Source organism: Eucyclogobius newberryi, unplaced genomic scaffold (assembly GCF_026437365.1).
Source record: "Eucyclogobius newberryi isolate DKJ021-1_F unplaced genomic scaffold, fEucNew1.0.hap1 SCAF_14, whole genome shotgun sequence".
Classification (NCBI taxonomy): Eukaryota; Metazoa; Chordata; class Actinopteri; order Gobiiformes; family Gobiidae; genus Eucyclogobius; species Eucyclogobius newberryi.
This window is the reverse complement of record NW_027315768.1, coordinates 1,059,777-1,131,865: the sequence shown is the minus strand read 5'-3', so window position 1 is coordinate 1,131,865 and position 72,089 is coordinate 1,059,777. Positions and strand designations below refer to the sequence as shown.

The window sequence follows — 72,089 nt, the reverse complement described above, 5'->3', positions numbered from 1 at the left end:
CCTCTGGTGTTCTTCACATGTTCCTCACATGGTCCTCACATGTTCCTCTGGTGTTCCTCACATGTTCCTCACATGGTCCTCACATGTTCCTCACATATTCCTCACATGTTCCTCACATGTTCCTCTGGTGTTCCTCACATGTTCCTCTGGTGTTCCTCACATGTTCCTCTGGTGTTCCTCACATGTTCCTCAGGTGTTTCTCACATGTTCCTCTGGTGTTCCTCACACATTCCTCACATGGTCCTCACATGTTCCTCTGGTGTTCCTCACATGTTCCTCACATGTTCCTCTGGTGTTCCTCACATGTTCCTCTAGTGTTCCTCTGGTGTTCCTCACATGTTCCTCAAATGTTCCTCTGGTGTTCCTCACATGGTCCTCACATGTTCCTCACATGTTCCTCTGGTGTTCTTCACATGTTCCTCACATGGTCCTCACATGTTCCTCTGGTGTTCCTCACATGTTCCTCACATGTTCCTCACATGGTCCTCACATGTTCCTCACATGTTCCTCACATGTTCCTCTGGTGTTCCTCACATGTTCCTCACATGTTCCTCACATGTTCCTCTGGTGTTCCTCAAATGTTCCTCACATGTTCTTCACATGTTCCTCTGGTGTTCCTCACATGTTCCTCTGGTGTTCCTCACATGTTCCTCACATGTTCCTCACATGTTCCTCACATGTTCCTCTGGTGTTCCTCACATGTTCCTCACATGTTCCTCTGGTGTTCCTCACATGTTCCTCACATGTTCCTCTGGTGTTCCTCACATGTTCCTCTGGTGTTTCTCACATGTTCCTCTGGTGTTCCTCACATATTCCTCACATGGTCCTCACATGTTCCTCTGGTGTTCCTCACATGTTCCTCACATGTTCCTCTGGTGTTCCTCACATGTTCCTCACATATTCGTCTGGTGTTCCTCACATGTTCCTCACATGTTCCTCTGGTGTTCCTCACATGGTCCTCACATGTTCCTCACATGTTCCTCTGGTGCTCCTCACACATTCCTCACATGGTCCTCACATGTTCCTCACATGTTCCTCTGGTGCTCCTCACACATTCCTCACATGTTCCTCACATGTTCCTCACATGGTCCTCACATGGTCCTCACATGTTCCTCACATGTTCCTCACATGTTCCTCACATGTTCTTCTGGTGTTCCTCACATGTTCCTCAAATGTTCCTCACATGGTCCTCACATGTTCCTCACATGTTCCTCACATGTTCCTCACATGTTCCTCACATGTTCCTCTGGTGTTCCTCTGGTGTTCCTCACATGTTCCTCTGGTGTTCCTCACATGTTCCTCACATGTTCCTCTGGTGTTCCTCACATGTTCCTCTGGTGTTCCTCACATGTTCCTCTGGTTCTCCTCACATGTTCCTCACATGTTCCTCTGGTGTTCCTCACATGTTCCTCTGGTGTTTCTCACATGTTCCTCTGGTGTTCCTCACATGTTCCTCACATGTTCCTCACATGTTCCTCACATGTTCCTCTGGTGTTCCTCACATGTTCCTCTGGTTCTCCTCACATGTTCCTCACATGTTCCTCACATATTCCGCTGGTGTTCCTCACATGTTCCTCACATGTTCCTCACATGGTCCTCACATGTTCCTCACATGGTCCTCACATGTTCCTCTGGTGCTCCTCACACATTCCTCACATGTTCCTCACATGGTCCTCACATGTTCCTCACATGTTCCTCACATGGTCCTCACATGTTCCTCTGGTGCTCCTCACATGTTCCTCAAATGTTCCTCTGGTGTTCTTCACATTTTCCTCACATGTTCCTCTGGTGTTCCTCACATGTTCTTCTGGTGTTCCTCACATGTTCCTCTGGTGTTCCTCACATATTCCTCACATGGTCCTCACATGTTCCTCTGGTGTTCTTCACATTTTCCTCACATGTTCCTCTGGTGTTCCTCACATGTTCTTCTGGTGTTCCTCACATGTTCCTCTGGTGTTCCTCACATATTCCTCACATGGTCCTCACATGTTCCTCTGGTGTTCCTCACATGTTCCTCACATATTCCTCTGGTGTTCCTCACATGTTCCTCTAGTGTTCCTCTGGTGTTCCTCACATGTTCCTCACATGTTCCTCACATGTTCCTCTGGTGTTCCTCACATGGTCCTCACATGTTCCTCACATGTTCCTCTGGTGTTCTTCACATGTTCCTCACATGGTCCTCACATGTTCCTCTGGTGTTCCTCACATGTTCCTCACATGGTCCTCACATGTTCCTCACATATTCCTCACATGTTCCTCACATGTTCCTCTGGTGTTCCTCACATGTTCTTCTGGTGTTCCTCACATGTTCCTCTGGTGTTCCTCACATATTCCTCACATGTTCCTCACATGTTCCTCTGGTGTTCTTCACATTTTCCTCACATGTTCCTCTGGTGTTCCTCACATGTTCTTCTGGTGTTCCTCACATGTTCCTCTGGTGTTCCTCACATATTCCTCACATGGTCCTCACATGTTCCTCTGGTGTTCCTCACATGTTCCTCACATATTCCTCTGGTGTTCCTCACATGTTCCTCTAGTGTTCCTCTGGTGTTCCTCACATGTTCCTCACATGTTCCTCACATGTTCCTCTGGTGTTCCTCACATGGTCCTCACATGTTCCTCACATGTTCCTCTGGTGTTCTTCACATGTTCCTCACATGGTCCTCACATTTTCCTCTGGTGTTCCTCACATGTTCCTCACATGGTCCTCACATGTTCCTCACATATTCCTCACATGTTCCTCACATGTTCCTCTGGTGTTCCTCACATGTTCCTCACATGTTCCTCTGGTGTTCCTCACATGTTCCTCACATGTTCCTCTGGTGTTCCTCACATGTTCCACACATGTTCCTCTGGTGTTCCTCACATGTTCCTCACATGTTCCTCTGGTGTTCCTCACATGTTCCTCACATGTTCATCTGGTGTTCCTCACATGTTCCTCTGGTGCTCCACACATGTTCCTCACATGTTCCTCACATGTTCCTCACATGTTCCTCTGATGTTCCTCACATGTTCCTCACATGTTCCTCTGGTGTTCCTCACATGTTCCTCTGGTGTTCCTCACAGGTTCCTCACATGTTCCTCACATGTTCCTCACATGTTCCTCTGGTGTTCCTCACATGGTCCTCACATGTTCCTCACATGTTCCTCTGGTGCTCCTCACACATTCCTCACATGGTCCTCACATGTTCCTCACATGTTCCTCTGGTGCTCCTCACACATTCCTCACATGTTCCTCACATGGTCCTCACATGTTCCTCACATGTTCCTCACATGGTCCTCACATGGTCCTCACATGTTCCTCTGGTGCTCCTCACATGTTCCTCAAATGTTCCTCTGGTGTTCTTCACATTTTCCTCACATGTTCTTCTGGTGTTCCTCACATGTTCCTCTGGTGTTCCTCACATATTCCTCACATGGTCCTCACATGTTCCTCTGGTGTTCCTCACATGTTCCTCAGGTGTTTCTCACATGTTCCTCTGGTGTTCCTCACATATTCCTCACATGGTCCTCACATGTTCCTCTGGTGTTCCTCACATGTTCCTCACATGTTCCTCTGGTGTTCCTCACATGTTCCTCTAGTGTTCCTCTGGTGTTCCTCACATGTTCCTCACATGTTCCTCTGGTGTTCCTCACATGGTCCTCACATGTTCCTCACATGTTCCTCTGGTGTTCTTCACATGTTCCTCACATGGTCCTCACATGTTCCTCTGGTGTTCCTCACATGTTCCTCACATGTTCCTCTGGTGTTCCTCACATGTTCCTCACATGTTCCTCACATGGTCCTCACATGTTCCTCACATGTTCCTCACATGTTCCTCTGGTGTTCCTCACATGTTCCTCACATGTTCCTCTGGTGTTCCTCAAATGTTCCTCACATGTTCCTCACATGTTCCTCTGGTGCTCCTCACATGTTCCTCACATGTTCCTCTGGTGTTCCTCACATGTTCCTCACATGTTCCTCTGGTGTTCCTCACATGTTCCTCTGGTGTTTCTCACATGTTCCTCTGGTGTTCCTCACATATTCCTCACATGGTCCTCACATGTTCCTCTGGTGTTCCTCACATGTTCCTCACATGTTCCTCTGGTGTTCCTCACATGTTCCTCTGGTGTTTCTCACATGTTCCTCTGGTGTTCCTCACATATTCCTCACATGGTCCTCACATGTTCCTCTGGTGTTCCTCACATGTTCCTCACATGTTCCTCACATGTTCCTCTGGTGTTCCTCACATGTTCCTCACATATTCCTCTGGTGTTCCTCACATGTTCCTCTAGTGGTCCTCTGGTGTTCTTCACATGTTCCTCACATGGTCCTCACATGTTCCTCTGGTGTTCCTCACATGTTCCTCACATGTTCCTCACATGGTCCTCACATGTTCCTCTGGTGTTCCTCACATGTTCCTCACATGTTCCTCTGGTGTTCCTCACATGTTCCTCACATGTTCCTCTGGTGTTCCTCACATGTTCCTCACATGTTCCTCACATGTTCCTCTGGTGTTCCTCACATGTTCCTCACATGTTCCTCACATGTTCCTCACATGTTCCTCACATGTTCCTCACATGTTCCTCACATGTTCCTCACATGTTCCTCTGGTGTTCCTCACATGTTCCTCACATGTTCCTCACATGTTCCTCACATGTTCATCTGGTGTTCCTCACATGTTCCTCACATGTTCCTCACATGTTCCTCACATGGTTGATGTTAGTAAACTGTGTGGTGTGATAGTCAGAGGACTGTGGGGTTTTCCCTCTTGTGGCTGGAGGATGAATGAAGGGAGGCTCCAGGCTCAGGTTTCAAAGCCGTCTTCACATCACAGAAGACATCACACACACACTCACACACACACTCACACACACACTCACACACACACTCACACACACACACACACACACACACACTCACACACACACACACACTCACACACACACTCACACACACAAACACACACACACACACACACTCACACACACACACATACACACACTGTACACACACACTCACACACACACACACACTCACACACACACTCACACACACAAACACACACACACACACACACACACACTCACACACACACACATACACACACTGTACACACACACACACACACAGACACACAGCACTTCCTGTACACACAGCACTTCCTGTACACACAGCACTTCCTGTACACACAGCACTTCCTGTACACACAGCACTTCCTGTACACATAGCACTTCCTGTACACACAGCACTTCCTGTACACACAGCACTTCCTGTACACACAGCACTTCCTGTACACATAGCACTTCCTGTACACACAGCACTTCCTGTACACACAGCACTTCACATCTTCAGTTGTGTCAAGGTGAATGTCGCACAAATATGATTCAGTTCTTTTTTATTCATAAATGAACTGAAAAATATGTTATTAAAATTATAAAGGAAACAAATCCCAAAATGTGAGAGTGAAAATATATTTGCACCTGGAGCTCCACCTGCAGGTTCACGGCCCAAACGGCCCCAAACACACTCGCTAACGGCCCAAACGGCCCCAAACACACTCGCTAACGGCCCAAACGGCCCCAAACACACTCGCTAACGGCCCAAACGGCCCCAAACATACTCGCTAACGGCCCAAACGGCCCCAAACATACTCGCTAACGGCGCAAACGGCCCCAAGCATACTAACGGCTCAAACGGCCCCAAACATACTAACGGCTCAAACGGCCCCAAACATACTAACGGCCCAAACGGCCCCAAACACACTCGCTAACGGCCCAAACGGCCCCAAACACACTCGCTAACGGCCCCAAACATACTAACAGCCCAAATGGCCCCAAACATACTCGCTAACGGCCCAAACGGCCCCAAACATACTCGCTAACGGCGCAAACGGCCCCAAACATACTCGCTAACGGCGCAAACGGCCCCAAGCATACTAACGGCTCAAACGGCCCCAAACATACTAACGGCTCAAACGGACCCAAACATACTAACGGCCCAAACGGCCCCAAACATACTCGCTAACGGCCCCAAACAGACTCGCTAACGGCACAAACAGCCCCAAACATACTCGCTAACGGCCCAAATGGCCCCAAACATACTCGCTAACGGCCCCAAACATACTCGCTAACGGCCCAAATGGCCCCAAATATACTCGCTAACAGCCCAAATGGCCCCAAACATACTCGCTAACGGCCCCAAACATACTCGCTAACGGCCCAAACGGCCCCAAACATACTCGCTAACGGCCCAAACGGCCCCAAACATACCCGCTAACAGCCCAAATGGCCCCAAACATACTCGCTAATGGCCCAAACGGCCCCAAACATACTTGCTAACAGCGCAAACGGCCCCAAACATACTAACGGCTCGAACGGCCCCAAACATACACGCTAACGGCCTAAACAGCCCCAAACATACTCGCTAACGGCCCCAAACAGACTCGCTAACGGCCAAAACGGCCCCAAACATACTCGATAACGGCCCAAATGGCCCCAAACATACTCGCTAACGGCCCCAAACATACTCGCTAACAGCCCAAATGGCCCCAAACACACTCGCTAACGGCCCAAACGGCCCCAAACACACTCGCTAACGGCCCCAAACATACTAACAGCCCAAATGGCCCCAAACATACTCGCTAACGGCGCAAACGGCCCCAAGCATACTAACGGCTCAAACGGCCCCAAACATACTAATGGCTCAAACGGCCCCAAACATACTAACGGCCCAAACGGCCCCAAACACACTCGCTAACGGCCCAAACGGCCCCAAACACACTCGCTAACGGCCCCAAACATACTAACAGCCCAAATGGCCCCAAACATACTCGCTAACGGCCCAAACGGCCCCAAACATACTCGCTAACGGCGCAAACGGCCCCAAACATACTCGCTAACGGCGCAAACGGCCCCAAGCATACTAACGGCTCAAACGGCCCCAAACATACTAACGGCTCAAACGGACCCAAACATACTAACGGCCCAAACGGCCCCAAACATACTCGCTAACGGCCCCAAACAGACTCGCTAACGGCACAAACAGCCCCAAACATACTCGCTAACGGCCCAAATGGCCCCAAACATACTAACGGCTCAAACGGACCCAAACATACTAACGGCCCAAACGGCCCCAAACATACTCGTTAACGGCCCCAAACAGACTCGCTAACGGCCTAAACGACCCCAAACATACTCGCTAACGGCCTAAACGACCCCAAACATACTCGCTAACGGCCCCAAACAGCCCCAAACACCCAAAACGGCCCCAAACATGTTTAATTCAATCATGGACCAGAACATCTCCAAAGGCTGATGGCTTTATGTAGTGGTACCTGTGCAGGGCCTCCAGCTCAGCTCCAGGGCCCAGGTGCTCCAAAGCAGCAGCAGCTCCAGCAGAAGTCCACGAGAAGCCCACATGCTGGCTCTGACATGGGGGTCCTCAGCTGCACTTGGCTCTTGTGGCCCTCATCCTCAGTGTGTACGCCTGGGGCCCCACCAGCATCAGATCTGTAGCAGTGTCCTGGGCCACAAAACAAGGACAAAACAAACCCATGCAAACTTTTCTTCATGGAACATTGAGGAAAACCATGACAATATTCTCACCTGCTCCAGAGAACTCGTCCCGTTAAAGACACAAAACCATCATCGCTGCTTTTTCAGGCTCAGATCCAAATGGTATCGAGATGTAGTCAAAGTATTATATGAACCCACTGGATGTGTGTCCTGTGTGTCTCCTGTGTGTCTCCTGTGTGTCTCCTGTGTGTCTCCTGTGTGTCTCCTGTGTGTCTCCTGTGTGTCTCCTGTATGTCTCCTGTGCTTCTTCTGTGTGTCTCTTGTGTGTCTCCTGTATGTCTCTTGTATGTCCCTTGTGCGTCTCCTGTATGTCTCCTGTGCGTCTCCTGTGTGTCTCCTGTGTGTCTCCTGTGTGTCTCCTGTGCGTCTCCTGTGCGTCTCCTGTGCGTCTCCTGTGCGTCTCCTGTATGTCTCCTGTATGTCCCTTGTGCGTCTCCTGTGCGTCTCCTGTGCGTCTCCTGTGCGTCTCCTGTGCGTCCTCTGTGCGTCCTGACTAAACTGAGGTGAGATCAGAGTGAGAGAAAGGAGGTTTGGCCTGTTGTAAGCCCCGCCCCTAAACCACTCCCTCTCAGACTTGATTGGCTGTAGAGGCTGAAGGACACAAAGGTTTATATAAAAGAGCCAAATGGTGAAGAGAGCAAACACAGAAGTAGAAGTACATGTTGGGTTAGGGTTGGGTGAATACATGTTGTACATGAGTACATGTTGTACATGAATACATGTTGTACATGAGTACATGTTGTACATGAATACATGTTGTACATGAGTACATGTTGTACATGAGTACATGTTGTACATGAGTACATGTTGTGGGTGAATACATGTTGTACATGAGTACATGTTGTACATGAGTACAACATGTACTCATGTACAACATGTACTCATGTACATGTTGTACGTGAATACATGTTGTACATGAGTACATGTTGTACATGAGTACACATTCTATAGAGCAGCTGGTCCATTGAGGGCGATGGGGCGACGCCCCTCCTGGGGATCAGCCAATGATGTCAAATGGTATTCAACAACTGTTTTGTCTATCCATCCATCCATTTTCTACCGCTTGTTCCCTTTTGGGGTCGCGGGTGACTGGAGCCTATCCCAGTGACTTCGGGCCTTAGGCGGGGTACACCCTGGACAGTGGCCAACTTGTCGCAGGGTCAACACAGAGACATGGACATTACAGACAGTTCACTCTCACATTCATTCACTAGGGCCAATTTAGAGTTACCAATTTTTACCTAACACATGTATGTGTTTGGACGGTGGGAGGAGCCGGAGAACTCGGAGAGAACCCACGGTAACACGGGGAGAGGCAAGAGCGCTAACCGCCTTTGCCACCGTGCACCCTGTTTTGTCTAAAAACAATATAATTTCTTCAGAATGATTCTATATTATTATTAGTTTTAAATGTGTAAAAATAATCAAGTATATATATATATATATATATATATATATATATATATATATATATATTTATATATATATATATATACATGGTTCCAGCTTCTAGCTTCAGCTCCAGCATTTCCTCCTTGGGCAACGTGTCTCCACGGTGCCAGGTCCACCCCATGTGCCATTTCATTTCAAGCCCGGGCTTCCTGGTCTGTCCACTCCAGCCTCCTCATCCACTCCAGCCTCCTCATCCACTCCAGTCTCCTCATCCACTCCAGCCTCCTCATCCACTCCAGCCTCCTCATCCACTCCAGCCTCCTCATCCACTCCAGCCTCCTCATCCACTCCAGCCTCCTCATCCACTCCAGCCTCCTCATCCACTCCAGCCTCCTCATCCACTCCAGCCTCCTCATCCACTCCAGCCTCCTCATCCACTCCAGCCTCCTCATCCACTCCAGCCTCCTCATCCACTCCAGCCTCCTCATCCACTCCAGCCTCCTCATCCACTCCAGCCTCCTCAAGCACTGGATTGCCCTCTTGCTCTAACAGAAGGGCAGTGTCCACCCACCTGTCTCCAGCTCCAGGATACTTCAGCCTCGCACTTTCATGTCTCGCTGAATCAATTAAATCCCAGGTCAGCTTATTGCTGGCCGCGTCCCGACTTCTTTCGGCCCCAGAGACCCCTTCAACTCCAGCTGAATTGTTCTACAATCTCAAAGCACTAGTTCTCCCCCTGAGTGGTCCCAACTCCAGTCTCACTGCTATTGGAGCATGTCTGCCTGTCCGTTCGAGAGAGTCGGATACCCTCCTCCGTAGAACTCCTCAAGGTTTCTAACCCTAACCCTTTAAGTCGTGGATGGTCATCATGGATTTGCTCATATCGGTCTTGACGTAGTATCGACTGGCATCTCCTAATCCATTAATTCCCCAGAGCCGCATTCGGGTACCGAGATGCCTCCTCTTCCCTCTTCAGGCACCGGGATGCCGCCTCCCTCTTCGGGCACCAGGATGCCGCCTCCCTCTTCGGACACCAGGATGCCGCCTCCCTCTTCGGGCACCAGGATGCCGCCTCCCTCTTCGGACACCGGGATGCCGCCTCCCTCTTCAGGCACCGGGATGCCGCCTCCCTCTTCGGACACCGGGATGCCGCCTCTTCCCTCTTTGGACACCAGGATGCCGCCTCCCTCTTCGGGCACCAGGATGCCGCCTCCCTCTTCGGACACCAGGATGCCGCCTCCCTCTTCAGGCACCGGGATGCCGCCTCCCTCTTCGGACACCAGGATGCCGCCTCCCTCTTCAGGCACCGGGATGCCGCCTCCCTCTTCGGACACCGGGATGCCGCCTCCCTCTTCGGGCACCAGGATGCCAGTCCTGCCATGTTCTAGGAGTTCCCTGGTACCAACCCTAAGTTAAACCGGAGCTCTCGTCTCAGGAACCTTCTCCTCATGCTCCAAACAGCAGCTTGTCCCCATTTGGTCATCCCAACTTTGCCATGCAGATCATCCCCTAGGGACAAGCTCCTAATCTCCCACCTCCTGACCCGCTCCTCCACTTTGATATGCTGTTCCATCAGCCGGTTTTTAGGGTTACTTTAAGGCAAGTGCTCGTTCCCCCCAGCTTGACCAGTTCATCTGTGAGTTTGTATGTCTTTTGCTGCCTTATTTTAGATCCATATCGTGGGGATTGCTGCCGTCCTTTCGGGCCATTCATCTTCATGGCTATCCAGTCCGATGACCCTGTATTCACTGACGCCATCAACAAATACTTTCAGAACATTTATTACCGAGGTGGAACCGTCATCGATCCCAGTTCCTCCATCCTCAGCTACCACTTTCTACACCTGAGACCTTCTCTTCCTTCTGGACCACCCAGCTCAGTTTCCGTTCCAATCTACCTTCCCGTGTTCAACCTTCTTTCCCTAACTTATTACTTCCCATTCACCTTTGACCATCAGTCTCCATTTGCAGGTGCTCAAAGCCTACCTGAGCGGCATAAACATAGTTTCAGGTGTGCTCTTAGACTCGATGATTCCCTCGCCGTTCTGTGAAGAGACCAAACGACAATGGTCGTTAAAAGTTTGCAATGGCACGTTCCTTTTGCTTTCCAGGTTTGTTCTCCCGCTCAGAAGTTGCCTCGTCCTCAACCGTTCTCCTCACCCCGACACCAAGGTTCTCCAACCAACGCTTAGTCTTCCCCTAAAACAAGCAGGATCACAGTGGTAGTTCAAACACGATTGACTTGTTCAAGCAATTTTCCCGGACATTGCATACAGGTCGTCAAGTGGCACTTCCCCTCAGGACTTAATCCTCACTAACGACCAAGACCAGATTAGATCAAGGTCTGGTTCATCCTTTACTTAAAGTAGATTCTTGCCTGGTCCCCACATTTCCTACCAAACTTTTCCAGCATTGGCGCTGCCACATCTGCCTCCAGTTAAGGAGTTGTTGACTGCCTCATTATATCATGGAACACCGGTTCTCCATGGCCTTCCAGGTCTACACCCACCATTACCTCTGCGTTCTCATTCTGCCAATTCGCACGGCCTCTGTTAAGCTTCTTTTGGGGGTATCGAGGCCCGGGAGCATTCAGCCCTCATCGCAAGAAGCCCCAAAACGGCAACAACTTCTGTACATTTGTGTTGTTCACGTTTCTCGCCTGCCAATAAACACTTTGCATCGTAGCTGGAGTTGTGGTCCTTTCTAGTAAAATTAAGATAAGTTGTTATCTTAAGTTCGGGAGCAGGACCACGCCCCTTCATGCGGCTACACAATTTAAGCATCCAGATCACATACACCTGTGTTTATGTCGTCATGCCCCTCCCTCCCACCCTCTTTTTAATTATTCTAATTTATCTCCTAGATGGGGGTGTCGAGGCCCGGAAGCCTTCAGCCCTCATTGCAAGAAGCCCCAAAACGGCAACAACTTCTGTACATTTGTGTTGTTCATGTTTCTCGCCTGCCAATAAACACTTTGCATCATAGCTGGGGTCGTGGTCCTTGCTAGTGAATTGACCTAATGTGTAAAAAAGTCTTATTGTTGTGACATGGGACTGGAGCACCATCAGCAGACTCCATAGGTGATGGTCTGGGGTGCAGTCATCATAGGTGATGGTCTGGGGTGCAGTCATCATAGGTGATGGTCTGGGGTGCAGTCATCATAGGTGATGGTCTGGGGTGCAGTCATCATAGGTGATGGTCTGGGGTGCAGTCATCATAGGTGATGGTCTGGGGTGCAGTCATCATAGGTGATGGTCTGGGGTGCAGTCATCATAGGTGATGGTCTGGGGTGCAGTCATCATAGGTGATGGTCTGGGGTGCAGTCATCATAGGTGATGGTCTGGGGTGCAGTTGTGATAGGTTAGATAAGTATAGTTTTCTTTTATACAGCTGTGTATTTCATTAAGTGATTTCATGCGTTAAAAGACAATGGTTAAAAACTGGTTTACAATAAATGTGAATTCACAGAAGCCTTAACTTAAATAAATGTTATGTGTCATGTTAGAAAAGTATTGTTTTGTTTTCAGGTCATTTCGGTCATATGATCGGTTATCAGCCAGAATGCCTGAATCCTGTGTTCTTGATCCATTGCTTATGTCTTTTACCCGCCACTAGGGGATTTCCGTGCCGTTTCTCCTCATTGCATTAAACCCCTGCAAGAGGGAAACAAGTACAAATCACTCTCGTGATTATTTCTCCTGTTTTCAGGTAAATGTTACAGATTGTCATTTTCTTGTCACCTGTAAATAAGACGTTTTGATTGAAATAGGTTATTTTGAGTAAGTTAAGTTTTTATATGTGTACTTTGAAAGTTGAGACACCACGTTTTCTGTGCCCATGAACCTGTGCTCCGCCATTTTGGGCCAGTACAGATAATGTGGTGGAAGATTATTTTGCTATTTTCTGTATATTATGTGAAATTATTTGGTAAATGTTGTTGTTCCAAGGTCGGACATTTGAAATGTTGTACACGTGTGTTAACTTTGATTGCATTAAACCCCTGCAAGAGGGAAACAAGTACAAATCACTCTCGTGATTATTTCTCCTGTTTTCAGGGGTGCAACATTTGGAGGCACCGCTGGGATAGCTGTTTAGATGTCTGGTGTACACAGTCTGTGCACCGCAGTTTAAATCAGCTAAATCCCCCCACACAATTCAGGCAGACGTAGCGAGGAGGAGTTTGTGGTAAAGGAGAGCTGGCAGCAGTGTTCCAGTCTACGCATCCTGAGGCCAACCAGAGATCATCAGGAGCTGCAAAGACCATACACCTCAGCGTCACCTATACCTGCAAAAGTTCCTCCTGTCTACTGCCACAATGTCGACGCAGGAACAACTACAAGATCAAATTGTGCGTGAAGTGCACACCTTGCTCAAAGACCAATTAGTGACCATCTGTGAGTACTTGGGTATAGCAGACAAAATAAAGGCCAGCACAAGAACACGCCTGTCTCTGCTAACACATATCCAGATGCACATTGGAAGAGATGAAATGGAAGAACTTGAGGATCAAGGAATGTCAGAACTACTGTTGTTTAATGACAAGATTGCTGAAATAATAAAAGTTGGAAAAGAAGACCAAGATACAAATGAAAGAGGTGATTCAGAGCACACAGACGAACCAACTGCTACTTCACTGGTAACAGAGACAGTTAAGGTAGTCAACAACACAGTGGCTCAACCCCAGTTTCAACCAAGTAGCCACCCTGTGAGTAGTGTACCTGATCACAAGCAACAAAGTCCCTACTGGCAAAAGGACTTCAAAATATCAGGCCAGATAGGCGAGCCGGGCCAAAAGGATAAACTGACATTTTCCAGTCTTGCTCACCAGATTGAAAACGGACTGAGCAGAGGCTACTCAGAGCTGGACATTGTAGATTCTGTCATTAGAGCAATTCTTCCAGGCCTACAACTACGCAGCTACCTGGAAGGAAAGACCCAGCTTACCTTGCCCCCTCTACGTCGCATTCTACGCTCGCATTTCCAAGAGAAGAGTGCCACTGAACTCTATAAACAACTTGCTTCAGAGGTACAGAACCCTAAAGAGACCGCACAAACTTTCCTTATGAGAGTCCTAGATTTGAAACAGAAAGTATTGTTTGCTTCACAAGAGTCAGAATCAGGGCTTAAATATGACCCAGCTCTTGTCCAGCGTATGTGTTTACACACAATACTTACAGGCTTTCAGAGTGACAGTGTCAGAATAGACATGCAACCACTATTGTTAGACCCTGAGACCCCAGATGAGCTCTTGTTAGAGAGGTTAAATATGGCTTGTGCTAATGAAACCGAGAGAAAAAACAAGAAAAGGTGTTTAGCCTCACAGTCGGCAACAAGTGTGAGTGCAGTTGAGTTACATGACACAGTGCCCGCCAAGAATCCAGTGAAAGAGGTCAAGCCTAAATTTCCTTCTGAACTGTTTACTGAACTAGCAGAGCTTAAGACGGGTGTAGCCTCCCTTAAAGGTCTCAGTGCAGAGATAGCGCAAATTAAAGAGACATTACAGCAGCCAGTGACTAGTCTTCAGTCATATGCCCCTCCACCAGCTATGCAGTATGATAGAGACCCACAGATGCAGTTTTATAGCTATCAGGGCCCCCGCCAAAGACCACCACCCCCTAAGTATCCAGCGCAGCACTACCAAAGTCGTCCAGCTCGTCGTGAGAGGAGGTGCCACGCCTGCCAGCAAACCGGGGCCAGCGAGCGCTGCACACACTGCTACTTCTGTGGGAGTGGAGAACACTTTCAAGTTGGATGCAGAAACAGAGGTACAAGACAACAACAAGAGAGGCATTTAAACAGGCAATGGTTACCACCGAGGGACGAGTGTTAACCATCGCCCACCACAAGTCCCAACAGTGTACCAACTGTAAACAAGAACATCCAAATAATACCCTGCGGCAGTGTTCAACATGTAAAAAGACACTTTATTGTTCAAGAACATGCCAGAAGCAACACTGGAACGAACACAAGAGACAATGCATTGAGTTAAAGACAAACAATGGAAATAAAACTGTCAATATTCCACTGCCACCAGCCCAGGTAAACACCACGCACAAAGTCACATCTCTGGTGGGCAGACAATGCCTGGTCGAGTGTCTCCTGGATGGCCACAGACTCCAGGCTCTGTGGGATTCAGGCTCGCAAGTGTCAATCATCGACGAGAAACGGAAAGAGGACTATTTGCCACACATAAAGTTGAGAGATGTTGCAGAGCTCATGGACTCAACTCAACTGAGTTTGAATGCAGCCAATGGAACCAACATGCCGTACCTCGGGTGGATCGAGACGACTTTTCAACTCATTTCCGGAGCTGAACCACCTGAGAGAATAATTATTCCCATGCTGGTGATGAAAGGTTTTTACTTGTCACACCCCATTATAGGTTACAATGTCATTGAATACCTCCTGAATAAGACTGAAAAGGCAAAAGTATACAGTACAGTGAAAAAAGTATTCCCCGGCCTCAGAAGGAACAAGGTGAAAGCTTTCATTCAGGCTGTCAGCGCAGATACCGTAGATGAGTTTACAGTTAAAACTAAGAGAGACTGTATTACTGTACCAAAACGAAGTCACATTCCTGTTGAGTGCCGCATAGCTGCGCAGCCATTTAAAGAAGACATGACTATGCTGTTTGAGCCAGATTTAAATCCGCAGTGGCCAGACGATTTAGAGTTCTTTGACACTTTGGTTAAAGTTAAAAAGGGTAACCTACCTATCATAAGTGTTGATGTCTCTAATCCCACTGATCATGATATTGTCCTGTTAGGCCGTACAGTAGTGGGCACAGTGCAGACTATTACTTCCATCTTACCTGCTCAGGTGTTTGAAAAAACTACTGTAGCTTCAGTTATTCCCACAGGTACACAGTCACCCTGTAGCACTAGTGAAAGTTGGCACCCACCTGTAGATCTCAGCCATCTCAGTGAAGAACAGAGAGTAATCGTGCAGCAAATGCTTAGAGATGAGTGTGAGTCTTTCTCTAAAACGGACAATGACATAGGCTGTATCGAAAACTTGAAAATGACTATTTCACTCAAAGACAATGAGCCTGTTAAACGCACATATATGTCAGTTCCACGCCCACTCTATCAAGAGATGAAAAGTTACTTACATGATCTAATAGCACATGGCTGGGTCAAAAAGTCAAACTCATCATACTCCTCACCAGTTGTGTGTGTTAGAAAAAAGGATGGAACTTTAAGACTGTGCATAGATTACAGGGACTTGAATAGGAAAACTCATCCTGACCGCCAGCCAATCCCTCGTGTTCAGGACATTATGGACAGTTTCAAATCAAATCAATTTATTTTTGTAAGGCCCAAAATCACAACAACAGTTGCCTCTGAGGGCCACAGGGAGAAATGAATCAACAATGTCTGTGGTGGCGATGGAGTCAGACAATGTCTGTGGTGGCGAGGGACGATGTCCCAGGGTCCTCTGTCCTTAGACTCTCCTTCTCGGCCAGGAAAAACTACAAAAAAAACCTCTTTGGGAAAAAAGCGTAGAAACCTGGAGGAGTTCCAGTGAAGGAGAGATCCGACTCTCACAGACGGACAGACGGACACGAGGAGACTGGAGCTGGACCCACTCTTCAGGCAGAAGAGGGACCGTCTGAGTCGAGCTGGACCCACTCTTCAGGCAGAAGAGGGACCGTCTGAGTCGAGCTGGACCCACTCTTCAGGCAGAAGAGGGACCGTCGGAGGCGAGCTGGACCCACTCTTCAGGCAGAAGAGGGACCGTCGGAGGCGAGCTGGACCCACTCTTCAGGCAGAAGAGGGACCGTCGGAGGCGAGCTGGACCCACTCTTCAGGCAGAAGAGGGACCGTCGGAGGCGAGCTGGACCCACTCTTCAGGCAGAAGAGGGACCGTCGGAGGCGAGCTGGACCCACTCTTCAGGCAGATGAGGGACCGTCCACACAGGGCAGGGACCACTTCACCAGGGGAGGGGCATCTGGGTCCACAGGTCCTCAGGAGTGAGAGAAAGAAAAGAAGGCGGTGAACAGTTTGCAAGTGGAATCAAAAAATAAATATTGTTTGATAGCATAAGTAGTCAGAAGAAGAAGAGGATAGTGCTCAAGCTGTCATACTTCCCCAGCATAGTTACTCCTAGGGCAGCGTAGCTGAAGCTGTGGGTTTATCTTTATGTTCCTAACTAGTCTGACCATAAGCGATTTCGAAGAGGAACGTTTTAAGCCTGGACTTAAATGAAGAGACTGTGTCAGCATATTTAACATGGGTCGGGAGCTGATTCCATAACACAGGAGCTTGGTAGCTAAACACTCTACCTCCTACAGTACTTTTAGAGACTCTTGGCACCACCAGAAGGCCGGCATTCTGAGAGCGAAGAGCTCTGTTTGGATGATATGGTTCTATAGCATCTTTGAGGTAGGATGGGGCCATGTCATTTATGGCTTTGTAGGTCAAGAGTAGAATTTTGAATTTGATTCTAGATTCGACGGGGAGCCAGTGAAGAGACTCCAGCACCGGCGTAATGTGCTCTCTTCTTTTTGTTCCTGTTAGTAATCTTGCTGCTGCATTTTGAACCAGTTAAAGCTTTTTATGGAGCTTTTAGGACACGCTGCAAGCAGGGAGTTACAGTAGTCTAATCTAGTCGTTACAAATGCATGGATAAGTTTTTCAGCTTCACTTTTAGGCCGGATTCTTCTGATTTTGGCGATGTTGCGCAAATGGAAATAGGCTGTTTTACAAGCTTGATTTATATGAGCTTTAAATGAGAGCTCCTGGTCAAATAAGACTCCAAGGTTTCTTACAGTAGAACTGGAGGCTACACTGACATTGTCCAGTGTGACTATCTGCTCAGATAGAGCGTCTCGTAGATGCTTAGGGCCAAGCACAATGACCTCAGTTTTTTCAGGGTTAAGAAGCAGGTAGTTTAGTGTCATCCAGGTTTTTATCTCCTTCACACAAGTACTAAGTCTGTCTACTTGATCGCTCTGATCAGGTTTCATTGATAAATACAGCTGAGTGTCATCTGCATAGCAGTGGAAGTTAATGCCATGCTTTCTGATAATGTTGCCTAATGGTAGCATATAAAGAGTAAACAGAATTGGACCGAGTACCGAACCCTGTGGCACACCGTAAATTACTTTAGAGCATGGTGAGGAGCTCTGGTTTACATTAACAAATTGGAACCTATAAGATAGATAGGATTTAAACCAGCTGAGGGCTGTTCCTCCAACACCTACATCACATTCTAACCTCTGCAGTAGAATGTTGTGGTCGATGGTGTCAAACGCTGCGCTGAGGTCCAACAGAACCAGGATTGAGACCAGTCCATCGTCAGCGGCTAATAACAAATCATTTGTGACTTTAACTAGTGCAGTTTCAGTGCTGTGGTGGGCTCTGAACCCTGACTGGAAAACTTCAAATAAGTTATTGTCCTGCAGGTGGCGACAAAGCTGTTTTACTACAACTTTTTCAAGGATTTTAGAGACGAAGGGAAGATTTGAAATAGGTCTGTAGTTTACCAATAGGTCGGGATCTAGATTAGGCTTTTTCAGAAGAGGTTTAATGACTGCATGTTTGAAGGACTGTGGAACATAGCCACTTTCGAGTGAAGTATTTATTATATTAAGAATAGGGTCTATAATTAGGGGAAGAATGTCTTTGAGGAGTCTGCTTGGAATGGGGTCTAGGACACAAGTTGAGCTTTTAGAGGTTTAGGTGGAAACTCTTGGTTTTCACTTTTGGATCAAGGAAAAGCGTACCACCAGGGGTTCATGTCAGAGGAAAGCCGGCCACTCACTGCCTTTGTGACCCCCTGGGGACTCTATGAGTGGATACGCATCCCTTTTGGACTGATGAATGCTCCTGCAGCATTTCAACGCTGTATGGAAGAGTGCTTGGAGGGACTTCGTGACAACATATGCATCCCATACCTGGATGACACATTAGTCTACAGCAAAACCTTCAACGATCATGTGGAGGATGTGAGAAAGGTGCTCCAGCGGCTAAGAAACGTTGGTATCAAACTTAAGCCAAGTAAGTGTGACATCTTTAAAGCTGAAGTACGCTATTTAGGCAGAATAGTGTCAGCAGAGGGCAGTAGAGTTGATCCCGCAGATTTTGAAGCAGTAAGAGCACTCAAAGACACTAACCCACAAAACGTTGGTCAGCTCAGAAAAATGTTAGGCCTTCTGTCATACTATAGACAGTACATAAAAGACTTTTCCAGAAAAGCAAGCTGTCTGTATGAACTGTTGAAAGCCGAAAAAGATACAGACAACTTAAAAGTGACAAAGAGAAAACAAAAGAAATCCAGTCCAGTTGTGCCCTCAACAAAACAAATATTGTGGACTGATCAACACCAAAGTGCACTTGAGGAACTAATAGACTGTTTGCTCAACCCACCAGTGCTCGGCTTCCCGGAGTTCACTCAGCCGTTCATCGTACACACTGACGCCTCACACAAGGGACTAGGTGCAGTGTTGTACCAAAGACAAAATGGTAAGCTGCGAGTTATTGCTTATGGCTCCCGCACATTAACAGCAGCTGAAAAGAACTACCATTTTCATGCAGGCAAGCTAGAGTTTTTAGCTTTGAAGTGGGCTATCACTGACAAATTTAGAGACTATTTATACTATGCCCCAACATTCACTGTGTTTAGTGACAACAACCCGCTAACATACATTTTGTCCACTGCTAAACTTAACGCAACAACTTCTAGATGGGTTGCTGAGCTTGCTGACTTTCACTTCACTATTAAGTACAAACCTGGAAAGGAAAATGGTGATGCTGATGCTTTATCCAGAATGCCTCTAGATGTAGAGACATTAATGAGAGACTGTTCTGTAGAACTTGCACCTAACTCTATTTCAGCTGCTATTCAAGCCATTGAGGTGCAAAACGACACTCCTGCCACATGGACATTATCAGTAACAGCCATGTCGGTCACAGCACAAGGTGAGCCAGCTGAAGCGTCATTCACGCCCATACCGAAAGAACAGTTAAGCCAAGCACAAAAGACTGATCCTGTTATAGGCCCTGTATTACAGTGTAAACAGTCAGATTCAAAGCCACTGACCAAAGAGCTGAAAACATTCAGTCCAAAAACCAAATGTCTGTTCAGAGAATGGGACAAGCTAGCACTAGACCGTGATGGTATCTTATACAGAACCACATTTGCCCGCAAACAATTAGTCCTGCCAGAACAGTTCATAAAGACAGTGTTTGAAGAACTGCACAACAACCTGGGTCATCAAGGAGTTGACCGCACAGTTTCCCTAGTACGTGATCGCTTCTTTTGGCCATACATGCAGTCAGACATTGAGCATTATGTGACCAAAGTTTGTTCCTGTGTCAAACAGAAAAAGCCCAGTCGTGACACAAGAGCACCTTTATGCAATATTGTAACCACACAGCCGTTTGAACTTGTGTGTATAGACTTTTTACATCTTGACAAATGCAAAGGCGGTTATGAATATATTTTAGTGATAGTTGACCACTTCACACGCTTTGCACAAGCCTATGCCACAACGTCAAAGTCAGGGAAAACTGCAGCAAACCTTGTATTCAATGACTATGCCCTGAAATTTGGTTTTCCTTCTCGCATTCACCATGACCAAGGCGGTGAATTTGAAAATCAGCTATTCACGCAGCTCAAGAAACTAAGTGGCATGGCAGGCTGTAGAACAACGCCCTATCACCCAATGGGGAATGGCCAAGTTGAGCGAATGAACAGGACATTGTTACAAATGCTTAAGACGCTAACTGAAACACAAAAATCAAACTGGAAGGAATCTATCAACAAGTTGATGTACTCGTATAACTGTACACGCTGTGAAGTAATTGGTTATTCCCCCTTTTATCTACTCTTTGGACGGTCACCCAGATTACCAGTAGATATGCTCTTTGGACTATATTCAGATTCAAGTTTTCATGACCACAGAGACTATGTTGAAAAATGGAGAAAAGGCATGGAAGAAGCCTATGCCATAGCAAATGAGAATGCAAAGAAAGCTGCTGATAAAAGCAAAAGACATTATGACACCAAAGTGAAGAGTTCTGTGTTACAGCCTGGCGAGAGAGTTTTGGTCAAAAACCTGACACCAAGGGGAGGCCCAGGGAAACTAAGAGACTATTGGGAAGACACTATTCACACAGTAGTCAGACAAATGGGTCCAGATCTCCCAATCTATGAAGTAAGACCAGAGAGAGGCAAAGGTCGCTCTAGAGTGCTACACAGAAATTTACTCATGTCATGTGACCACTTACCTTTTGAATGTGACCCTGATAAAGACAATGCAGCAAAACACAAAAACAGAAGCAAACCTGCTCGAGACAACCCTGTGTCAGACGATGAGGAGAGTGGTGATGAGTACAGCTTTTACTATGCACCACCTCAGCATCCTGTGTTCCAGCCATCAGACTCTCCTGTTGAACCGTTAAGAGAACCCTCCGGCAGTGAGACATCAGCTTCCAGAACCAGCACCTGCTGCATCACCAGAACCCCCTGGTGGAGACCAACCCGACGTTCCTGACCCTGTTGCTGTGGAGACAACCCATGAGGAGACGGATTCTGCGGATGGTGACCCACCGGCCCCTCCATCGCCTGCTGCACCTGAGGGACCAGAGGAGCCATCGCCCCAGCGACCTCAACGAGAGAGACACCCGCCGAGACGGATGACCTACAACCACCTGGGCACTCCATCCTGCTTCAGTGTCCAGCCTGCCCCATCACTGTATCCTGTGTATCCAGGTTTGGTGCCATGGTTTCCAGCTCTACAGCCATACTACGCCCAGCCCTTTGGTATGTATGGATTACAACAAACTTGAGTTGACATTTTTGCCATGGATGACCTGGTACGAAAGACTGTCGTCAAATCTACGTTTGCTACTTTTGGATTATGAATGCAGAAAATGGACTGTTTATGGACTATAGTCTTCAGTTCTAACCTGCGGATGGTTTACTCTTCTGTTGACGGACTAATGAGTAAACATGGACTCTGAAGAAACATTTTTTTTGGTATAATGTCGAGACGACATTTTTCAAGTGGGAGAGAGTGTGATAGGTTAGATAAGTATAGTTTTCTTTTATACAGCTGTGTATTTCATTAAGTGATTTCATGCGTTAAAAGACAATGGTTAAAAACTGGTTTACAATAAATGTGAATTCACAGAAGCCTTAACTTAAATAAATGTTATGTGTCATGTTAGAAAAGTATTGTTTTGTTTTCAGGTCATTTCGGTCATATGATCGGTTATCAGCCAGAATGCCTGAATCCTGTGTTCTTGATCCATTGCTTATGTCTTTTACCCGCCACTAGGGGATTTCCGTGCCGTTTCTCCTCATTGCATTAAACCCCTGCAAGAGGGAAACAAGTACAAATCACTCTCGTGATTATTTCTCCTGTTTTCAGGGGTGCAACACAGTCATCATAGGTGATGGTCTGGGGTGCAGTCATCATAGGTGATGGTCTGGGGTGCAACACAGTCATCATAGGTGATGGTCTGGGGTGCAGTCATCATAGGTGATGGTCTGGGGTGCAACACAGTCATCATAGGTGATGGTCTGGGGTGCAGTCATCATAGGTGATGGTCTGGGGTGCAACACAGTCATCATAGGTGATGGTCTGGGGTGCAGTCATCATAGGTGATGGTCTGGGGTGCAGTCATCATAGGTGATGGTCTGGGGTGCAGTCATCATAGGTGATGGTCTGGGGTGCAGTCATCATAGGTGATGGTCTGGGGTGCAGTCATCATAGGTGATGGTCTGGGGTGCAGTCATCATAGGTGATGGTCTGGGGTGCAGTCATCATAGGTGATGGTCTGGGGTGCAGTCATCATAGGTGATGGTCTGGGGTGCAGTCATCATAGGTGATGGTCTGGGGTGCAGTCATCATAGGTGATGGTCTGGGGTGCAGTCATCATAGGTGATGGTCTGGGGTGCAGTCATCATAGGTGATGGTCTGGGGTGCAGTCATCATAGGTGATGGTCTGGGGTGCAGTCATCATAGGTGATGGTCTGGGGTGCAGTCATCATAGGTGATGAACTCTCTTAACAGCAAATGCATATCTCCAGCCTGTCCGTCTGCGGGAGGAGGATCTCTCCTTCACTGTGGTTCTGTTTTGTAGTTTTTCCTGCAGGAGGCGGGTCTAAGGACAGAGGATGATGGGACAGTTATCCTTTGCTAAATTTCAGTTAACATTGTTTGCAACGTTGTTTGCAACATAATTAAGACAGAATAAATGCATTATTATCCATGCTGACCTCCTGCCAAACACAAGATTGTCAAACTGACATCAACTTGAGAAGCGAAGTGAGATGTCCAACGCACACGTTTCTGAAGGGAAATTCCAACCAGAGCAGCGTTCATTTTTCCAAGTTGGAGGTCGGATCTTCCGAGGTTCCGAGCTCACGCAGCATCTCACGCCGTCAGAGCATTACACATCCACACAAGCAGCTTTACGCTTATGTGCAGCACGCTCAGATCTACATGCAAAAAGACCTTAAGGCTAAACTGGTATTCATTTGGGACCTTTTGTTGAGATGTGTGAAGGAGTTATGAATTTATTGTATAAAAAGGAAATAAATCTAATATTAATCATTACCATCATCTGACAATCATGAACAAAGCTAATCGGAATCAGAATCAGAAAAGGTTTATTGCCTTTTTTTAATACAGTTCACAAACATAAGAATGAATAACACATTATTTACTTCTGTACCTACTTTGTGTTGCAACACTGGAATTTCCCCATTGCTGGACAAATAAAGGCTTACCTTATGTAAACGAAAAAATTTAGAAATATAAAATAACTTGGTCCTGATATTTACAAAAAAAATTACAGTTGGTCGGAAAAAAGTGAAACAGAAACAGAAAGTGAACAGTGCATGAATAAGTGTTGGTTGAGTATTGTTTAAGTGTCAGGTGTGTTCATGAGTCAGAGGGAAAGAAAGTGTTCTAGTGGAGGAGGTTCTGGTCCAGATGGACCTGAGCCTCCTGCCTGAGGGGAGTGGCCTCCTGTCTGAGGGGAGTGGCCTCCTGCCTGAGGGGAGTGGCCTCCTGCCTGAGGGGAGTGGCCTCCTGCCTGAGGGGAGTGGCCTCCTGCCTGAGGGGAGTGGCCTCCTGCCTGGGGGGAGTGGCCTCCTGCCTGAGGGGAGTGGCCTTCTGTCTGAGGGGAGTGGTCTCCTGCCTGAGGGGAGTGGCCTCCTGCCTGAGGGGAGTTTTCTCCTGTCTGAGGGGAGTGGTCTCCTGCCTGAGGGGAGTGGCCTCCTGCCTGAGGGGAGTTTTCTCCTGTCTGAGGGGAGTGGTCTCCTGCCTGAGGGGAGGGGCCTCTTGCCTGGGGGGAGTGGCTCAAATAGTCCATGTCGGCTGTGATTGGACCCTCACGTCCCAGAGTCCTGAGACGTACAGGTCCTGCAGAGATGAAGTCTGCAGCTGATCACCTTCTCATCAGAGGGCGCTGTAGTCTCTGTTTGTCCCTGGCTGTGGCTCCAGTGTACCACACGGTGATGGAGGAGGTGATGGAGGAGGTGATGGAGGAGGTGATGGAGGAGGTGATGGAGGAGGTGATGGAGGAGGTGATGGAGGAGGTGTAGAACCGCTCCATCATCAGTTTGTCTTTCCTCAGCTGCAGCAGGAAGTACATCCTCTGCTGGAGCTTCTTGATGAGGAGCTGATGGTGGCTCCTCCCACTTGAGGTCCTGGTGATGGAGGCTCCTCCCTCTTGAGGTCCTGATGATGGTGGCTCCTCCCACTTGAGGTCCTGGTGATGGTGGCTCCTCCCACTTGAGGTCCTGGTGATGGTGGCTCCTCCCACTTGAGGTCCTGGTGATGGTGGCTCCTCCCTCTTGAGGTCCTGGTGATGGTGGCTCCTCCCTCTTGAGGTCCTGGTGATGGTGGCTCCTCCCACTTGAGGTCCTGGTGATGGTGGCTCCTCCCACTTGAGGTCCTGGTGATGGTGGCTCCTCCCACTTGAGGTCCTGGTGATGGTGGCTCCTCCCACTTGAGGTCCTGGTGATGGTGGCTCCTCCCACTTGAGGTCCTGGTGATGGTGGAGCAGAGGAAGTGGAGGGAGTCCTCAGTGGAGATGGGGGGCTGTGACTTTCCTGAAGTCCATGATCATCTCCACCGTCTTCTGGGCGTTGAACTCCAGGTTGTCCAAACGGTGGGAGGAGCCGGAGAACCCGGAGAGAACCCACGAAAAGAAATCAGGCCCACTTAAAATGAAAAATACAAAGATCCTGTTGTTCATGAGATGTATAGTATATATAGTAGTATGTATAGATGTATAGTATATATAGTAGTATGTAGTACTAGTACAGTAGTAGTTATATGTGAGAGTCCTTTGGCCTGTGGTTCCATCCTAAAAGAACCACATTTCTTTACTTTACTGGCTTGTTGTTGGTGAGTGGGCGTGTCCCTGGTGAGTGGGCGTGTCCCTGGTGAGTGGGCGTGTCCCTGGCGCTGCCCGTTCTTTTCGCCATGATAAGTGTCTTTTAACTCCGCCCATTATTGTGAGCTAGAACCTGCAAGGTGCGAATGGGCGGGGCACTTATGTCCTATCAATGCTCTGATTGGCCGGGTAGCGTATGTCAACCGTATTGTATCATTGGCTATGATACATACAGCGCTGCGCACACGATATTTATGAAGACAATAGAAGTTGTCCATTTACTGTCAATAAACCGCAGGTGTAACATGAGATATGTAACATGATATTTACCCATAAATAAACACTGTAGTGATGCGTCTTTTGAACCAGGGCGCGCGGCGCACCCGCGGTCCTCTGCGCGGCGCACCCGCGGTCCTCTGCGCGGCGCACCCGCGGTCCTCTGCGCGGCGCACCCGCGGTCCTCTGCGCGGCGCACCCGCGGTCCTCTGCGCGGCGGGACTAATTAGACTAATATCTCAGTGAATATGAGTCTGATTGTAATAAAACACACAGCGTTTTGAAACTAAAAATATAGAGAACAGGAGTTACACGACGTGTCCCCTGGACAGTTGCCTGAACAGCCGTTCCCAACACTTTTTGGCAAAATACTTATCAAATCTGTGTGTGGTTCTGGAGCTGCGTTTATATTTCTAGGGCGGAGTTTAGAGCAGAGACAGAACCAATCACATAAACCCAGAAGTGACGCAAAATTGCGACGCGCTTAACCAGATATTACCCATGTCAACAAGGCGTGTTCCACGTTCTCCGTCCTGAACGCAGAACATGTCTCCTGAATAGAGATCACGCCCTTCGTATAACCACATCTAACGCACGTTCATCACGGCGAGTAGAGCGGACTTTCCTGATGTTCAAACCGAAGCGAGAGCAGATGTAAAGACTCGGTCACGAGCCGGGTCACGAGCCGGCGTGACCTGGGTCACGAGCCGGGTCAGCCATCTTGAATGTTTTGGATCGGGGGTGAAGAGCTACTTCCGTATCTCAGTGTGAAGCGTTAAAACCTCCGCCTGGGATTGGTAAATTGGTCGGTAGATGGAATACCGACGATCTCATTGGCTATTGACGACTCTGAGTCCAGACCGAGACGCATTCGAAAAGAATGTGGGGGGGGGCTGGCTGGTCAGGCAACCTGGACAGTGCTTCTACTGTCCACTAGAGTCTTCTACTGTCCACTAGAGTCTTCTACTGTCCACAAGAGTCTTCTACTGTCCACTAGAGTCTTCTACTGTCCACTAGAGTCTTCTACTGTCCACTAGAGTCTTCTACTGTCCACTAGAGTCTTCTACTGTCCACAAGAGTCTTCTACTGTCCACTAGAGTCTTCTACTGTCCACTAGAGTCTTCTACTGTCCACTAGAGTCTTCTACTGTCCACAAGAGTCTTCTACTGTCCACAAGAGTCTTCTACTGTCCACTAGAGTCTTCTACAGTCCACTAGAGTCTTCTACTGTCCACCAGAGTCTTCTACTGTCCACCAGAGTCTTCTACTGTCCACCAGAGTCTTCTACTGTCCACCAGAGTCTTCTACTGTCCACCAGAGTCTTCTACTGTCCACCAGAGTCTTCTACTGTCCACCAGAGTCTTCTACTGTCCACAAGAGTCTTCTACAGTCCACTAGAGTCTTCTACTGTCCACTAGAGTCTTCTACTGTCCACTAGAGTCTTCTACTGTCCACTAGAGTCTTCTACTGTCCACAAGAGTCTTCTACTGTCCACTAGAGTCTCTACTGTCCACAAGAGTCTTCTACTGTCCACTAGAGTCTTCTACAGTCCACTAGAGTCTTCTACAGTCCACTAGAGTCTTCAACTGTCCACTAGAGTCTTCTACTGTCCACAAGAGTCTTCTATTGTCCACCAGAGTCTTCTACTGTCCACCAGAGTCTTCTACAGTCCAGAGTCTTCTACTGACCACAAGAGTCTTCTACTGTCCACTAGAGTCTTCTACTGTCCACAAGAGTCTTCTACTGTCCACTAGTCTTCTACTGTCCACAAGTCTTCTACTGTCCACTAGAGTTTTCTACTGTCCACAAGAGTCTTCTACTGTCCACTAGAGTCTTCTACTGTCCACAAGAGTCTTCTACTGTCCACTAGAGTCTTCTACTGTCCACTAGAGTCTTCTACTGTCCACAAGAGTCTTCTACTGTCCACAAGAGTCTTCTACTGTCCACAAGAGTCTTCTACTGTCCACAAGAGTCTTCTACTGTCCACAAGAGTCTTCTACTGTCCACTAGAGTCTTCTACTGTCCACTAGAGTCTTCTACTGTCCACTAGTCTTCTACTGTCCACAAGAGTCTTCTACTGTCCACTAGAGTCTTCTACTGTCCACTAGAGTCTTCTACTGTCCACTAGAGTCTTCTACTGTCCACTAGAGTCTTCTACTGTCCACTAGAGTCTTCTACTGTCCACTAGAGTCTTCTACTGTCCACAAGAGTCTTCTACTGTCCACAAGAGTCTTCTACTGTCCACAAGAGTCTTCTACTGTCCACAAGAGTCTTCTACTGTCCACAAGAGTCTTCTACTGTCCACTAGAGTCTTCTACTGTCCACAAGAGTCTTCTACTGTCCACAAGAGTCTTCTACTGTCCACAAGAGTCTTCTACTGTCCACTAGAGTCTTCTACTGTCCACTAGAGTCTTCTACTGTCCACTAGAGTCTTCTACTGTCCACAAGAGTCTTCTACTGTCCACAAGAGTCTTCTACTGTCCACAAGAGTCTTCTACTGTCCACAAGAGTCTTCTACTGTCCACAAGAGTCTTCTACTGTCCACAAGAGTCTTCTACTGTCCACAAGAGTCTTCTACTGTCCACAAGAGTCTTCTACTGTCCACAAGAGTCTTCTACTGTCCACAAGAGTCTTCTACTGTCCACTAGAGTCTTCTACTGTCCACAAGAGTCTTCTACTGTCCACAAGAGTCTTCTACTGTCCACAAGAGTCTTCTACTGTCCACAAGAGTCTTCTACTGTCCACTAGAGTCTTCTACTGTCCACTAGAGTCTCTACTGTCCACTAGAGTCTTCTACTGTCCACTAGAGTCTTCTACTGTCCACTAGAGTCTTCTACAGTCCACTAGAGTCTTCAACTGTCCACTAGAGTCTTCAACTGTCCACTAGAGTCTTCAACTGTCCACTAGAGTCTTCTACTGTCCACAAGAGTCTTCTACTGTCCACAGGAGTCTTCTACTGTCCACAGGAGTCTTCTACAGTCCACAGGAGTCTTCTACTGTCCACTAGAGTCTTCTACAGTCCACTAGAGTCTTCTACAGTCCACTAGAGTCTTCTACTGTCCACTAGAGTCTTCTACTGTCCACTAGTCTTCTACTGTCCACTAGAGTCTTCTACAGTGTGTCAAATGCTTGCGCTTCATTCTAGATTGCTCCCGGTGGCCGTTTGGTAATTAGATTAGGTCTAATATTAGTTAGACCTATTATTATTATTATTATTATGTTATTAATTCATAGGTTTATGGTGAATAAAATGTTCTGCGCGCCATAGATTTTCTTCTGCGTGCACTATGTGCGAGCAGTGCGCAATTGCGCAGGCGCAGCTTAGAGGGAACAGAGGGAGAAAGTACACAGCCTTGTGGCGCTCCTGTGCTGATAGGAGCCCCAGCCACACGCACTGCCTCAGACCCGGAGGTCTGCAGGTGGAGTCAGTGCTCCCCCTGTGGGTGGAGTCAGTGCTCCCCCTGGAGGTGGAGTCAGTGCTCCCCCTGTGGGTGGAGTCAGTGCTCCCCCTGGAGGTGGAGTCAGTGCTCCCCCTGTGGGTGGAGTCAGTGCTCCCCCTGTGGGTGGAGTCAGTGCTCCCCCTGGAGGTGGAGTCAGTGCTTCCCCTGGAGGTGGAGTCAGTGCTTCCCCTGGAGGTGGAGTCAGTGCTCCCCCTGTGGGTGGAGTCAGTGCTCCCCCTGGAGGTGGAGTCAGTGCTCCCCCTGTGGGTGGAGTCAGTGCTCCCCCTGGAGGTGGAGTCAGTGCTCCCCCTGGAGGTGGAGTCAGTGCTTCCCCTGGAGGTGGAGTCAGTGCTCCCCCTGTGGGTGGAGTCAGTGCTCCCCCTGTGGGTGGAGTCAGTGCTCCACCTGCGGGTGGAGTCAGTCAGGCATGTTGAGCTGGGAGAGCTTGTCCTGGAGCAGAGCAGGAGGTGGTGTTGATCCTGGTGCAGGTTCCAGAGGAGTCCAGGTGCTGCTTATGAGTCAGTGTAACAGTTGTTTCCCAGCTCCACTGCCCTAGAGTAACTGTGCTGGGGGAAGTATGGCAGCTTGAGCTCTATCCTCTGCTTAAGACTCCTCCTCCTCCTCCTTTTTGCCATGACTCTCTCTCCTCCTCCTTCTTGCCTTGACTCTCTCTCCTCCTTTTTGCCATGACTCTCTCTCCTCCTCCTTTTTGCCATGACTCTCTCCTCCTCCTTTTTGCCATGACTCTCTCTCCTCCTCCTTCATGCCATGACTCTCTCTCCTCCTCCTTTTTGCCATGACTCTCTCTCCTCCTCCTTTTTGCCATGACTCTCTCTCCTCCTCCTCCTTTTTGCCTTGACTCTCTCTCCTCCTCCTTCATGCCATGACTCTCTCTCCTCCTCCTTCATGCCATGACTCTCTCTCCTCCTTTTTGCCATGACTCTCTCTCCTCCTCCTTTTTGCCATGACTCTCTCCTCCTCCTTTTTGCCATGACTCTCTCTCCTCCTCCTACATGCCATGACTCTCTCTCCTCCTCCTTCATGCCATGACTCTCTCTCCTCCTCCTTCATGCCATGACTCTCTCTCCTCCTCATTCTTGCCATGACTCTCTCCTCCTCCTTTTTGCCATGACTCTCTCTCCTCCTCCTTCATGCCATGACTCTCTCTCCTCCTCCTTTTTGCCATGACTCTCTCTCCTCCTCCTTTTTGCCATGACTCTCTCTCCTCCTCCTTCATGCCATGACTCTCTCTCCTCCTCATTCTTGCCATGACTCTCTCTCCTCCTCCTTCATGCCATGACTCTCTCTCCTCCTCATTCTTGCCATGACTCTCTCCTCCTCCTTTTTGCCATGACTCTCTCTCCTCCTCCTTCATTCCATGACTCTCTCTCCTCCTCCTTCATGCCATGACTCTCTCTCCTCCTCCTTCTTGCCATGACTCTCTCTCCTCCTCCTTCATGCCATGACTCTCTCTCCTCCTCCATCATTCCATGACTCTCTCTCCTCCTCCTTCATGTCATGACTCTCTCTCCTCCTCCTTCTTGCCTTGACTCTCTCTCCTCCTCCTTCATGCCATGACTCTCTCTCCTCCTCCTTCATTCCATGACTCTCTCTCCTCCTCCTTCATGCCATGACTCTCTCTCCTCCTCCTTCACGCCATGACTCTCTCCTCCTCCTTCTTGCCTTGACTTTCTCTCCTTCTCCTTTTTGCCATGACTCTCTCCTCCTCCTTCATGCCATGACTCTCTCTCCTCCTCCTTCATGCCATGACTCTCTCTCCTCCTTTTTGCCATGACTCTCTCTCCTCCTCCTTCATGCCATGACTCTCTCTCCTCCTCCTTCATGCCATGACTCTCTCTCCTCCTTTTTGCCATGACTCTCTCTCCTCCTCCTTCATGCCATGACTCTCTCTCCTCCTCCTTCATGCCATGACTCTCTCTCCTCCTCCTTCATGCCATGACTCTCTCTCCTCCTCATTCTTGCCATGACTCTCTCCTCCTCCTTTTTGCCATGACTCTCTCTCCTCCTCCTTCATGCCATGACTCTCTCTCCTCCTCCTTTTTGCCATGACTCTCTCTCCTCCTCCTTCATGCCATGACTCTCTCTCCTCCTCATTCTTGCCATGACTCTCTCTCCTCCTCCTTCATGCCATGACTCTCTCTCCTCCTCCTTTTTGCCATGACTCTCTCTCCTCCTCCTTCATTCCATGACTCTCTCTCCTCCTCCTTCATGCCATGACTCTCTCTCCTCCTCCTTCTTGCCATGACTCTCTCCTCCTCCTCCTTCATTCCATGACTCTCTCTCCTCCTCCTTCATGCCATGACTCTCTCTCCTCCTCCATCATTCCATGACTCTCTCTCCTCCTCCTTCTTGCCTTGACTCTCTCTCCTCCTCCTTCATGCCATGACTCTCTCCTCCTCCTTCATTCCATGACTCTCTCTCCTCCTCCTTCATGCCATGACTCTCTCTCCTCCTCCTTCACGCCATGACTCTCTCCTCCTCCTTCTTGCCTTGACTTTCTCTCCTTCTCCTTTTTGCCATGACTCTCTCCTCCTCCTTCATGCCATGACTCTCTCTCCTCCTCCTTCACGCCATGACTCTCACCTCCTCCTTCTTGCCTTGACTCTCTCTCCTCCTCCTTCATGCCATGACTCTCTCTCCTCCTCCTTCATGCCATGACTCTCTCTCCTCCTCCTTCTTGCCATGACTCTCTCCTCCTCCTCCTTCATTCCATGACTCTCTCTCCTCCTCCTTCATGCCATGACTCTCTCTCCTCCTCCATCATTCCATGACTCTCTCTCCTCCTCCTTCTTGCCTTGACTCTCTCTCCTCCTCCTTCATGCCATGACTCTCTCTCCTCCTCCTTCATTCCATGACTCTCTCTCCTCCTCCTTCATGCCATGACTCTCTCTCCTCCTCCTTCACGCCATGACTCTCTCCTCCTCCTTCTTGCCTTGACTTTCTCTCCTTCTCCTTTTTGCCATGACTCTCTCCTCCTCCTTCATGCCATGACTCTCTCTCCTCCTCCTTCACGCCATGACTCTCACCTCCTCCTTCTTGCCTTGACTCTCTCTCCTCCTCCTTCATGCCATGACTCTCTCTCCTCCTCCTTCATGCCATGACTCTCTCTCCTCCTCCTTCATGCCATGACTCTCTCTCCTCCTCCTTCATGCCATGACTCTCTCTCCTCCTCCTTCATGCCATGACTCTCTCTCCTCCTCCTTCATGCCATGACTCTCTCTCCTCCTCCTTCATGCCATGACTCTCTCTCCTCCTCCTTCATGCCATGACTCTCTCTCCTCCTCCTTCATGCCATGACTCTCTCTCCTCCTCCTTCACGCCATGACTCTCTCTCCTCCTCCTTCATGCCATGACTCTCTCTCCTCCTCCTTCATGCCATGACTCTCTCTCCTCCTCCTTCATGCCATGACTCTCTCTCCTCCTCCTTCATGCCATGACTCTCTCTCCTCCTCCTTCATGCCATGACTCTCTCTCCTCCTCCTTTGACAGCTTGCACTGTGGGGCCCCGGGGCCCGCGCTCACTTGTAATGTCAGACTATAAAGTAAAAACAGAGACTGACTGTCTCTGAGATCGAGCGGTAGATGGTGATCCACGTATTGGGCCCCTCTGACCGAGAGTATACAGTACTTATACACAGACAGTATACAGTACTTATACACAGACAGTATACAGTACTTATACACAGACAGTATACATACAGTACTTATACACAGACAGTATACAGTACTTATACACAGACAGTATACAGTACTTATACACAGACAGTATACAGTACTTATACACATACAGTATACAGTACTTATACACAGACAGTATACAGTACTTATACACATACAGTATACAGTACTTATACACAGACAGTATACAGTACTTATACACAGACAGTATACAGTACTTATACACATACAGTATACAGTACTTATACACAGACAGTATACAGTACTTATACACATACAGTATACAGTACTTATACACATACAGTATACAGTACTTATACACAGACAGTATACAGTACTTATACACATACAGTATACAGTACTTATACACAGACAGTATACAGTACTTATACACAGACAGTATACAGTACTTATACACATACAGTATACAGTACTTATACACATAGTCTACAGTACTTATACACATACAGTATACAGTACTTATACACATACAGTATACAGTACTTATACACATACAGTATACAGTACTTGTACACATACAGTATACAGTACTTGTACACATACAGTATACAGTACTTATACACAGACAGTATACAGTACTTATACACATACAGTATACAGTACTTATACACAGACAGTATACAGTACTTGTACACATACAGTATACAGTACTTATACACATACAGTATACAGTACTTATACACATACAGTATACAGTACTTATACACAGACAGTATACAGTACTTATACACATACAGTATACAGTACTTATACACATACAGTATACAGTACTTATACACATACAGTATAAAGTACTTATACACAGACAGTATACAGTACTTATACACAGACAGTATACAGTACTTATACACAGACAGTATACAGTACTTGTACACATACAGTATACAGTACTTATACACAGACAGTATACAGTACTTATACACAGACAGTATACAGTACTTATACACATATTCACTCAGTAATATTCACTCAGTAATATTCTGTTGAATAGTTCCAGTGTGAGTTGTTTGTGGATATTGGATGTAAATAGAGAAGCACCGATTGCAAAATTCTTGGCCGATATTGATTTCCAATTTTTAAGGTCTGACCTGCCAAAACCGTTTTTTCCGATACCGATTTTATATCTCGCCTATTTTCCCACAAACTCCCCAGTATTACATATATGAAAAAGGTGCATGGACACATGTTTATAATATAAAATGTCATTTATTTTGTGGAAAAATAGAAAAATAAATAACTATATATAAAAATAATATATATAAACAGAACAGGATCAAAAAGGAGCGTCCTCTCTGATTGGCTGCTGCGCCACAGAAAAGTTGAAGAAATCTGAACTTTTCTCCACGCTGAAAAAGCAGGACTCGCGCCGCGGGAAAGGCAGGAGGTGTTCGCCGCACGTGTACAAAGACTTTTATGTAAAGTGGACGCTTTGGCCGTCGCGCTCTGAATGAGTCTTACTAGTTTTTAGCAGTTTTGCTCTGGGCGCGTTGAGTTGCTACGCAGCGCGCAGCGCGCATGCGGGTCAGTCTAATCGGCCGAAAACCGGAAATTACGACAGTGACCAGCCCGTCACCAATTGGACATAAAACCGGCTTTTTTAATCGTCGGACAATTGATCGGTGCATCTCTAGATGTAAATCATAAAATTGTGGTCTGAATTAGAAAACAGTCTGGCCCTGTGAAAAATCTAAAGAGCCCGACAGAAGAGCCCCAGCTCCACTCACTGAAACACACAGTTTACCGGTTCCATTAGTTATTTATTTTGTATATTTAGTCTGATACAAAAGTCTCCTCCTCAGACTGTAAAGGAGGAGGAGCTTCACACAGAAGCAGTGACACTACATTACATATGTGTCTCTTCAAATGACCAGAATTCTCACTGCGATATGTGAGACATGACTTCATTTTCATACTTTGTTGGGCTGCTGGCTTTGAGAACATGTCTGATAAACATGCGGCTCTGGCAGGCCTGTAGGGCGTGAGGGCGTGTCTTGTGTCAGTGTGAGGGCGTGTCTTGTGTCTGTGTGAGGGCGTGTCTGGTGTCTGTGAGGGCGTGTCTGGTGTCTGTGAGGGCGTGTCTGGTGTCTGTGTGAGGGCGTGTCTTGTGTCTGTGTGAGGGCGTGTCTTGTGTCTGTGAGGGCGTGTCTGGTGTCTGTGTGAGGGCGTGTCTTGTGTCTGTGAGGGCGTGTCTGGTGTCTGTGTGAGGGCGTGTCTTGTGTCAGTGTGAGGGCGTGTCTGGTATCCGTGTGAGGGCGTGTCTTGTGTCAGTGTGAGGGCGTGTCTTGTGTCCGTGTGAGGGCGTTCTTGTGTCCGTGTGAGGGCGTCTCTTGTGTCCGTGTGAGGGCGTGTCTTGTGTCCGTGTGAGGGCGTGTCTTGTGTCCGTGTGAGGGCGTGTCTGGTATCCGTGTGAGGGCGTGTCTTGTGTCCGTGTGAGGGCGTGTCTTGTGTCCGTGTGAGGGCGTGTCTGGTATCCGTGTGAGGGCGTGTCTTGTGTCCGTGTGAGGGCGTTCTTGTGTCCGTGTGAGGGCGTGTCTTGTGTCCGTGTGAGGGCGTGTCTTGTGTCCGTGTGAGGGCGTGTCTTGTGTCCGTGTGAGGGCGTGTCTGGTATCCGTGTGAGGGCGTGTCTTGTGTCCGTGTGAGGGCGTGTCTGGTATCCGTGTGAGGGCGTGTCTTGTGTCAGTGTGAGGGCGTGTCTTGTGTCCGTGTGAGGGCGTGTCTTGTGTCCGTGTGAGGGCGTGTCTTGTGTCCGTGTGAGGGCGTGTCTTGTGTCCGTGTGCAGGTGCTTCACAGTGGAGCTGTGTTTGAGTCCAGGTTCAGTCCTGGTTAAAAGCCCAGGGACTTGCGGACGACGCTCTGGGCCAGTCGGTAGAACTGCTCGCGGTCCTCGCGCCACATCTTGGATGCGTCCACGTTGGCGCCGCTTTCATCGTTGGGTTCTGCCAAAAGATCAATTCACAAACTCAGGGTGGGTTGTGTGAGTGTTGTGTGTGAGTGTTGTGTGTGGGTGTGAGTGTGAGTGTGTGTGTGCGCGAGTGCGAGTGTGTGTGCGAGTAAGAGTGTGAGTGTGCGTGTGCGTGTGAGTGTGTGAGTGTGTGATGGGTGTGAGTGTGTGTGTGCGTGTGAGTGTGTGAGAGTGTGCGTGTGAGTGCGAGTGCGTGTGTGTGAGAGTGTGTGTGTGTGTGTGTGTGTGTGTGTGATGGGCGTGAGTGTGTGTGTGAGTGTGTGTGTGTGAGAGTGTGTGCGTGTGTGTGTGAGTGAGAGTGTGTGTGATGGGTGTGAGTGTGAGTGTGTGTGTGTGAGTGAGAGTGCGTGTGCGTGCGTGTGAGTGCAGGCGGCCTTTGGTTCCTGTCAGCTGGCGTCAACGGATTTTTGATGCTGTTCATTCCTTGTCTCAGCCCGGGGTTAAGGCCTCCGTGAAACTGGTGGGGGCAAAGTTTGTGTGGCCTGGCCTCCGTAAGGATGTTAAGACTTGGGCCACTACATGTGTTGCCTGCCAGCGCGCTAAGGTGCAACGCCACACCAAAGCTCCACTGGGACCTTTCCTGATTCCTGACAGGCGGTTTGAGCATGTCCATGTGGATTTGGTTGGTCCTTTTCCTCCTTCCAGGGGATTTACACACATATTGACTATGGTAGACCGGACTACGCGTTGGCCTGAAGCAGTTCCTCTGTTGTCTACTACTTCAGCTGAGGTGGCACGGGCATTCATTTTTTCCTGGGTCGCGCGTTTTGGGGTTCCCTTGGACATGACCTCAGATAGGGGCCCGCAGTTTACTTCCGAGCTGTGGAATGCTGTGGCTGGTACTTTGGGGGTTAAACTCCACCGGACAACTGCATATCATCCACAGGCTAATGGGCTGTGTGAACGCTTTCACCGCAGCTTTGAAAGCTGCTCTTCGTGCCTCGCTTGTGGACAGTAGTTGGGTGGACCGGCTGCCCTGGGTCCTGTTGGGCCTGCGTTCGGCCCCCAAAGACGACCTCAATTCCTCTTCTGCGGAGTTGGTTCTCGGACAGGCTTTAAGGGTCCCGGGGGAATTTCTTCCGGGCTCTTCGGGGGTAGGCCCTAGCGTGGCTAGCCGGGCAGGTTATCACAGGGAAGCTGAGGTTTTTGCTCCTGTGCCGCAGGACCTGATGTCGGCAAGGTATGTTTTCATCCGCCATGATGCACATCGTTTGCCACTACAGCCACCATACGACGGCCTCTTTCGCGTTCTGGAAGCTGGGCCTAAGGCCTTCCTGCCTGTCCCGAGCGGGTTTCGGTGGATCGTTTAAAACCGGCCCATGTACTTAAGGACGATGATGTGCAGTTGGCACTCCCTGCTCGCCGTGGCCGCCCCCCTGCTCGCCGTGGCCGCCCCCCTGCCACAGTCATTACCAGGGATAGTGGGCATAGGCCAGTCTCACCCTCACTTGTGGTCAGGTGCAGTGGTAGGGGTGGGATTATTACTGTTCCTAAGCGTTACTGTTGACTTTTGTTTATATTTTGTTATTTTGTGTGTTCGGGGGGGACCTGTATGGTGAACCTGCATTATGTATGTATGTATTATTATGTCTCACACACAAAAGGTGTCTTATTGTGAAAGGGTGAAGGAAGTAGTAGAGGGGTGAGGGTATTTAAATGGATTCTTGTTGCACAGGTGAAGGTGATTTTGATGGAAACAAATAAAGAAGAGACACAAATGTAATTTTGGTCTGATTATTTGAACTTCCACAATATGAACATTTCACATCATAAATCACATCAAAAGTCCATGTTCCTGTTCCTGCTGCTGCTGAACATGGACTCAGTCTTTCACCTGCTGCACATTTGTGCAACAGTCTCACAACTATTACTCGGCTGTGAAAAAGCTATTTATTTCTTATATTTTTTATTGTTTTATTTTGTACATAATATTTGGCCCACGATTTGAGAAAAGAGTTTGATTTGATGGAAACTGTGGCTCAAACTTAACCTCCTTAAACGCTCCACGTGTGTTTGTGTTTAGTGGTGTCAGTTCAGGTGTAAAGAGAACTACAGAGAACTACAGAGGACTACAGAGGACTACAGAGGACTACAGAGGACTACAGAGAACAACAGAGAACAACAGAGGACTACAGAGGACTACAGAGAACAACAGAGGACTACAGAGGACAACAGAGGACTACAGAGGACTACAGAGAACTACAGAGAACAACAGAGAACAACAGAGGACTACAGAGGACTACAGAGAACAACAGAGAACAACAGAGAACAACAGAGGACTACAGAGGACTACAGAGAACAACAGAGGACTACAGAGGACAACAGAGGACTACAGAGGACTACAGAGGACTACAGAGGACTACAGAGAACTACAGAGAACAACAGAGGACAACAGAGGACTACAGAGGACTACAGAGGACTACAGAGAACAACAGAGAACAACAGAGAACAACAGAGGACTACAGAGAACTACAGAGGACAACAGAGGACTACAGAGGACTACAGAGGACTACAGAGAACAACAGAGAACAACAGAGGACTACAGAGAACTACAGAGGACAACAGAGGACTACAGAGGACTACAGAGGACTACAGAGAACAACAGAGGACTACAGAGGACTACAGAGGACTACAGAGGACAACAGAGAACAACAGAGGACTACAGAGAACTACAGAGGACAACAGAGGACTACAGAGGACTACAGAGGACTACAGAGAACTACAGAGGACAACAGAGGACTACAGAGGACAACAGAGGACTACAGAGGACAACAGAGGACAACAGAGGACTACAGAGGACTACAGAGGACTACAGAGAACAACAGAGAACAATAGAGGACTACAGAGAACTACAGAGGACAACAGAGGACTACAGAGGACTACAGAGGACTACAGAGAACAACAGAGGACTACAGAGGACTACAGAGGACTACAGAGGACTACAGAGGACTACAGAGGACTACAGAGAACTACAGAGAACAACAGAGGACTACAGAGGACTACAGAGAACTACAGAGGACTACAGAGGACTACAGAGGACAACAGAGGACTACAGAGGACTACAGAGGACTACAGAGGACTACAGAGAACAACAGAGGACTACAGAGAACAACAGAGAACAACAGAGGACTACAGAGGACTACAGAGGACTACAGAGGACTACAGAGAACAACAGAGGACTACAGAGGACTACAGAGGACTACAGAGGACTACAGAGAACAACAGAGGACTACAGAGAACTACAGAGAACTACAGAGGACTACAGAGAACTACAGAGGACAACAGAGGACTACAGAGGACTACAGAGAACAACAGAGGACTACAGAGGACTACAGAGGACTACAGAGAACTACAGAGAACAACAGAGGACAACAGAGGACTACAGAGGACTACAGAGGACTACAGAGAACAACAGAGAACAACAGAGAACAACAGAGGACTACAGAGGACTACAGAGAACAACAGAGGACTACAGAGGACAACAGAGGACTACAGAGGACAACAGAGGACAACAGAGGACTACAGAGGACTACAGAGAACAACAGAGAACAACAGAGGACTACAGAGGACTACAGAGGACTACAGAGGACTACAGAGGACAACAGAGGACTACAGAGGACTACAGAGGACTACAGAGGACTACAGAGGACTACAGAGAACAACAGAGAACAACAGAGGACTACAGAGGACTACAGAGGACTACAGAGGACTACAGAGGACTACAGAGAACAACAGAGGACTACAGAGGACTACAGAGGACTACAGAGGACTACAGAGAACAACAGAGGACTACAGAGAACTACAGAGAACAACAGAGGACTACAGAGGACTACAGAGAACTACAGAGGACAACAGAGGACTACAGAGGACTACAGAGGACTACAGAGAACAACAGAGGACTACAGAGGACTACAGAGGACTACAGAGGACTACAGAGAACTACAGAGAACAACAGAGGACTACAGAGGACTACAGAGAACTACAGAGGACTACAGAGGACTACAGAGGACTACAGAGAACAACAGAGGACTACAGAGGACTACAGAGGACTACAGAGGACTACAGAGGACTACAGAGAACAACAGAGGACTACAGAGAACAACAGAGAACAACAGAGGTCTACAGAGAACTACAGAGGACTACAGAGGACTACAGAGGACTACAGAGAACAACAGAGGACTACAGAGGACTACAGAGGACTACAGAGGACTACAGAGAACAACAGAGAACAACAGAGGACTACAGAGGACTACAGAGAACTACAGAGGACTACAGAGGACTACAGAGGACTACAGAGGACTACAGAGGACTACAGAGGACTACAGAGAACAACAGAGGACTACAGAGAACTACAGAGAACAACAGAGGACTACAGAGGACTACAGAGGACTACAGAGGACAACAGAGGACTACAGAGGACTACAGAGGACTACAGAGGACTACAGAGGACTACAGAGGACTACAGAGGACTACAGAGAACAACAGAGGACTACAGAGAACTACAGAGAACAACAGAGGACTACAGAGGACTACAGAGAACTACAGAGGACTACAGAGGACTACAGAGGACTACAGAGAACAACAGAGGACTACAGAGGACTACAGAGGACTACAGAGGACTACAGAGGACTACAGAGAACAACAGAGGACTACAGAGAACAACAGAGAACAACAGAGGACTACAGAGAACTACAGAGGACTACAGAGGACTACAGAGGACTACAGAGAACAACAGAGGACTACAGAGGACTACACAGACGTGGAAATGTTAGTTAGTACATTTTAAAGGTTTTTTAAATCTTGAGAAGTTTATTTTGTTATAAAGTCAAATACAATATTTTTCAGTTCCAAATACCTATTTAACAATATTTAACAATAGATTAAATGTTTATCTCTGTAGATCATCTCTGAAGTTGTGATGACATAAACTGAAGCTCAGAGTAGGTGAAATGACACTTGTTTTTCTAAATACATTTCAGTTTATGAGAACAAACGTGTTTGTCATTTTTTTTAATTGATCCAGTAATTGCTTCAAAAACAGCGTAGGCTTTATAAAGCTATTTATTTCTTATATTTTTTTTATTGTTTTATGTTTTATGTTTTATGTCCGGCCCGCGACCCAGCCTGAGCGTCGAAATTCGGCCCGCGGCCCAAAATGAGTTTGACACCCCTGCTCTAACGGGTCCTCCACGTCTGTTCGAATTATACCCCACTATCTAAAAGCACAGTAGGAGATAGAGCCTTCTGGTGGTGCCAAGAGTCTCTAAAAGCACAGTAGGAGGTAGAGCCTTCTGGTGGTGCCAAGAGTCTCTAAAAGCACAGTAGGAGGTAGAGCCTTCTGGTGGTGCCAAGAGTCTCTAAAAGCACAGTAGGAGGTAGAGCCTTCTGGTGGTGCCAAGAGTCTCTAAAAGCACAGTAGGAGGTAGAGCCTTCTGGTGATCCCAGAGTCTCTAAAAGCACAGTAGGAGGTAGAGCCTTCTGGTGGTCCCAAGAGTCTCTAAAAGCACAGTAGGAGGTAGAGCCTTCTGGTGATGCCAAGAGTCTCTAAAAGCACAGTAGGAGGTAGAGCCTTCTGGTGGTGCCAAGAGTCTCTAAAAGCACAGTAGGAGGTAGAGCCTTCTGGTGGTGCCAAGAGTCTTTAAAAGCACAGTAGAAGGTAGAGCCTTCTGGTGGTGCCAAGAGTCTCTAAAAGCACAGTAGGAGGTAGAGCCTTCTGGTGGTGCCAAGAGTCTCTAAAAGCACAGTAGGAGGTAGAGCCTTCTGGTGGTGCCAAGAGTCTCTAAAAGCACAGTAGGAGGTAGAGCCTTCTGGTGGTGCCAAGAGTCTATAAAAGCACAGTAGGGGGTAGAGCCTTCTGGTGGTCCCAGAGTCTCTAAAAGCACAGTAGGAGGTAGAGCCTTCTGGTGGTCCCAGAGTCTCTAAAAGCACAGTAGGAGGTAGAGCCTTCTGGTGGTGCCAAGAGTCTCTAAAAGCACAGTAGGAGGTAGAGCCTTCTGGTGATGCCAAGAGTCTCTAAAATTACAGTAGGAGGTAGAGCCTTCTGGTGGTGCCAAGAGTCTCTAAAAGCACAGTAGGAGGTAGAGCCTTCTGGTGGTGCCAAGAGTCTCTAAAAGCACAGTAGGAGGTAGAGCCTTCTGGTGGTGCCAAGAGTCTCTAAAAGCACAGTAGGAGGTAGAGCCTTCTGGTGGTGCCAAGAGTCTCTAAAAGCACAGTAGGAGGTAGAGCCTTCTGGTGGTGCCAAGAGTCTCTAAAAGCACAGTAGGGGGTAGAGCCTTCTGGTGGTCCCAGAGTCTCTAAAAGCACAGTAGGAGGTAGAGCCTTCTGGTGGTCCCAGAGTCTCTAAAAGCACAGTAGGAGGTAGAGCCTTCTGGTGGTCCCAAGAGTCTCTAAAAGCACAGTAGGAGGTAGAGCCTTCTGGTGGTGCTTAGAGTCTCTAAAAGCACAGTAGGAGGTAGAGCCTTCTGGTGGTGCCAAGAGTCTCTAAAAGCACAGTAGGAGGTAGAGCCTTCTGGTGGTCCCAGAGTCTCTAAAAGCACAGTAGGAGGTAGAGCCTTCTGGTGGTCCCAGAGTCTCTAAAAGCACAGTAGGAGGTAGAGCCTTCTGGTGGTCCCAAGAGTCTCTAAAAGCACAGTAGGAGGTAGAGCCTTCTGGTGGTCCCAGAGTCTCTAAAAGCACAGTAGGAGGTAGAGCCTTCTGGTGGTCCCAAGAGTCTCTAAAAGCACAGTAGGAGGTAGAGCCTTCTGGTGATGCCAAGAGTCTCTAAAAGCACAGTAGGAGGTAGAGCCTTCTGGTGGTGCCAAGAGTCTCTAAAAGCACAGTAGGAGGTAGAGCCTTCTGGTGGTGCCAAGAGTCTCTAAAAGCACAGTAGGAGGTAGAGCCTTCTGGTGGTCCCAGAGTCTCTAAAAGCACAGTAGGAGGTAGAGCCTTCTGGTGGTCCCAGAGTCTCTAAAAGCACAGTAGGAGGTAGAGCCTTCTGGTGGTCCCAAGAGTCTCTAAAAGCACAGTAGGAGGTAGAGCCTTCTGGTGGTGCCAAGAGTCTCTAAAAGCACAGTAGGAGGTAGAGCCTTCTGGTGGTCCCAAGAGTCTCTAAAAGCACAGTAGGAGGTAGAACCTTCTGGTGGTGCCAAGAGTCTCTAAAAGCACAGTAGGAGGTAGAGCCTTCTGGTGGTGCCAAGAGTCTCTAAAAGCACAGTAGGAGGTAGAGCCTTCTGGTGGTCCCAAGAGTCTCTAAAAGCACAGTAGGAGGTAGAGCCTTCTGGTGGTGACAAGAGTCTCTAAAAGCACAGTAGGAGGTAGAACCTTCTGGTGGTGCCAAGAGTCTCTAAAAGCACAGTAGGAGGTAGAGCCTTCTGGTGGTCCCAAGAGTCTCTAAAAGCACAGTAGGGGGTAGAGCCTTCTGGTGGTCCCAGAGTCTCTAAAAGCACAGTAGGAGGTAGAGCCTTCTGGTGGTCCCAGAGTCTCTAAAAGCACAGTAGTAGGTAGAGCCTTCTGGTGGTCCCAAGAGTCTCTAAAAGCACAGTAGGAGGTAGAGCCTTCTGGTGGTGCCAAGAGTCTCTAAAAGCACAGTAGGAGGTAGAGCCTTCTGGTGGTACCAAGAGTCTCTAAAAGCACAGTAGGAGGTAGAGCCTTCTGGTGGTCCCAGAGTCTCTAAAAGCACAGTAGGAGGTAGAGCCTTCTGGTGGTGCCAAGAGTCTCTAAAAGCACAGTAGGAGGTGGAGCTCCTGTGTTATAGAATCAGCTTTGTCCATGTTAAAGAGGCGACACAGTCTCTTCATTTAAGTCCAGGCTTAAAACGTTCCTCTTTGAAATGACTTATGGTCAGACCAGTTAGGATCAGAAATATAAACCCACAGTTTCAGCTTCGCTGCCCTAGGAGCAACTCTGGGGGAAGTATAGCAGCTTGAGCTCTGTCCTCTTCTTCTGACTTAATCTATCAATTTTTTTTTTAATTTTTTAATTCCACTTGCAAACTGTTCACCTCCTTCTTTTTCTTTCTCTCCCTCCTGAGGACCTGTGGACCCAGATGTCCCTCTCCTGGTGAAGTGGTCCCTGCCCCGTGTGGACGGTCCCTCATCTGCCTGAAGAGTGGCTCTAGCTCCAGTCTCCCTCGTGTCCGTCTGTCCGTCTGTCAGATCTCTCCTTCATCTGGAACTAACCCAGGTTTTTACTTTTTCCCAAGGAGGTTTTTTGTAGTTTTTCCTGCAGAAGGAGGGTCTAAGGACAGAAGGAGGCTCTAAGGACAGAAGGAGAGTCTAAGGACAGAAGGAGGCTCTAAGGACAGAAGGAGAGTCTAAGGACAGAAGGAGGGTCTAAGGACAGAAGGAGGGTCTAAGGACAGAAGGAGGGTCTAAGGACAGAAGGGGGGTCTTCGCCACCACAGACATTGTTGATTCATTTCTCACTGTCGCCCTCAGAGGAAACTGTTGTGATTTTGGGCCTTACAAAAATAAATTGATTTGATTTGATTATCGTTCCAGACATTCTTTGGGGGTTCGATCAGTCAGAAGGCACTCATTCGACAGCTTCTCTTTAGAAGATCAGTAAGAGATGTTCTATTATGCCGCACCTCATAATACTCTAGAGTCTGGTCTACTCCCCTCTATCAATCCGTCACCTGCATCGCTTATACTCAAGTCACCATAATCCACCAAATCCTACTCACGATTCACTGTCCCAAAATCTGAACTTCGACGATCGCCTCAATTCCTCTTCTTTCTTTCAGGAGCCATCTTAAACCAGACGACCCTCTCATCTATCTTTCATTCCACTCATTCAGCTCTAAATGAAGTTCCCTCTTCCATCGCTCATAGTGACTTTATTACTATCTGCAGTTCGTCAATGCCTACAACCCAGCCTATAAGCCAGGGGGGGGCAATTATTGTCCTCCGAGGGCCATATTTGTAGCGGAGGACGGCCCTCGATCATTGGTGTGAAAAAAAATCCCAAAAATTAAATATCAAATAAAATATCACTTTTCTGCAAATATAGACTATTGAATCTATCATTTAATTAATTTCACGTCATATTTATTAAGGATACAAGTGCAGAAGCCTGAGGGCAATACAATTACTTACAATTACTTGGACAAGCTTGGCGGGCCGGATTGAAAGGCCCTGCGGGCCGTAGTTTGCCCACCCCTGCTATAAGCGAACTAAGCAGCCGCTTAGGGCCCCGAGGTGTTAATAGGGCCCCCAAGCGCAGCGTGCGCGCAGCGTGCGCGCAGCGTGTGCGCAGCGTGTGCGCAGCGTGAGCGTGCGCAGCGTGCGCCACTAGCATAGTAGCGCTGTTTCTGCGCAAACAGCGTAATAGCACTGCTAGCGTGGCAGCACACATAGCGGTAAAATATAACACACAAATCCCATTTATTTGTAATGAGAATCTGGCAACCAAGGCACCAATGAAGGCACTTCATGCGCGAGCAGAACGAGAGCGGGACATAAACACGACATAACGTGGTCCTCATGTCCAGAAGAATAATCAGTATAGTAGGTCTTGAACGCTGGTTTGGGGTCAGTTTGGGAGCCAGGGAGTGATGCCCATAGTCAATCTTTATTTTCAAAGTTTTTGTTGGAAGTTTGAGATATTGGGGGATCCAGGTCTCCATATACTTGACCACATCTTTACCCTCAGTGTCCTCTGGAATGCAGACAATCCGTAGGTTACACTAGCATTCTTGGTTCTCCAGGCTATCGAGTTTGTCTGTCACAACACGCAACTGGTAACACAACTGGTATGTTAATTCTGCCACTTTGGTTTGTAAAGTAGACAGTGTCCCTCAGGTCAGAGACCTCTTCCTCGGCCGATGTGGCTCAGGAATCCAGTTCTATTCTAATTTCAAATCACACATTTCCGCCGCGGCCGCATCCGTCTTTGCATCCACTGTCTTCTTGTCAGTAGTCTCCTGTAAGGCCGCCATAAACACAGTCTCCACAGATGAATCAGATCTGGAGCTGGAGGCAGGGCCTGAGCCAGGTGCCCATGCGGAACTAGCTAGCTTAGATGTAGCATTTCAAGCCTGTTCTCTGTGTCTCAGGTTCCATGTTACAGAAATAGACATCCAGGCTCATTATGTCTGCTCCCACGAAGAAATATGGGGTGTCCCCAGTGGAACTCGAAATAAAGAGAGATTATTCCAATAAACCTACGACCGCAGCCAGACATGTCCGAACTAGGCAGCCATCATCCTGGAAGATGATTGTACATCACAATAACCAGAACATGATTTAAATTTGATCACAATTCATGTACAAGATGTAAATACAAATAAATAATAAAATGAAGAGTGAACTTCACAGTAATTGGTTAAATCAACCTGTCACTCACTCTGGCTGACTAATAGAAGGATTGTGTGGAAAAGAGACATATTATATATATATATATGTATATATATATATATATATATATATATGTATACATATACATATATATATATACATATGTATATATATATATATATATATATATATATATATATATATATATATACATATACATATACATATACATATACATATATATATATATATATATATATATATATATATATATATATATACATATATATACACATATATATATACATATATATATATATATATATATATATATACACATATATATATATATATATATATATATGTGGGTGTGACGAAGCCCCTATACTCCACCAAGACGTGAGTCAGAGCACACCAGACCCCTGCCTCCTCCTAAACATGAGGTGGTGTATCGCGGCCCTAAGCCTACAATCCCTTCATTCACAAAGGGTGATCCAAGAGAGTTTGCCAGGCTCAAGGTGGCCCTGGAGAATCTTCTGCCTGAAGACGCCACTGAACGCTTTAAGTATCAAATACTGTTAGACCACTTAAAGCACGAAGATGCCTTGCTTATTGCCGATTCATATATCAACTCACAGCAGCCATATACAGACACAATGGCCAGTTTAACTGAGCGTTATGGCCAGCCCCACCAGTTAGCACTCAGGAAGATTGCTGACCTGATGGAGTCCCTAAACATAGCTCGTGGAGACACCCTGGGCTTTGAGCGTTTTGCACTGAGGGTGAGAGCGCTGGTGGGCTTGTTGGAACAGCTAGGTGAAAGTGGACAGACAGAACTCTGCTGCGGGTCACATGTGACACGTTTATTATCTAAGCTGCCACAAGATATGAGAGCTGAGTTTAAAAGGTTCCTTTACCCCATGCGTGTCACAATTCCCAGCCTTCTGCACTTCTCCGATTGGCTCAATTATGAGCTGAAGATACAGTGTTTGAGTCATCACACAGTGAAGTAAGGAGTAGCAGTGTACCCAAGTCAGCTCGGCACCGTGACAATAAGAGCAGCAGAAACACTAACATCTTTCATACAGGAAACAAGCCCAGTGATCCCCCGCCAGCAGAGCAGACAACAGTCACTCCCAAGAAGTCCCCTTTTTGCCCATATTGTGTCAATACACTACACTACCTTGACCAGTGTGGTAATTTTGCCCTGTTAACAGTGGATCAGAGAACGGCGTGGATCAAGTCTAACAGAAGGTGCTGGCGCTGCGCACGTTCACATCAGGCTGCCCAATGTCGTTTGAAAGTCACATGCACAAAGTGCAAAGGAAACCACCTGCAGGCCCTACATGACGTTAATGCAAAGCTCTTTGAGACACCATTAAGCCCCGTCAGCTCAACCAATGAAGTTTTGTACCTTGACAGACGTTCTGGCTGCAACCAAGTCCTGTTAAAGATTAGCAGGGTGCTGCTCCGCAATGGTGAGAATTCACTAGAGACGTATACAGTGCTTGATGACGGATCAGAGCGGACTATTCTGCTTCCTGCTGCAGCCCAAACACTCAAACTCATTGGTGAGCCAGAAGACCTTGCCCTCAGAACTGTTAGACAAGACATCAAGGTTATGCATGGTGCAGCAGTGTCGTTCACCATTTCCCCTGCAGACCAGCCAATGAAGACGTTTGCCATTAAAAGGTGCATTTACTGCTGAGCCACTGAGTTTAGCTGAACACACATACTCAGTGGAGGCACTCCAGCGAAAGTACAGACACCTCAGAGGTCTGCCACTCCCAGCAATGAACAGAGTACGCCCCCTATTGTTGATAGGCTCCGATTACCCTCACCTCATCACTCCAGTTGCCCCTGTGCGCCTCGGACGTCCTGGGGGACCCGCTGCTGTGAGAACAAGGTTAGGCTGGACACTTCAGGGGCCGATTAAGAATGCCAAACACCCATCTACCTCTCAGCAGTGCCTTCACCTCTCCACCATGTCATCCTCTGCTGAAATACTCCAGAATGTGGAGAAGTTGTGGCAATTAGACATCTTCCCCTATCGCAGTGAAAAGCTGGTGGTGCGATCCAGGCAGGATCAGGAAGCAATAAAACCACACGTGTGAACATCGATGGTGTCCAGCGATATGCCACTCCCCTCCTCAGAGTAAAGAACATGCCACAGCTTCAAGCCCCAAAGGAGGCTGTGCTGGCCAATCTTCGTAGCACAGAGAAAAGACTACTGCGAGACCCAGAGAAGGCTGCTGCGATTGAGATTGATAAATTAGTCAATGCTGGTTATGTGGTAAGGGCCTCGGAGGAGGAGCTGAGCAGCGCCAAGGAGTTGTGGTTCATCCCGCATTACATGGTGAGTCACAATGGGAAGAACCGGATTGTTTTTAACTGTTCTTTCTGTTATAAAGGTGACAATCTTAATGAGCTGCTGTTGCCAGGCCCTACCCTCACGTCCAGCCTGCTAGGGGTGCTATTGCGCTTCAGAGAGCATGCTGTTGCTTTGAGCAGTGACATAAAGGGGATGTTTCATCAAGTCAGGCTGCTCCCCGAAGACCAGACTCTGCTTAGCTTCCTGTGGCGTGACATGCAGACAGAGAAACCACCCAGTGTCTACGTTTGGCAGGTTCTACCATTCGGCACGACATGCAGCCCGTGTTGTGCTACATTCGCACTACAAAAGCATGTGTTTGACAACAGCCAGGTGAGTGAGGATGTGAGGGAGACAATAGAGAAATCCTTCTACGTTGACAACTGTCTACAAAGTCTTCCCACTACAGAAGAAGCCAGACATCTTGTGGACAAGTTACAGGCGCTGTTGGCCGCAGGTGGCTTCGAACTGAGACAATGGGCCAGTAATGCTCCAGAGACCATCAAACATTTGCCCAAAGAAGCCAGGTCTGAAAGCATTGAGCTGTGGCTCCAAGAATCCAGTGCGGACCCACAAGAACTGGCCCTCGGGCTGCGCTGGCTCTGCAACTCCGACACTTTGAGGTATAAATACAATCTGCGGGACCCCCCACCACCTACTATGCGGAACATATACAGAGTCCTTGCCCGTCTGTATGATCCTCTTGGGTTCATTGTACCCTTTACGACACGGGCCAAGATCCTAGTGTAGCGCTTGTGGGACAAAAAGCGAGAATGGGACGACCCCTCCCTACCTGAAGACGTGCTGCAACCTCGGTTGGTGTGGGAAGCAGGATGATCCACACCTTGCAGAAGTTATGCTGCCACGCTGTTATGTCAGTCCTGCCATAGACACCGCAAACTGTCTCAGGGACATCCATGTGTTTGCAGATGCATCGGAAAAGGCATATGGCTCCGTGGCCTATCTGCGTACAGAAGACTCAGACGGTCGAGTGGAGGTGTCCTTTCTCACTGCTCGATCCAGAGTTGCCCCCAAAAGCAACAGTCTATGCCCAGGCTGGAGCTCTGTGCGGACTGACAGCTGCCCAGCTCTCTACACTCCTGCAACGCGAGCTGACCGTGCCAATCAACAGTGTTATCCTCTGGACAGACTCCACCACCGTCCTCACCTGGTTACAGTCAGACTCCTGTCGTTTTAAGGTGTTTGTGGGAACACGAGTGGCCGAGATCCAGGAGCTAACAGACCCGCTGAGTTGGAGGTATGTGAATACAGCACAGAACCCAGCCGATGATGTCACTCGTGGTAAAACCTTGCAGGAGTTGTCTAACAGCGGAAGTGTGGAAACATGGGCCAGCCTTCCTACAGCAGCCACCAGAGACCTGGTCCATGCAACCAGCCAAAGAAGAACCTCAGGATGATCCTGAACTAAGAAAACCTACCATCTCCTGCCTTGCCACCACAGTTGCCAAGACCACACGACAGTTACAGGAGGACCAGTGCTCCTCCTTCACTGAACTCATAAACATGGTCGCATCGTCCTATCACGGGGCGGCACCTGGCCAGGCCGCTCCCTCTGCTGCAGACCATCAGAAGGCGGAGAGGGAGATCCTACAGCAAGCCCAACAGGATAGTTTTCCAGATGAGTACAACTTGCTGAGCAGTAACAAGCCAGTTGCCTCTGCTAGTCGGCTGTTGACCCTGGCCCCAGAGTTTGATCCCACTGCAGGGCTTATTAGAGTTGGTGGGAGGCTAAGGCGCTGCAGTCAACTACAACCGGAGTCTATTCACCCTGTGGTCTTAAACCCCCATCACCGAGTTACTCAGCTCATCATCAAGGACACAGACATTGCCCTACGTCACCCTGGCTCAGAGCGCCTGTTTGCCGAACTAAGGCGGAAGTATTGGATACTCCGGGGGCGAGAGGCAGTGAAAAGACACCAGCATTCATGCCCAGAGTGCCAAAGATGGAGAGCAATGCCAACTGTGCCCAAGATGTCAGATCTGCCAGAGGCGAGGTTGAGACTGTTTAAGCCGCCCTTCTTTTCTACTGGTGTGGACTGTTTTGTACCTTTCACTGTCAAGGTGGGCCGTCGTCTGGAGAAAAGATGGGGTATTATATTTAAGTGCTTGACAACATGAGCCGTGCACTTAGATATTCTCTCCAGTTTAGACCACGATTCGTTTCTCATGGCACTCCGCAGATTCATTGCAAGAAGAGGCAAACCAGCTGAACTCCTGTCTGATCAGGGGACAAACTTCAAAGGAGGAGAGCGGGAGCTCAGAGAGGCCTTTGAAGCCCTACAACCTAAACTCCGTGATCATTTGGCCAAGCACCAGATCCGGTTTAAGTTTAACCCGCCAAGTGCCCCACATTTTGGGGGTGTGTGGGAAAGGGAAGTGAGATCGGTCAAAGTCGCACTTTATGCCACCATCCAGTCTCAGTCTGTTCCAGAAGAAGTCCTGAGGACTGTTCTCACAGAGGTTGATGGGATTTTGAACTCCAAGCCCCTGGGTTATGTTTCGACAGATGTGGCAGACCCAGACCCTGTGACTCCTAATCTGCTTCTCATGGGGCGGCGCGACTCCTCCCTACCACAGGCTGTTTATGAGGATGCAGAGCCTTTAAGTCGACGCCGCTGGAGGCACAGTCAAATGTTAGCAGACCAGTTCTGGGCACACTTTATCCGGTGCTACCTCCCAACCCTTCAAACCCGCTCCAAATGGCACAAGGACCCAGCACAGCTGCAACTCGGGACCACGGTCATGGTGATGGACCCTCAGCTACCGAGAGCCCTCTGGCCAATTGGACTGGTCACCAAAGCTCTCCCTGGGAAGGATGGAAGGGTTCGGGCAGCTGAAGTCCGAATCAAGGATAAGACCTACACCAGGCCCGTTGCACGCCTTGTAGCCCTACCCGCCATCCCAGACACTGACTTTGAAACTGTGCGTCCGTCTTAGGTCTCAAATTTGCTGGATAAATTAGGGGGCGGCTGTGACGAAGGACCCGCCCCGTTTCTGCCAGGAGCCTGATTGACAGGTCGAGTAGCCAATCACGCGTTAGCATAGGCAAGTTAGGTTGAGGATGCTACGTGTTTGCAGAGTTCTAGTTGTTTTCCCCCACATCGTGTAGAGCTTGTGGTTGTTGTTTGGTGTGTGTGATAAAAAGTGAGTAGTTGTTAGAAACGAAAGTAGACATAGACACACCATTTGTTCCATGAGTGTATAAAGTGTTGCATGCCATTCGAATTGTTTAATAGTGTAGTTAAAGTTATATATTTACCTTGTTTTGTATTTGTGAATGCTAAGTGCCTCGAGCTAAGCGCTAACAGCAGTAGCTCCGACGGAGCTCATGTATATTTGTGCATTATATGTTATTGTCTTACAGATTTTATTATAATTTATGTTCTCCTTGTTTATATTACAGAACCACACACGTATTTGCATGATCAATAACTGCTCTGTAAATACCAACCACCAGTATTATTTGACTAAAATCTTTAATAAAGAGAAAACCCTGGATCATCTCTCCCAGTGCATTCTTGCCAATGCCCCCTGGTGGTCACAACCCGTATAAAACCAGAAAATTAGCTCTCCCCAAAACAGTGGCCGTTTATGTATGGATACGTATACCAATGAAATGTCATTTTATTTATGATGCCACTCCCTTATTCGCAACTTTTGCTCCTAAAACTTAAACCTCACCAAGCACTTGAGTTTTTTTTTTTTTTTTTTTAATAATATTATTATTTATTTTATTTCTATTCCCTGTATCATTTATTCTGTTTTTGCATTTGTTTGTTGTTGTTTGTTTGTTTTTCTGGTGTAATAAGTGTTGTTGAGTTTGTGTATGTTTTATGTTCTGATGAAAAATAAAATAGTAAAAAAAAAAGGAAAAGAGACCGTTTTCAAGAATGGGGCTGTATTAAACATTAGGGAATCACAAAGATCAGATCACAATTACATTTGAATATTACCATAACACCCAGCCCAAAGTATGAGTCATGTGGACAATGCCAGTATATATGATATAGTATATATGATATAGTATATATGATATAGTATATGTGATATAGTATATGTGATATAGTATATGTGATATAGTATATGTGATATAGTATATGTGATATAGTATATATATGATACAGTATATATGATACATGTCGGTGTAATCCCTCATTCGTCCAGGCGTGTTCCATAGTAGAAAAAAGCTTCAGTTGTTTCATCTGGACTCAGTTTGAAAAATTAATAATGAATTAATAATTTTTCAAACTGAGTCCAGATGACTACAACTGAAGCTTTTTTCTTCTATATATGATACAGTATATATGATATAGTATATATGATATAGTATATATGATACAGTATATATGATATAGTATATGTGATACAGTATATATGATACAGTATATGTGATACAGTATATATGATATAGTATATATGATACAGTATATGTGATATAGTATATATGATACAGTATATATGATACAGTATATATGATATAGTATATGTGATATAGTATATATGATATAGTATATATGATACAGTATATATGATACAGTATATATGATATAGTATATATGATATAGTATATATGATACAGTATATATGATATAGTATATGTGATATAGTATATATGATATAGTATATATGATATAGTATATATGATACAGTATATATGATACAGTATATATGATACAGTATATATGATATAGTATATGAGATATAGTATATATGATATAGTATATGTGATATAGTATATATGATATAGTATATATGATACAGTATATATGATATAGTATATGAGATATAGTATATGTGATATAGTATATATGATACAGTATATATGATACAGTATATATGATACAGTATATATGATATAGTATATATGATATAGTATATGAGATATAGTATATATGATATAGTATATATGATATAGTATATATGATACAGTATATATGATATAGTATATGAGATATAGTATATATGATATAGTATATATGATATAGTATATATGATATAGTATATATGATATAGTATATATGATACAGTATATATGATACAGTATATATGATATAGTATATATGATACAGTATATATGATATAGTATATATGATACAGTATATATGATATAGTATATATGATACAGTATATATGATATAGTATATGAGATATAGTATATATGATATAGTATATGTGATATAGTATATATGATATAGTATATATGATACAGTATATATGATATAGTATATATGATATAGTATATATGATACAGTATATATGATATAGTATATGAGATATAGTATATATGATATAGTATATGTGATATAGTATATATGATATAGTATATATGATATAGTATATGAGATATAGTATATGTGATATAGTATATATGATACAGTATATATGATATAGTATATATGATACAGTATATATGATACAGTATATATGATACAGTATATATGATATAGTATATGTGATATAGTATATATGATATAGTATATATGATACAGTATATATGATACAGTATATATGATACAGTATATATGATACAGTATATATGATACAGTATATATGATATAGTATATATGATACAGTATATATGATATAGTATATGAGATATAGTATATGTGATATAGTATATATGATACAGTATATATGATATAGTATATATGATACAGTATATATGATACAGTATATATGATACAGTATATATGATACAGTATATATGATATAGTATATGTGATATAGTATATATGATACAGTATATATGATATAGTATATGAGATATAGTATATGTGATATAGTATATATGATACAGTATATATGATATAGTATATGTGATATAGTATATATGATACAGTATATATGATATAGTATATATGATATAGTATATATGATACAGTATATATGATATAGTATATATGATATAGTATATGAGATATAGTATATGTGATATAGTATATATGATACAGTATATATGATATAGTATATATGATACAGTATATATGATATAGTATGTGATGTACCTGCTAACATGCTGACCACAGACAGGAGGATCTTCTCCACGCTCTGGACCGGGCTCCAGCGCTCAGCACTGCTCTCGTAGCCCATAGGATCATCTCCTGGAGCGTGGAGGATGGAGATGCACACACGTCCGTCTGGGTAGACTGCCAATTCAGGGGTTAGAAAAAGAAGAGAGAACCTTTATTTGTCCCAGTGAACCAATGTAAAGTAGAGAATAGAAATCGAACCATTTATCTAAGGTTAATATGCTGGATATGTATCTCATTGTTGGTGAGCTCTGTTTGAATGTGAACAGCTGACATGCCACATGTGGCCTGTAGACTGGCTCTGTCCTGAGTCCTTCTGTGTCCCCAGCCCTGTCCTCACACATAATGATAGGCTCCTCCTGTAATCAGCTGTGCGTCATGTCTGCTGACATCACTCTGACACCATGGGGCTAATCACACAGTAGCTACACGCTAACCACACACTCAGAACACAGGCCCGAGCCCCATTACAGAGCACAGGAAAGCCCCTCTGCTCATGAGCTGTTTAAGTCAGGGGTCAGACAGGAGCGCTGCAGCTCAGACAGGAGCGCTGCAGCTCAGACAGGAGCGCTGCAGCTCAGACAGGAGCGCTGCAGCTCAGACAGGAGCGCTGCAGCTCAGACAGGAGCGCTGCTGCTCAGACAGGAGCGCTGCTGCTCAGACAGGAGCGCTGCTGCTCAGACAGGAGCGCTGCAGCTCAGACAGGAGCGCTGCAGCTCAGACAGGAGCGCTGCTGCTCAGACAGGAGCGCTGCTGCTCAGACAGGAGCGCTGCAGCTCAGACAGGAGCGCTGCAGCTCAGACAGGAGCGCTGCAGCTCAGACAGGAGCGCTGCAGCTCAGACAGGAGCGCTGCAGCTCAGACAGGAGCTGCAGCTCAGACAGGAGCGCTGCAGCTCAGACAGGAGCGCTGCAGCTCAGACAGGAGCGCTGAAGCTCAGACAGGAGCGCTGAAGCTCAGACAGGAGCGCTGCAGCTCAGACAGGAGCGCTGCAGCTCAGACAGGAGCGCTGCAGCTCAGACAGGAGCGCTGCAGCTCAGACAGGAGCGCTGCAGCTCAGACAGGAGCGCTGCAGCTCAGACAGGAGCGCTGCTGCTCAGACAGGAGCGCTGCTGCTCAGACAGGAGCGCTGCAGCTCAGACAGGAGCGCTGCAGCTCAGACAGGAGCGCTGCAGCTCAGACAGGAGCGCTGGGAGCGCTGCTGCTCAGACAGGAGCGCTGCTGCTCAGACAGGAGCGCTGCTGCTCAGACAGGAGCGCTGCTGCTCAGACAGGAGCGCTGCTGCTCAGACAGGAGCGCTGCAGCTCAGACAGGAGCGCTGCTGCTCAGACAGGAGCGCTGCTGCTCAGACAGGAGCGCTGCAGCTCAGACAGGAGCGCTGCAGCTCAGACAGGAGCGCTGCAGCTCAGACAGGAGCGCTGCAGCTCAGACAGGAGCGCTGCAGCTCAGACAGGAGCGCTGCAGCTCAGACAGGAGCGCTGCAGCTCAGACAGGAGCGCTGCTGCTCAGACAGGAGCGCTGCTGCTCAGACAGGAGCGCTGCTGCTCAGACAGGAGCGCTGCAGCTCAGACAGGAGCGCTGCAGCTCAGACAGGAGCGCTGCTGCTCAGACAGGAGCGCTGCTGCTCAGACAGGAGCGCTGCAGCTCAGACAGGAGCGCTGCAGCTCAGACAGGAGCGCTGCAGCTCAGACAGGAGCGCTGCAGCTCAGACAGGAGCTGCAGCTCAGACAGGAGCGCTGCAGCTCAGACAGGAGCGCTGAAGCTCAGACAGGAGCGCTGCTGCTCAGACAGGAGCGCTGAAGCTCAGACAGGAGCGCTGAAGCTCAGACAGGAGCGCTGAAGCTCAGACAGGAGCGCTGCTGCTCAGACAGGAGCGCTGAAGCTCAGACAGGAGCGCTGAAGCTCAGACAGGAGCGCTGAAGCTCAGACAGGAGCGCTGCTGCTCAGACAGGAGCGCTGAAGCTCAGACAGGAGCGCTGAAGCTCAGACAGGAGCTTTAAAAAGTCCACCTTTACTCCACGTATTAAAAAGAATAATAGAGGATTTTTAGCGCGCAATCGGAGTCTCATTTCCTCGTGGCGTGGACAGCCGAGTAGTTCTCCCACATGTCAATCATTCCCTGCGTCCTACTGCACACCTGCAGCCTCGTTCTGGCTCGTTCCCCTGGCTGCGCATGCACGGTTGATATGCCGGTGTGTTCCTTCAGTGTACAGTACAACAATGACCACAGAAAGACTGTTCCACCCGAGATTTGATGGTAGGCGGTTCTTGGAAAGAACAGGAGGGTGGGGGGTAAGTGTGCACATGCGCATTTTAAAAAAAGGGACTAACTAACTGACTAGGGCTTGAGTTCTCAAATCTGCAAAAAATCCTCTTATTATTCTTTTAATCTAAACTAGTAGCACCTATTTGAGCTCGTTAGCTGTATAAAGAGAAATGGTTCCAGGTTACTATGGTAACACACTACGCCTCATGGTTTAAAATCATGCATCGCACAGAAGGTTCTCCTGCTTAAGTCAGCACATGTCCAGATCCATCTGAAGTTTACCAATGACCATCAGGATGATCCAAAAGATCATGGGAGAAAGTCATGTGGTCAGAGGAGACCAAGAACACCATCACTACTGTGAAGCACAGGGGAGGAAACATCACGCTTTGGGGGAGGAAACATCACGCTTTGGGGGAGGAACCATCACGCTTTGGGGGAGGAACCATCACGCTTTGGGGGAGGAAACATCACGCTTTGGGGGAGGAAACATCACGCTTTGGGGGAGGAAACATCACGCTTTGGGGGAGGAAACATCACGCTTTGGGGGAGGAACCATCACGCTTTGGGGGAGGAAACATCAGGCTTTGGGGGAGGAACCATCACGCTTTGGGGGAGGAAACATCAGGCTTTGGGGGAGGAACCATCACGCTTTGGGGGAGTGATGGAACCATCACGCTTTGGGGGAGGAAACATCACGCTTTGGGGGAGGAACCATCAGGCTTTGGGGGAGGAACCATCAGGCTTTGGGGGAGGAACCATCACGCTTTGGGAGAGGAAACATCACGCTTTGGGGGAGGAAACATCACGCTTTGGGGGAGGAAACATCACGCTTTGGGGGAGGAAACATCACGCTTTGGGGGAGGAACCATCACTTTACAAGCAAAACTTTTTTGCTTGTAAATTTATTCAGGAGCGCTGTATAGACTGAAAAGTACAGTACGTGATAAATAAACTACACAAAATAATTATGGTTTCTGGATTTTATAGTTAAGTCACTAAACCGTTACTCTTCCTTCAGATGGAACAACCAGTGAATAAAGAATGTTTATACGTTTTATAGTGCAAACTAAATATTCCAAATCAAACCTTGAGAAAAAGGTGTCGAGTTCTTCCGACAGTTTGCGGTCGTCTGCAGCGTGGGGGGCTCTGGGCTTATAGTTGGAGAGAAGCCGGAGCCCACTCCACACAAAGGCGGGGCCACTCCACAGAGACGGGGCCACTCCACACAGAGGCAGGGCCACTCACCACAGAGGCGGGGCCACTCACCACAGAGGCGGGGCCACTCACCACAGAGGCGGGGCCTCTACATCCATACTTTGCATCTTTGTAGCGCTTTCTATCTCCGGCCCTGTGCGCTGCCCTCTATCTCCGGCCCTGTGCGCTGCCCTCTATCTCCGGCCCTGTGCGCTGCCCTCTATCTCCGGCCCTGTGCGCTGCCCTCTATCTCCGGCCCTGTGCGCTGCCCTCTATCTCCGGCCCTGTGTGCTGCCCTCTATCTCCGGCCCTGTGCGCTGCCTCCTTCTGCCTCAGTTTAAGTGTGAACCAGGATTTCATCATTGAAAGTGACTCTGGTGTGTGATGGTCTGATGCTGTCCTCACAGAATGTGTGACGTCACATGTGACGTTTCATACTCACTGTTGGGGTGGAACATGTCACACGTGAACCTCATCTTGGGGGGGCTCAGGGGGTAGTCTGAGGGGAAGCTGAGCACTGCCGGGAACACACCCCCTTCAAAACATGTGTCCTGGGGCCCCCTGCAGGACATACACAGAACATCAAGCACTGCATCAGTTCACAGGCAATAAATACACAGATCAATATTTTAGGTACAGTGATCCCTCTATATCGTGGTTCACTTTTCACGTCTCGCTGCTTCACGGATTTGCATCATGCATTGTGTTCTGCATTCTGATTGGCTAAACAGTCTCTCCGCGTCTTCTCTACCTGTGTCAATAACGTTATGGATTCATATGGACACGTACGTAAAACCGCTTGCCAAATTGAAGTTTGCGAGGCCGGTGAGAGCGAGCGTGTGAGCTGCTGGAGAAGCGGGTGAGAGCGGCGCACGTGAGAGGCCGGTGGTGACTTTAGGGCATGGTGGTGACGAGTCGAAAGCCCGTCATGCTCAAACCCTCAGCGAGAACACTGGTGATTCTTTATTACAGATAAATCTATTCTTGAATAGATTGTGTGGATTAGAACATTGGGTGTATTGGCTGAGGTTATCTTCTCTTCAGACGTCAATCTGTCCTATTTTCTTCATTCATTTATGGAATGTGTTATTGTTATTGTCTAATGTAGGTTGAATATGAACTTTGGTTGTGGTGCACTCACATTATGAGGGCCTCCCATTCAAAGAAGTTCTCCTCGTTGGCTGGACCTGTGGAAGAACACAGGACCATCAGAGACTAACACAAGTGTAACACAAGTATGACACGAGTGTGACACGAGTGTGACACGGGTGTGACACGAGTGTGACACAAGTGTGACACGAGTGTGACACAAGTGTGACACGAGTGTGACACGGGTGTGACACGGGTGTGACACAAGTGTGACACGAGTGTGACACGAGTGTGACACGAGTGTGTGACACAAGTGTGACACGAGTGTGACACGAGTGTGTGACACGAGTGTGTGACACGAGTGTGACACGGGTGTGACACGAGTGTGACACGGGTGTGACACGGGTGTGACACGAGTGTGACACGGGTGTGACACGAGTGTGACACGGGTGTGACACGAGTGTGACACGAGCGTGACACGAGTGTAACACGAGTATGACACGAGAGTGACACGAGTGTGACACGAGTGTGACACGAGCGTGACACGAGTGTAACACGGGTGTGACACGAGTGTGACACAAGTGTGACACGAGTGTGACACGAGTGTGACACGAGTGTGACACGAGTGTGTGACACAAGTGTGACACGAGTGTGACACGAGTGTGTGACACGAGTGTGTGACACGAGTGTGACACGGGTGTGACACGAGTGTGACACGGGTGTGACACGAGTGTGACACGAGCGTGACACGAGTGTAACACGAGTATGACACGAGAGTGACACGAGTGTGACACGAGTGTGACACGAGTGTGTGACACAAGTGTGACACGAGTGTGACACGAGTGTGTGACACGAGTGTGTGACACGAGTGTGACACGGGTGTGACACGAGTGTGACACGGGTGTGACACGAGTGTAACACGAGTGTGACACGGGTGTGACACGAGTGTGACACGGGTGTGACACGAGTGTGACACGAGCGTGACACGAGTGTAACACGAGTATGACACGAGAGTGACACGAGTGTGACACGAGTGTGACACGAGCGTGACACAAGTGTAACACGAGTATGACACGAGTGTGACACGAGCGTGACACGAGTGTGACACGAGTATGACACGAGTGTGACACGAGCGTGACACGAGTGTGACACGAGCGTGACACGAGTGTGACACGAGCGTGACACGAGTGTGACACGAGCGTGACACGAGTGACACGAGTGTGACACGAGTGTGACACGAGCGTGACACGAGTGTGATACAAGTGTAACACGAGTATGACACGAGTGTGACACGAGCGTGACACGAGTGTGACACGAGTGTGACACGAGCGTGACACGAGTGTAACACGAGTATGACACGAGTGTGACACGAGTGTGACACGGGTGTGACACGAGTGTGACACGAGTGTGACACGAGTGTAACACGAGTATGACACGAGTGTGACACGAGCTCGACACAAGTGTAACACGAGCATGACACGAGTGTGACACGAGCGTGACACGAGTGTGACACGAGTGTGACACGAGCGTGACACGAGTGTGACACGAGCGTGACACGAGTGTGACACGAGCGTGACACGAGTGTGACACGAGCGTGACACGAGTGTGACACGAGTGTGACACGAGTGTGACACGAGCGTGACACGAGTGTGATACAAGTGTAACACGAGCATGACACGAGTGTGACACGAGCGTGACACGAGTGTGACACGAGTGTGACACGAGCGTGACACAAGTGTAACACGAGTATGACACGAGTGTGACACGAGTGTGACACGGGTGTGACACGAGTGTGACACAAGTGTGACACGAGTGTAACACGAGTGTGACACGAGTGTGACACGAGCTCGACACAAGTGTAACACGAGTATGACACGAGTGTGACACGAGCGTGACACGAGTGTGACACGAGTATGACACGAGTGTGACACGAGCATGACACGAGTGTGACACGAGCGTGACACGAGCGTGACACGAGCGTGACACGAGTGTGACACGAGCGTGACACGAGTGTGACACGAGCGTGACACGAGCGTGACACGAGTGTGACACAAGTGTAACACGAGCATGACACGAGTGTGACACGAGCGTGACACGAGTGTGACACAAGTGTAACACAAGTATGACACGAGTGTGACACGAGCGTGACACGAGCATGACACGAGCGTGACACGAGCGTGACACGAGCGTGACACGAGCGTGACACGAGTATGACACAAGTATGACAAGAGCGTGACACGAGCGTGACACGAGGGTGACACGAGCGTGACACGAGCGTGACACGAGCGTGACACGAGTGTGACACGAGCATGACACGAGTGTGACACGAGTATGACACGAGTGTGACACGAGCGTGACACGAGTGTGACACAAGTATGACACGAGCGTGACACGAGCGTGACACGAGCGTGACACAAGTGTAACACGAGCATGACACGAGCGTGACACGAGTGTGACACGAGTATGACACGAGCGTGACACGAGTGTGACATGAGTATGACACGAGTGTGACACGAGCGTGACACGAGTGTGACACAAGTATGACACGAGTGTGACACGAGCGTGACACGAGTGTGACACGAGCGTGACACAAGCATGACACGAGTGTGACACGAGCGTGACACGAGTGTGACACGAGTGTGACACAAGTGTAACACGAGCATGACACGAGCGTGACACGAGTGTGACACGAGCGTGACACGAGCGTGACACGAGCGTGACACGAGTTTGACACGAGCGTGACACGAGCGTGACACGAGTGTGACACGAGCGTGACACGGGTGTGACACGGGTGTGACACGAGCGTGACACGAGCGTGACACGAGCGTGACACGAGTTTGACACGAGCGTGACACGAGCGTGACACGAGTGTGACACGAGTGTGACACGGGTGTGACACGGGTGTGACACGGGTGTGACACAAGTGTGACACGAGTGTGTGACACGAGTGTGACACGAGTATGACACGAGTGTGACACGGGTGTGACACGAGTGTGACACGAGTGTGACACGGGTGTGACACGGGTGTGACACGGGTGTGACACGAGTGTGTGACACGGGTGTGACACGGGTGTGACACGAGTGTGTGACACGAGTGTGTGACACGAGTGTGTGACACGAGTGTGACACGGGTGTGACACGGGTGTGACACGGGTGTGACACGACTGTGACACGAGTGTGACACGAGTATATGTGCTCGATCTGATTGGGCGCTGCGTTCGGTTGCGTTCGGTTGTACTCGGAAATGCTCCGTCTAATTTTGCGCCACAAGTGATATCGAGGTTGGCGGGCGTCAATCTCCTCAGTTCACAATTCAATCTTTTTAAAGTTGTTTGCAACAAAAGCTGTAATTTTGCACATTAGGGACAATGTCAATGTGGAAGTATCCAAGGGCCCCAAGGGCCCCGCCCCCTTTGGAGCTGTTAGCATCGGGGCAATGTTTATATGTTAGTAGTTTATTTTGTAGGCTGTGATTTTATATATTCCACAAGATCTCCTTGTGTCAAATGCTGTAAACAGTATTTATTTTGTATCTAATAAACATGATTATATTAAATTAAACAGTTTTAAAGATCATGATCTCTGGTTTATATGATGCAGTATTTGTGCTCTTCATATCAAATAACAGATAAAAGTACTTATAATACCCAGGTTTAAAACAACACATTTATCTTGTTCTTATGACGCCGCGATGCCGCGCGATTGTGGGCCCCTGAAATTGCTGGGGGGCCCCTAACTTTTTTAGGTAGGGGCCCCCCTGGCCCCTAACTTTGAAAATCTATTTCTCAGCCTGTAAATGATAACGAGACATGTTAATAAAAGTTCATTTTTCATGAATGTTATTCTGTTTTCCTTTCCTTGTGACCGATTCAGAATTAGCCATGACAGGTACCAAATGATCTGTACCTGTCATGTTGACAGGGACGTAAAAATAATTATTTCAAGGCTTGGAGTATAAGACGAGTGTGACACGAGTGTAACACAAGTATGACACAAGTATGACACAAGTACAACACAAGTATAACACAAGTATGACACAAGTATGACACGAGTATGACACAAGTGTAACACGAGTATGACACGAGTGTAACACAAGTATAACACAAGTATGACACGAGTGTAACACAAGTATGACACAAATATGACACAAGTGTAACACGAGTATGACACGAGTGTAACACAAGTGTGACACAAGTGTGACACAAGTGTGACACAAGTATAACACAAGTATAACACAAATGTGACACGAGTATAACACAAGCGTGACACAAGTATAACACAAGTGTGACACAAGTATGACACGAGTATAACACAAGTATAACACAAATGTGACACAAGTATAACACAAGCGTGACACAAGTGTGACACAAGTGTGACACAAGTATAACACAAGTATAACACAAGTGTGACACAAGTATGACACAAGTATAACACAAGTATAACACAAATGTGACACAAGTATAACACAAGTATAACACAAATGTGACACAAGTATAACACAAGCGTGACACAAGCGTGACACAAGTATAACACAAGTATGACACAAGTATAACACAAGTATAACACAAGCGTGACACAAGTATAACACAAATGTGACACAAGTATAACGCAAGCGTGACACAAGTGTGACACAAGTATAACACAAGTATAACACAAGCGTGACACAAGTATAACACAAGTATGACACAAGTATAACACAAGTATAACACAAGCGTGACACAAGTATAACACAAGTATGACACAAGTATAACACAAGTATAACACAAGCGTGACACAAGTGTGACACAAGTATAACACAAGTATAACACAAATGTGACACAAGTATAACACAAGCGTGACACAAGTGTGACACAAGTATAACACAAGTATAACACAAGTATGACACAAGCGTGACACAAGCGTGACACAAGTATAACACAAGTGGAACACAAGTATAACACAAGTATGACACAAGTATAACACAAGTATAACACAAATGTGACACAAGTATAACACAAGCGTGACACAAGTGTGACACAAGTATAACACAAGTATAACACAAGTATGACACAAGCGTGACACAAGCGTGACACAAGTATAACACAAGTGGAACACAAGTATAACACAAGTATGACACAAGTATAACACAAGTATAACACAAATGTGACACAAGTATAACACAAGCGTGACACAAGCGTGACACAAGTATAACACAAGTATGACACAAGTATAACACAAGTGGAACACAAGTGTGACGGGCTGAATGAGAGGGTCTGACCTGCCACGATGCCCTCCGGAGGGTTCAGCGTCAGCTCTGCAACACAACAGTCAGTGCAGTAAGTACACCTGTCAGATACATAAGACGGAAACTAAAAAGGAAGTAACCAGAGGGATCCCAGAGAGTCGGGTGGAGCAGGTGGAGCAGGATATCCACTATATCGACTATAATCACAACTGATAAATATGAGGTATAAAAAACACCCAGTGTTGTCTCCTAAAGAAAAGTATAATATGATATTCCTGCACTTTTGGGTTGTTTTTTTGTTAGTTTAGCAGGGACTCCCAGACTTCCCTCTCCCCAGATTATATATATATATATATATACACATTTGATTCCGTCACACCTTTAATAAGACTTGGAACATTTAGGTTGGTATAACATGAAAATGCTTGAATATTTCCATTTGTATAGGGTCACTTTCTGTGGTTTGGACCCTCAGCAGGAGGAACACTCATGTCAGAATGAAATTATTGCCATTTGTCATGAACAAAATTCAGACATAGGAACTTGTCCTGGTGATTCATGCAACACAAACATTGTGCACTGAATATTAAATGGCATGATATGTACATAATAAAGTATAAAGTTATGTAGTGCAATAAGAAGTGACAGTGAGTGCAAAGTGCTTTGGCAGTGTTCCAACTGCAGAGGGAGAGAAAGTGTTCTTATGGAGGTTCTGGTCCGGACGGACCGTAGCACCATATTCTACTTCAGTATTAATATTAATACTTGAGTATTACATTGGCTTCTATGATACTCTTTTGTCACTTTTAATAAAGTCTCAGTGAAATCATGTGTCATCTGTGTCATTAGTCGAGGCGTGAGACCCAGACTCACGCTTGTACTCCGCCATGAGCCTCTTGAGCGCGGTCCCGGCCATGGCTGCTGCTCCTCCGCGGCGGTCAGAGCGTTCTCACTGGAGAAAGCGCCCGAAACAAGAGCTCAACACGGTCCAAAGCGAACAACACGCACAAGTCTCACTGTCAGCGTCAACAGTCACCGCACATGCGCACTGAGAGCTTCCGGTGGAGGCCCACAGCTGGAGCGTGAGCACCCTCTGGTGGCGGGAAGGCGCAGGTCTGAGTTGACTTTGAGCGTGAGCGCCCTCTGGTGGCGGGAGGGCGCAGGTCTGAGTGGACTTTAGGCCCTGCAGACTCCTGCCTTGAGCTGCCCTCACAAACCTCAGGCGTTGCCATGGCGCGTCCCGCTCAGAACCTGCTAAGGTCGGTCCTGCTCTGGTATTTCACACATTATTTCAGGCTTTATTTAATGGCTAATCTACAATAGAATTTATCTCTACGGATCTAATTGATTACAGCACTTCATAGGTGATGGTTGTTTTAAAATAAGATAAGATAAGCCTTCATTCGTCCACACAATGGGGAAATTTCAGTGTTGCCACAGAAGTACAGAAGTAAAAGAAGAGATAACTTATAGAAAGCTTTAAAAACAAAACACTCTCAATTGAAAAGCTCTAGTTTTATACTTTTCCTTGATTTTTTTTCTTTTTATTAATTCATTTTTCAGAATTTTAAACTTTAAAAAACAAACAGGACAAGATCAGAGAGAAAACAGTGAGTGAGACTGAGGGGGAAAGGGCCATTCATTCATGTTCTACTTCTTGTTCCCGAGCCCGGGGCCCGGAGCCCGGGGCCCGGGGCCCGGGGCCCGGAGCCCGGAGCCCGGGGCCCGGGGCCCGGAGCCCGGAGCCCGGAGCCAGGAGCCCGGAGCCCGGAGCCCGGAGCCCGGAGCCCGGAGCCCGGAGCCAGGAGCCCGGAGCCCGGAGCCCGGAGCCCGGAGCCCGGAGCCCGGAGCCCGGAGCCCGGAGCCCGGAGCCCGGAGCCTTAGGTGGGGAGACACAGACACATTAAGACATTCATGTCTTTGAACAATTCAATTGATTTTTGTAACGTCCAAAATCACAACAACAGTTTCCTCTGAGGGCGACAGTGAAAAACGGATTAAACAATGTCCATAGGGACGAGGGACGATGTCCCAGAGTCTTCTGTCCTTAGACCCTCCTTCTGTCCTTAGAGCCTCCTTCTGTCCTTAGACCCTCCTTCTGTCCTTAGAGCCTCCTTCTGTCCTTAGAGCCTCCTTCTGTCCTTAGAGCCTCCTTCTGTCCTTAGACCCTCCTCCTGTCCTTAGAGCCTCCTTCTGTCCTTAGAGCCTCCTTCTGTCCTTACTACTACAAAAAACCTCCTTGGGAAAAAGCGTGGAAACCTGGGTTAGTTCCAGATGAAGGAGGATCTGACTCTCACAGACGTGAGAGACACTGGAGCTGGAGCCACTGGAGGAGAACCAGTTCTTCAGGAGGAGAACCAGTTCTTTAGGAGGAGAACCAGTTCTTTAGGAGGAGAACCAGTTCTTGAGGAGGAGAACCAGTTCTTCAGGAGGAGAACCAGTTCTTAGAGAGGAGAACCAGTTCTTCATGAGGAGAACCAGTTCTTCGGGAGGAGAACCAGTTCTTTAGGAGGAGAACCAGTTCTTTAGGAGGAGAACCAGTTCTTCAGGAGGAGAACCAGTTCTTCAGGAGGAGAACCAGTTCTTCAGGAGGAGAACCAGTTCTTTAGGAGGAGAACCAGTTATTTAGGAGAACCAGTTCTTCAGGAGTAGAACCAGTTCTTCAGGAGGAGAACCAGTTCTTCAGGAGGAGAACCAGTTCTTTAGGAGGAGAACCAGTTCTTTAGGAGGAGAACCAGTTCTTTAGGAGGAGAACCAGTTCTTCAGGAGGAGAACCAGTTATTCATGAGGAGAGCCAGTTCTTCGGGAGGAGAACCAGTTCTTTAGGAGGAGAACCAGTTCTTCAGGAGGAAAACCAGTTCTTCAGGAGGAGAACCAGTTCATCAGGAGGAGAACCAGTTCTTTAGGAGGACAACCAGTTCTTCAGGAGGAGAACCAGTTCTTTAGGAGGAGAACCAGTTCTTCAGGAGGAAAACCAGTTCTTCAGGAGGAGAACCAGTTCTTCAGGAGGAGAACCAGTTCTTTAGGAGGAGAACCAGTTCTTCAGGAGGAGAACCAGTTCTTTAGGAGGAGAACCAGTTCTTCAGGAGGAGAATCAGTTCTTCAGGAGGAGAACCAGTTCTTTAGGAGGAGAACCAGTTATTTAGGAGAACCAGTTCTTTAGGAGGAGAACCAGTTATTTAGGAGAACCAGTTCTTCAGGAGAACCAGTTCTTCAGGAGGAGAACCAGTTCTTTAGGAGGAGAACCAGTTCTTTAGGAGGAGAACCAGTTCTTCAGGAGGAGAACCAGTTCTTCGAGAGGAGAACCAGTTCTTTAGGAGGAGAACCAGTTCTTCAGGAGGAGAACCAGTTATTCATGAGGAGAACCAGTTCTTCGGGAGGAGAACCAGTTCTTTAGGAGGAGAACCAGTTCTTCAGGAGGAAAACCAGTTCTTCAGGAGGAGAACCAGTTCATCAGGAGGAGAACCAGTTCTTTAGGAGGAGAACCAGTTCTTCAGGAGGAGAACCAGTTCTTCAGGAGGAGAACCAGTTCTTTAGGAGGAGAACCAGTTATTTAGGAGAACCAGTTCTTCAGGAGGAAAACCAGTTCTTCAGGAGAACCAGTTCTTCAGGAGGAGAACCAGTTCTTCAGGAGGAGAACCAGTTCTTTAGGAGGAGAACCAGTTATTTAGGAGAACCAGTTCTTCAGGAGAACCAGTTCTTCAGGAGGATAACCAGTTCTTCAGGAGGAGAACCAGTTCTTTAGGAGGAGAACCACTTCTTTAGGAGGAGAACCAGTTCTTCAGGAGGAGAACCAGTTATTCATGAGGAGAACCAGTTTTTCGGGAGGAGAACCAGTTCTTTAGGAGGAGAACCAGTTCTTCAGGAGGAAAACCAGTTCTTCAGGAGGAGAACCAGTTCTTCGGGAGGAGAACCAGTTCTTTAGGAGGAGAACCAGTTCTTCAGGAGGAGAACCAGTTCTTTAGGAGGAGAACCAGTTCTTCAGGAGGAGAACCAGTTATTTAGGAGAACCAGTTCTTTAGGAGGAGAACCAGTTATTTACGAGAACCAGTTCTTCAGGAGAACCAGTTCTTCAGGAGGAGAACCAGTTCTTCAGGAGGAGAACCAGTTCTTCAGGAGGAGAACCAGTTCTTTAGGAGGAGAACCAGTTCTTCAGGAGAACCAGTTCTTCAGGAGGAGAACCAGTTCTTTAGGAGGAGAACCACTTCTTTAGGAGGAGAACCAGTTCTTTAGGAGGAGAACCAATTCTTCAGGAGGAGAACCAGTTCTTCGAGAGGAGAACCAGTTCTTTAGGAGGAGAACCAGTTCTTCAGGAGGAGAACCAGTTATTCATGAGGAGAACCAGTTCTTCGGGAGGAGAACCAGTTCTTTAGGAGGAGAACCAGTTCTTCAGGAGAACCAGTTCTTCAGGAGAACCAGTTCTTCAGGAGGATAAACAGTTCTTCAGGAGGATAACCAGTTCTTTAGGAGGAGAACCAGTTCTTCAGGAGAACCAGTTCTTCAGGAGGATAACCAGTTCTTCAGGAGGAGAACCAGTTCTTCAGGAGGAGAACCAGTTATTCATGAGGAGAACCAGTTTTTCGGGAGGAGAACCAGTTCTTTAGGAGGAAAACCATTATTCAGGAGGAGAACCAGTTATTTAGGAGGAGAACCAGTTATTTAGGAGAACCAGTTCTTTAGGAGGAGAACCAGTTATTTAGGAGAACCAGTTCTTCAGGAGTAGAACCAGTTCTTCAGGAGGAGAACCAGTTCTTCAGGAGGAGAACCAGTTCTTTAGGAGGAGAACCAGTTCTTTAGGAGGAGAACCAGTTCTTGAGGAGGAGAACCAGTTCTTCAGGAGGAGAACCAGTTCTTAGAGAGGAGAACCAGTTCTTCATGAGGAGAACCAGTTCTTCGGGAGGAGAACCAGTTCTTTAGGAGGAGAACCAGTTCTTTAGGAGGAGAACCAGTTCTTCAGGAGGAGAACCAGTTCTTCAGGAGGAGAACCAGTTCTTCAGGAGGAGAACCAGTTCTTTAGGAGGAGAACCAGTTATTTAGGAGAACCAGTTCTTTAGGAGGAGAACCAGTTATTTAGGAGAACCAGTTCTTCAGGAGTAGAACCAGTTCTTCAGGAGGAGAACCAGTTCTTCAGGAGGAGAACCAGTTCTTTAGGAGGAGAACCAGTTCTTTAGGAGGAGAACCAGTTCTTTAGGAGGAGAACCAGTTCTTCAGGAGGAGAACCAGTTATTCATGAGGAGAGCCAGTTCTTCGGGAGGAGAACCAGTTCTTTAGGAGGAGAACCAGTTCTTCAGGAGGAAAACCAGTTCTTCAGGAGGAGAACCAGTTCATCAGGAGGAGAACCAGTTCTTTAGGAGGACAACCAGTTCTTCAGGAGGAGAACCAGTTCTTTAGGAGGAGAACCAGTTCTTCAGGAGGAAAACCAGTTCTTCAGGAGGAGAACCAGTTCTTCAGGAGGAGAACCAGTTCTTTAGGAGGAGAACCAGTTCTTCAGGAGGAGAACCAGTTCTTTAGGAGGAGAACCAGTTCTTCAGGAGGAGAATCAGTTCTTCAGGAGGAGAACCAGTTCTTTAGGAGGAGAACCAGTTATTTAGGAGAACCAGTTCTTTAGGAGGAGAACCAGTTATTTAGGAGAACCAGTTCTTCAGGAGAACCAGTTCTTCAGGAGGAGAACCAGTTCTTTAGGAGGAGAACCAGTTCTTTAGGAGGAGAACCAGTTCTTCAGGAGGAGAACCAGTTCTTCGAGAGGAGAACCAGTTCTTTAGGAGGAGAACCAGTTCTTCAGGAGGAGAACCAGTTATTCATGAGGAGAACCAGTTCTTCGGGAGGAGAACCAGTTCTTTAGGAGGAGAACCAGTTCTTCAGGAGGAAAACCAGTTCTTCAGGAGGAGAACCAGTTCATCAGGAGGAGAACCAGTTCTTTAGGAGGAGAACCAGTTCTTCAGGAGGAGAACCAGTTCTTCAGGAGGAGAACCAGTTCTTTAGGAGGAGAACCAGTTATTTAGGAGAACCAGTTCTTCAGGAGGAAAACCAGTTCTTCAGGAGAACCAGTTCTTCAGGAGGAGAACCAGTTCTTCAGGAGGAGAACCAGTTCTTTAGGAGGAGAACCAGTTATTTAGGAGAACCAGTTCTTCAGGAGAACCAGTTCTTCAGGAGGATAACCAGTTCTTCAGGAGGAGAACCAGTTCTTTAGGAGGAGAACCACTTCTTTAGGAGGAGAACCAGTTCTTCAGGAGGAGAACCAGTTATTCATGAGGAGAACCAGTTTTTCGGGAGGAGAACCAGTTCTTTAGGAGGAGAACCAGTTCTTCAGGAGGAAAACCAGTTCTTCAGGAGGAGAACCAGTTCTTCGGGAGGAGAACCAGTTCTTTAGGAGGAGAACCAGTTCTTCAGGAGGAGAACCAGTTCTTTAGGAGGAGAACCAGTTCTTCAGGAGGAGAACCAGTTATTTAGGAGAACCAGTTCTTTAGGAGGAGAACCAGTTATTTACGAGAACCAGTTCTTCAGGAGAACCAGTTCTTCAGGAGGAGAACCAGTTCTTCAGGAGGAGAACCAGTTCTTCAGGAGGAGAACCAGTTCTTTAGGAGGAGAACCAGTTCTTCAGGAGAACCAGTTCTTCAGGAGGAGAACCAGTTCTTTAGGAGGAGAACCACTTCTTTAGGAGGAGAACCAGTTCTTTAGGAGGAGAACCAATTCTTCAGGAGGAGAACCAGTTCTTCGAGAGGAGAACCAGTTCTTTAGGAGGAGAACCAGTTCTTCAGGAGGAGAACCAGTTATTCATGAGGAGAACCAGTTCTTCGGGAGGAGAACCAGTTCTTTAGGAGGAGAACCAGTTCTTCAGGAGAACCAGTTCTTCAGGAGAACCAGTTCTTCAGGAGGATAAACAGTTCTTCAGGAGGATAACCAGTTCTTTAGGAGGAGAACCAGTTCTTCAGGAGAACCAGTTCTTCAGGAGGATAACCAGTTCTTCAGGAGGAGAACCAGTTCTTTAGGAGGAGAACCACTTCTTTAGGAGGAGAACCAGTTCTTCAGGAGGAGAACCAGTTATTCATGAGGAGAACCAGTTTTTCGGGAGGAGAACCAGTTCTTTAGGAGGAAAACCAGTTATTCAGGAGGAGAACCAGTTATTTAGGAGGAGAACCAGTTATTTAGGAGAACCAGTTCTTTAGGAGGAGAACCAGTTATTTAGGAGAACCAGTTCTTCAGGAGTAGAACCAGTTCTTCAGGAGGAGAACCAGTTATTCAGGAGGAGAACCAGTTCTTTAGGAGGAGAACCAGTTCTTTAGGAGGAGAACCAGTTCTTTAGGAGGAGAACCAGTTCTTCAGGAGGAGAACCAGTTATTCATGAGGAGAGCCAGTTCTTCGGGAGGAGAACCAGTTCTTTAGGAGGAGAACCAGTTCTTCAGGAGGAAAACCAGTTCTTCAGGAGGAGAACCAGTTCATCAGGAGGAGAACCAGTTCTTTAGGAGGACAACCAGTTCTTCAGGAGGAGAACCAGTTCTTTAGGAGGAGAACCAGTTCTTCAGGAGGAAAACCAGTTCTTCAGGAGGAGAACCAGTTCTTCAGGAGGAGAACCAGTTCTTTAGGAGGAGAACCAGTTCTTAAGGAGGAGAACCAGTTCTTTAGGAGGAGAACCAGTTCTTCAGGAGGAGAATCAGTTCTTCAGGAGGAGAACCAGTTCTTTAGGAGGAGAACCAGTTATTTAGGAGAACCAGTTCTTTAGGAGGAGAACCAGTTATTTATGAGAACCAGTTCTTCAGGAGAACCAGTTCTTCAGGAGGAGAACCAGTTCTTTAGGAGGAGAACCAGTTCTTTAGGAGGAGAACCAGTTCTTCAGGAGGACAACCAGTTCTTCGAGAGGAGAACCAGTTCTTTAGGAGGAGAACCAGTTCTTCAGGAGGAGAACCAGTTATTCATG

At 47.5% G+C, this 72,089-nt stretch overlaps 1 protein-coding gene across 1 annotated transcript; it reads right to left on the bottom strand.

Annotated features, from left to right (window-relative positions):
• Positions 1-34,937: 34,937 nt before the first annotated feature.
• ube2g2 (ubiquitin-conjugating enzyme E2G 2 (UBC7 homolog, yeast)) lies at positions 34,938-65,210 on the bottom strand. Its single transcript, XM_072444156.1, has 6 exons — positions 65,048-65,210; positions 64,208-64,243; positions 59,003-59,048; positions 58,304-58,422; positions 54,376-54,516; positions 34,938-35,678 (listed from the first exon to the last, which is right to left on the bottom strand). The coding sequence occupies exons 1-6, from the start codon at positions 65,088-65,090 to the stop codon at positions 35,566-35,568; spliced, it is 498 nt and encodes a 165-aa protein (XP_072300257.1). The 5' UTR covers positions 65,091-65,210; the 3' UTR covers positions 34,938-35,565.
• Positions 65,211-72,089: the final 6,879 nt, after the last annotated feature.

Coding starts and splice junctions, on each gene's coding strand:
- ube2g2 (XM_072444156.1), bottom strand. CDS start 65,090: ATGGCCGGGACCGCGCTCAAGAGGCTCATGGCGGAGTACAAGC. Junction 54,517..58,303: donor TGACATGTTCCACCCCAACA/GTGAGTATGAAA, acceptor CTGAATTGGCAG/TCTACCCAGACGGACGTGTG. Junction 35,679..54,375: donor TGTGGTCAGCATGTTAGCAG/GTACATCACATA, acceptor ATCTTTTGGCAG/AACCCAACGATGAAAGCGGC.